We start from the raw sequence: 72,089 nt of genomic DNA, 5'->3' as shown, positions 1-72,089 counted from the left end.
GGGAGAAGCACGCAAGGAGCCGCGGAGAGCGGACCGGTAGAGGCTTCGGGACAGACTGTAGAGAAAGAAGCACGCAAGGAGCCGCGGGGAGCGGACCAACAGAGGCTTCGGCTGGGAGGATTCCCGGGGCAGGCTGTACGGAGAAGGAAAATAAAAGAAAAGGTTGTCCACTGCCAGACTTTGTTGTGTGTCCTTCCTGCCGGCCGGGAGTGACACCAACACAGGACCTTCTCTGACCCAGCCTGGAAATTCATCATTACTTTTTCCCCATTACATAGATCACAAGTGAGTCAAGAGTTCAGGAAGAGAGGAATTAGACTCATCAGTTTATAGGGAGCAGAGTCACCTTGCGTTTAAAACGTGTATGATGGAAGCTACTATTTGAGGCATATTTAGGAGACACCTACCTGAAGGATGTGGCGTCTATTCTTCAAGTCCATGGCAGGTGAAATCTTGTCTGTTTTTCTTAGTTTAAGTCTGCCAACTTGTAGCCACCTGATCCTTCTATGATTTCCAGATGGTGAATGGGAAATTATCAGTGAGTATTTACATATTAATGTTGGTTTTTAGATATGTAATTTTCCCAGGTGATTTTTATCTCCCATTAAAATAGATTCAATTACTTACTCTTTATATTTTGACTCCAGTACCTGAATCAAATTTGTTCTGAAAGATATGTTCAGAATGCAAAAAAAAAAAAAGTAGGAAATGAGCAAGCAGAGGGGCCCACCCAGGTGAGCCGCAGGCAGCCACTGTCCGGTATCCGAGCACAGATGAAATACCTGCCATTTCTCCTCAAGCAAGCTCAACCCCACTCACGAGGGTCCTTCCTCTGTGGCCTGTGGGTCAGCCCAATTGATTTTCGTATTCCTTCTGGGCACCTGCAAAGGTCTAGCTCTCTTCCTGCCACTGAGAGCTCCCTGATAGTCCGTGAGGTTAGCCTTTTTCTTCTCATTTCAAACAACTTCATACAATTATTTCTGCCTATTTCTTAAAAGTGTAATATTTCAGTACATTTTATTAATATGTGCTTGTATAGTATGTTTTAATATATGTCTTATTTTCAGTAATTTCTTCCATCTTTGATACTGTTATTATTTACTTACTAACACAAGATCTAGCTGAAAGCAGAGATTATTATGTTACCCCTTCTTCCTGAAGATTAGGGAGCAAAAATAAAATAGATGAGATTATGTGTTTTATACATTTATGTTTCTCAATAATAAGCTGTCTAAGCTTGCTTGTTTCCAAAAGTGATTTTCTTCTCCAATCCTTCCTATATTTATACCAGCTATAAGGTAACATATTTTTATCTCCTCTCAACAATTATCAGAGACTTTGTCCAGTGCTAAGCTGAAGGCTTGCCTTGGCCAGTAGAATTTGGGCTTATTCTCTGGCTAGGACAGGTAGATCCTTGATGTTTCTGTTTCCTCTGTTGGACTCTTCTCTGTACCACTGAAAAGCCCACACAAGCCCATAAGGGGATGGAAGACTTTGGAGGGAAACGCATCATGCCAAGCCCCCCCTAGAATAACCTATGTCTGTGGATTCACCAACTGACGGCTTATTCAAGAGCAAGCCCACCTGCAGTCATCCATCACGGTCTAAGTCAACAGAAGCACCCAGTCAACCCCCACAGCACATGAAAAATTGATGCTTCTGTTTGAGCGCCACTGACATGTGTACTTGCATAGCTGTATTGTGACTCTTGATAACCAATACATTATCAGAACTCACTATAAATACGAACCAGAACCTTTACTTAGTTCATGTTTACATTTGCAGCAGCTGAGAAGTTTTGGCACATGCTTCTCTGATTCCGCATGGGATTTTTCTGTCTCCAAATGCAGGCACAAGCTTCTCAGGATATGTCACCAATTGGCTTGACTTCTTTCAATCAATTAGCAATCTTTGTAACTACTGATTTGATACCAGAAGGATCCTTGTGTCTGTTAAGGAGATTGAAAAGAGATCTCACTAAATCTGTAATGAATATGCAGAAACATCTGGAAAACTGTATCTTTTTCTCTGTGTCCTAATTTGTCATTGAACATAAATAGAGTGTCTTTTGAAGAATTTAAGATCAAGTCTACTTGTTCAAGAGTGACAGGACAGAAGCCAGCAAAATGAAGACTAAGTTATTTTCCTTTATTTTCATTGTGCTTAACAGACTACTAATAAAGAATGTTCATTTTGCAATTTAATTAGTATTCATGCTAATTACTAATACCCAGCCCTTCCATTTGGTGAAGACTCTGAAATACTTTTAAAAAATCCTTCCTGAACTGTTTGAGGCAATATAAGCCTTCTTAATGAAAAAAAAAAATAATAGAATCTATTAACTATAGAAATGTTTCAAAAGTATTAATGATACACAGGTAGTAAGATTAATTTTTAGTTCTTGGCTTACAAAATTTTTTATGTGAAAGAATATGCAGAAACATCATTGATTCTTCTAAGAATAAATTTAGTAGGTGAATAAGCTCGTGGCTCAACCTGTAACTGCTGTAGATTTCTTTTTCCTTGCTATAATATCTTAGTTGAGTTGCGGTTCATTTTCACAAAGCAGGTAAAATGTCTGAATTATATATTCCCAGGTAGGATTTTAAGCTGTAAGCCAAGCTACTACAACCTTCCATTCTATTGAAACATGTTGTCAAGACAATGTGAGGAAAAGGAAAGTTATAGATTCATTTGGTTTAGGATTCTTTACAAAAATGTCATCATATCTCCTTTTCCAAGAGAAGAGAAAAGCTTTTTGTAAACAGTTGTGAAGTTATACTGTCCTTGAGAGTTACCACTTACATGAAAATAAAGGAAAAGTAAAATTTGTTTAACACCTAAATAAGGAGAGGCTTGTAAGTTTCTCACAATCACTTTGCAAACAGTGTTGCTGTGACTACTACTGCTGTTAGTACCGTGGCTATTATTATTATTATCATTATTTCCTTTTATTAGACAGCAAATTAATGTTTGAAACAAAATGTAAAGCCCTAAAACGTCAAAAATATCCTTAATTATTCAATGCAACTAAATTACATTGAACTCATTCCCCAAAGGAGATATACGATGTTCTTAAAACAGCAACTGAAGACAACGAAAAATAAAAATAAAAGAGTGAGAGAGAGTGTATCTGATACTTTCATTGCTTTGTTTATTCTCCTGATTAGTACAAGATGCAGTTTCCGTGTTGTGTCTCCTGACCTTGGGGAAGCTGGCATGGGACAGCAAAGTCTGCAAAGTGTGCACAGGAGTCGTGGAGCTGGAGCCGAGTACCATGGAGAAAGGATGCCCTAAGGCAATTGTTGGTACAAAGTCTGTTTTGAGGAGAAATTACCAGGGTTTCTGATGATGAAAGTGAATGCTAATACAAGGAAATCTAGACAGTCACTGAATCCTAAAATTAAGTCTAGAAGAGCTTCATTAGTTCTTAATAAGATGTGACGGGACTGAACATTATCCATGCACATTAATGAAGTGAAATTTGGGAGTTAAGGAAAGGCATTAAATGAGCATAAATGCTGGAAACAACTGGAAATTTTTACACTCAAAGGCTCTCCAGTAAGGAAAGTATCAGAAAGAAGGATGCTAAAATATTTGTTGTAACATAAATCAAGGTTGACAAACATGTCAACAATTTTAGAGAATAACTTTATTATGAGGATGCTGAGCAGTTCAGAAATAGTTTGAAATCCTCTTTATAGAGTTTGCTAACATATGGAAAGTTACTACCCTAGAACACAGAGTATACAAAATTTACTAAAATCAAATGTTTCTGTTGTAACTGAACAAATACATATGTACCACTATTTAAAACTGAGATTATGCATTATGGATTCTTTTGTCTATATTTTGGATTGCTTTATACATTGCATTTTATTCTGTAGTATATTTTCAGAAGGAAACACAGTATTAAAATTCAAAATGGGTCTGCATGATAATGTTTCTCCTCTTCTGCAGCATCTGTCCCCACCTTCAGAGAATAGGCACACCAGATCTTCTCCCTCCTTTCCCCTCTTCCAAAAAGGACATGGATCCATGATTCCGCCCTGCCTTGAAAGTCTTAAAGTGACCTTTACTAGCAATGTACATAATCTGGTTTCTTTTCAGCTCCCTCATACCTTGGCACTCCCCTCCCCCTCCCTCACTGCCTGCCGCCTTCCTGTTCATGTGGTTCAGCCACAAGGACCTCTCCTGGGCTCCTCACAGTGGATGCAACCCTGTGTCCAACCTTCATTTGTGCTTTTCATCTCCTTAGATGCTTTGCTCATTCTTCTTCCTAGTCTTTCAGGTCCCCCCTCAGATCCTGCCCGCTGGAGAGTTCCTGGTCAAGCTCTCTGAAAGCTCAAGGACAGGTACACTGTCTTCACGTGGCACCAGAGAAACTGCATCCTTTTGGCAACCTGAGCAGACACTAATATGCAAATGTGCAGAGGTAAGAAACAGAACAAAATACCAGAGCACTAAACAACATAAACTGCTGCCATGACTCTGAAACCACTCTGGCATCCAATCACTGTCAACGTTAGATGGTAATGTTCCCATGTTAAGCCACTGATAGAGGATTCTCCTCCTGACAGCGGGAGACCCAGTCTCCACCACAGCACCCTTCAAGACTCACCACAAAACCCAGAAATACCTCAGAACATGACTCTGAGTTAGCATAACATTGCCACTCTCCCCAGCTAAGAGGCCGAGTACAACATGCCCTGGTTATCATGGTATAAAATCCATCTGCTATGGAAGGCTTCGTCAGAACTGCTCCAACAGCCTGAGGCACCTGTCATGCACCCACACTTCATCAAAGCCTGGTGAATCCAATGAGGTGAACCCAATGATTTACTACCCAGAAGACAGTGGCCTGTCAATGAACTTCAGTGAGAATATGGCTTAAGGCAAAGATCAGTAAGTAAAACTTAGAATGTGCATCATTTAATGCTTATACTATGGCTTTGCCTCTAGAATCCCAGTGTCATAACTCAGTTTCAGTTATATATGTTGATGTCTTTGGTTTACCTTTGATGTTGATATGCTAAGTCCTAAAGGGATGAAAAAGCTGGGCATGTGGAAAATGTTAATAGGTGAATTGATTTCTATATGTAGGTAATCTCTTAAACCCACAATATTTATAAATGTCTCTTGTTGTGATTGTATTTTCATTTACCAACAGAAGGCTGAATTGCAAAGATTAAGTAACTTGACCAAAATTACACAGGTAGTTAATGGGCTAAGCAGGGGCCTAAATCTAGATTATCTGGATCTAGAACACTATCTCATCTCTTGTCAAACTCATGAAATACAAGAAAAGCACATAATTGAGCAGCTAATGAAATATTCCATAGAAATGAGTGACAAAAATATTTCCGGACATATTCATAAATAGATAAGAAAATCCAACCAATAGGTAAAGTTTTTCACCTTGCAAGAAAATTTGCCGGAATTATATCCAAATATTCAAGCATGATAGAGTTTATGAAAAACCAAGCCAGGCCAGTATTATGGGATGGAAATTACACAAAAGATCCATGGAGCAACAGAATCCTGACACAGACCAGGAATAGTGTAAGTGACGACAGGAGGGATGGAGGGGGATGTAGGCGTGCACCACCCTTGGCTCATGCTGTGTCTACAGTGTCTGATCGGTAAGCTCACTGTTCCACACGCACGGGAGTGGATTTGCCCACAGAGGTAGGTAGCTCCTCTCTAACCCACCAGTTTTTTCTACTCTAAACAAAAGTTTAGTAATAGGATGAAAACCAAGCCAAAACAATCGATTTCTCACGAAGAATCAAGAATCTTAAAATATATCCTTAAAGTACAAAATAGTATTCTTACTAATTGCTTATCATTAATGTATGTCAAAGTTACGATGGAGAACTGATAAATACATTAGAAACAAATCCAATAACAAGTCCTTGGCTTTTGATGGCCACATAGGGCAGAATTCTAAGACACCACGACTTTGATGAGTACAATAACACGAGGGGTCTGGAATCACACTGAAGTGTATTCCGGAGAATGTGGCCCACAGGTCATTTCACATATTACAAAGAGCATTCACTAGTCTGAGCCCAAACACGTGGCCAGTTTTGTGCTCCTTATCTTGTTGTGTGACCTGACACTTTCGTACATAAGTTATATCACTGACTTTATCCCACTTTTGAAAGAATCTAAGTCAAAAATACATTTGGGTTTTTTACACTAGGAAGACAGTACAGTAAATAATATTCAAAAGGTACAAAAGATATTGTGAAAGGGAAAGAAACTGCTCGAAGGGAAAGAACAACTGGCACAAGGAAAAGGACAAAAGAAAGGAGGGGAATATATATATATATATATATATATATATATATATATTTTAACTACCTCATACATATATACATTATATATGTATATATTGTATATATACATATTATATATTGTATATATATCTATATGTATATATACAAGGTAACTAAAATGATTGTACTACTCACTCTATTATTTCATTGCAAGGAACAGTTAGTGCTTATGTTTTTGATCAGTTTTTCATGCCTTTATCTGGTAATCTGAACAACTATTTTGAAAACAATGTGCGATATAATAACTATTGTTAATTCCCTATCGTATTGCTTTGAAATTCTACTTTGTTTTTATTGTTTTTTATTCTTTTCAAAATTAAAAAAGATCTACACGGGACTTCTCTCAATAGTCCAATATTTTATTGCTATTCAGTAATACCATATTTATTATATGAGAAAAATGCACATGAGAATTGTGGCATGAAATTCAAAGGATAATTCTAAAGTGGTTCTGAGTATCTGTGGAAAGTGTTTTGTAATTTTGTAATTTCAGTGTGTTATTAAGACATCTACTATCGACACCATTGCAGGAAAGAAAGGTTTACCTCTGATAAATCGTTCCATGGTTGTCCTCAGGCTTCTCTGCAAAGCAGAGTTGAAATTTTACATATTTGCTGTCACTCAGAGATTGTCGCAGTGTAAGTTCCTAAAATGCACTTTGAATTCAAGATTCCAAAAGAACAGTGAAGCCACTGTAGGTTAAGCTGTCTTTATTTAGGAGAATATGCTGAAAGCAGCAGCTGGGAAACTTGTCTGTCAGAGCTGGGGCTGGTTTCCAGGCAGCACCATGAGGAGCAGCCCGTGCTGTCACTTGAGCTGCTATCAGCATAATCCCACGTTACTGTGGAGGTCTCTGCCACTCGGAGCATAGATGCTGAATCTGAATGATAATATCATATGACTTTTGTGACAATCTAAGCTACAGATAAAAGCAACTGTAGAAAAGTGTAGTCTAAGAGCCTTACTTGTGAATAATGCTTTAGTGTTCTAAATACACACTCGCAGCCAAATAGTCATCCACTTCCTGAACAATTATCCCAATGCTGAAGGCCTTGACTAGTTGAAACTCTTTGGCAGTAGCCCTCAGGGGAGCTTACATTCATGAGGGATACAAACCTATACAAGGAATTCTGTGGTCTGCTCTGCTGCAGACTGCAGTGAGTAATGTAAAGGCTACGAGTCAGTGCATTAGGGAGGGTCCAGGGAGAAGCCCCTCAACAGAGGGCTTGATCAGGGACTCTCCTGAAGGGAGGATCTGAGTCGGAACCTGAAAATTGAGGAAGAGTGGCAAGTAAAACATTCAGGCACAGGAAAAACACAGATGAAGGCTGTGCGTAGGGTCGTACCTACTGTGAGGAGGCCGGGGAGGTCAGCGTGGCTGGAGTCAGGTGAGCAAGAAGGCAGAAGGCATGCAGTGAGGCAGGAGGAGGTGTCCAGGGAATGAAGGGGCTGCAAGGGAACCCAGTTATGTGCATTGCTAGTAGCGGTGTTAACTTTTATTCCAAAGAGAATACTGAGATGTTAAAGGATTTTAACCAGGAGAACTAGATGAAGTGATTTGAAATTTAAAAACACTACAATAGCATTGTACCTTCATGATTTTCACTCTACTCAGCATTTTAGGAGGCAACACATTAGTGTCTTCGCTCACTATGTGAGGAAACTGAGGCTCAGAGAGGGGATGGTGTTGCCTCTGAAGTAACCGTCACTGAAGGAGAAAACACGCAATTCTTCTCCTCCAGAATCCCAGTTGCCTCCTGCATGTCTGCCTTTAATGGAATTACGTGCAACAAAATCAAATTTCAAATAGAAACAGTTTCTTCAAACGTTCACATATCTAAAATTATTGCACATTATGCTAGGGTACCAAATTGAGCTGATGAAAAATGAAATCATGTTCAAAAATGTATTTAAAGATTTACTCTAGAATCAGAATAATAAAATGGGTCTGAAATACAAAGATTTAATCTGATTGACTGAAGTAAGTTACATGCAACCAGGCTAATAGGCTATATTTAAAATTCTACCTTGAATCATTTCTTTTCATTCATCCTGGAAAATATAAAATAATCCATCTGGAGTGTTCCCCACCACAGCCTGCAGCCCGATTCCCCGGGCTTACTTCCAATCTGGATCAAACATTTCTACTTTAAAGGTCACTCTAAGCTTTGTGACATTTTCTCCTCACATGACCTCCACCACACACACACACACACACACACACACACAATACTATGATGTCCACCAAAAAAAGAATAACCTCTCAATAAATATTATAATTAATGTCATTGGTCTAAATGCAACAAAACTGCCAGAATGAAAAGTCATCCAGGCCTGGTGCCACATACCTGCAATCCCAGCACTCAGAGGCAAAGACAGGACGATCACTGTGAGTTCAAGGCCAACCTGGGCTACAAAATGTGTTCAAAGCCAGTCTGAAATGCATAGTGAAAGCCTGGTTCGAAAAGCCAAACAAAACAAAACAAAACAACAACAAAAAACCCATAAAGTTAATGTTGAGACAATATTCAAAATCACTAAGCTCCCCATCAAAAAAAAAAAATGTGAGTTAATTAAGGAGATAAAAATTATCTGGCTGGTTTCCAGGCAGCACCATGAGGAGCAGCACATTAAGAACGTAATAGTGCTTAAAATTAACAATGAAATCAGTCTCTTATTTCTAGGGTTACAGAAGTCTGCATACCTTAACCATCTTTTTACTGAAAGCAATTCAATGTGTTGAGTGAAACAGAAAACTATACTTAAATATCCTACTTTGTGAATATTCAGAAGACCAAACCAAATTGAAAACATGACTTCATGGAGAAATAAACAATATAGAAGCCAATTTTGCCTTTGAAAATGTTCACTGAACTGAGTATATTTAAACACTGGGTTTGCTAGCACAGAGGTCATAGAATCAGGAGACAGCTCAGACCTGCTCAAAGATGTGACTAAAACAGAGCAGACCTTCCTTCAAGATACATAAGGTTTGAAGAGGAAAGTCTGGACCACAAGGCTGCTTTGAAAACTAGTATGGAACAGCAATGGCAGGGTGGAGAGCTGAAAATTCATGACTTAAAAAGAATAAGAAGACCCCAGTTTCCCAAGGATTATCAAAATTTGGAGATTTAGGTAAACCCTTTCTCCAAAGAGAGCATCACATCCAGTTTACAGAAAGCTCTACATAACACTTTAGGATCAAATGCATCTTTCATCAATCATCAAGTATAAAAAACAAGAGTATATAAATGTGTCCAGTGTACGCTTATTATACTAACACTGAAACCCCAACACAAAAATGAAGTATGACAAGAACACCTTCCAGTATAAAAACAGGCACAATAGGGGCTGGGGATTTAGCTCAGTGGCATAAGCACCTGGCAGTCGTGAGTTCGATCCCCGGTACCGATAAAAAGGAAAAAGACAAAAAAAAAAAAAAAAAAAAAAACAGGCACAATGCTCAAAACGATGTCATAGATAAATGACATCATCAACTATGGAGAGAATAACATAGCAGGAAAAGTTTAACAGAAAAACTGACAAATGAACCAATGAATTAATTCTATCACATGAACATACAAAAAAAGTTAAACTTCACAATCATCTCATTAAATGCAGAGCTATTGAGACAATTAGTCTAGTCATGAAGGAACTTTCCACAGAGAACCCAGGACAATGACTTCCTTAAAATGCTAATCTTACAACTACAGCTATATTTAGTGGTTGAATAATTACAAGGAATAAGTCTCACAGCCCCTTAGTATCAATTTTATTCTATCTTGTCCGAAAAATCTTGCCAGTATATTAAGATAAGAAAACCAAGGACATAAATGTTTAAAAGAATATTATAAATCATCATCATTTACATATGAAAAGTATTAGATTTAATCAGAGTGAAGCTATAATTAGGAATCAGGCATACTATCTAAATCTATACCTAAATTAAAGCTAGAGAAGTATAATAGAACTAGTTATCAATTCCAATGATTAATTTCATAAAAAAACTTTAGAATATTAAAAATTTTGTGAAGGAAATTATAAAATGTTGGTGCAACATTATTAAAGTACAAAAAATTGAAAGGAAAATTATAACCAACTAAAAGAAGAATCAGTATCATAAATATGTTGACTTCATCTGAATTTGACACATGCATTCAAAGAAATTACTTAGAAACTCCAGGTCAAATTTTTTATGACATTTAACAAATTTCAATTGCAAGACTACTATCATATTAACACATCATCTTAATCAACCACAATTGTTTCAAGATCACCATTAGAAAGAAGTCTTCTGGCATCGTACTCGAAATTTTAATGTTGACTCACTTCTCAATCCTGCTAATCTCTATATGCCTTACCTAACTGGCTTTTTTTCCATTGGACTCCTTATATTCTAATGTAGAATTGTCAGAAAAAACAGAAATTTTCAAAGCATATCTTAAATATAATTCCATTTAGATAAATTTCAATCCAAGTAAAATAGAAAAGCGTATTGCATGGTCTCATGTGTGAAAACTTATCAACAAATAAAGGTCTTAACAAGTGCCACATGCAGAAGGATACTTACTCTGAGTAAGGAGATGTGGACTCAATAAATAATGTAGAGGATTATACCAATAAGGACAAAAATAACTATTTCTATTAGTTTCAAAATGGATATTGGTATACTAGTGATACGATTCTTTACATATATTGTTTTTAAATCAAAAATAATGTCAAGTTTTAGCTTTAAATAGTTTCAATAAAATTTCAGATTAATATCTGTAAGAATTCATATGTCTTATGTAACCTAAGAAACACAGTCTTATCAGTCACTGTTAGTTTAGCCACTAACGGTTCCATTACGTAATGACCAGAACTAGAATAGTGACCCCATTCAGACCCTCCAGCTTCAAGGCTAGCGCCTAAAGGGGTTTCAGTGCTACCCATAAAATATGACACTTTGACATTTGAGAAAATAGCAGCTGCAGAATGGCCTCTCTGATCTCCAGTTTTTCTCTCCAGAATTTTCCAAACTTTCTCTGAAACAGGTCATAAGATTCTCACATAAAAGATTCCTACTCTGTACCCAGAAAGAAGAAAATATCCTTTTCTGTGCAAATGCAGGAACACAGAAAAGGACTTGATACACAGACCTTGCTCGGACCACACACCTGGATCCTACCATTAGATAACTGTATTCAGCCTTCTCTTCTACAAGACTCCTTATGTCATTTAGCAGAAAAGCATGCAGATGCCTGTGATGACTTGGGTCTTTGTTTCCTCATGAAGTCCTTCATGTCAAGCATAAATTCTATTAAATATATTCTGTGATTCTTTTCTTATTAATCCAATTCTGTTACAGACACTTTGACCATGAAGCCAGTAAGGAATAAAGAAATTTTTTCTGCCTTGCTCATTCAGAGAGAGACATAAGCTTGCATAAGTCACCATGTTTTTAAAACACACAGTAGTAAAACCATGTTAGTATTGCACTTCTTCAGACTCTTCAGGGGTTTTTCATTTAAATACACTCTACCCAAGACACTGCTAATTGTGTGTAAGCAGAAATAATCTTCTGCAATGGCCTGGCTGCTGTAAACATGCCTACATAGTTGATTTAGTTCAGTCACAAAGGGAATGAATTGACTTTCCCTCTCAACAATGACACTGTCAGCAGTGATGCTTCTATTGCCTGGAAAAAATAAATGGATCAGCAACACTGCTGCACAATGTTAAAGAAAAAAGTACCATGGTTAAATGCACAGTCTTCAAATCAGAAAGCATATTTTTTCCTAAGTGTTACCTATAAATAAATCTGATTTGAAGCTAACACTCTGGGACTAGGGATTTAGCTCAGTGGCACAAGTGCCTGCATGGCATGCACAGGGTTATGAGTTCAATCCCCAATACAAAAAAAAAAGAAAGAAAGAAAGAAAGAAAAAGAAAAGAAAGCAAGCCTCGGGGTACACAATGATAAAACTAATGCTCCAGTTCTCATTTCAAAGTTGTAGTTTCCATGTGTGTTTTTGCACACTTTGCGTGTGCTTAGGTAGCTTTCTTTCATATTCGGAAAATAGTTTTGTCTGCCCCTGGGAACTTTCCCTTTTTGTGTCACTGCTTTAGGGAGTGTGGTTTTAAACGTCAATCTCCAATCTTGCCTGACTCTCCTTGCCCCCAGCCTGCTCTCTAGCACAGACTTTCTCTCTGCAGGGAACTCAGCTCAGCACTCTGCAACAGGAAAGGAGACAAGATAGGACAAGGAAGTTTGCCCATCCTAGACACACCTGGAAACACTCAGGAAATGACAATGGACACTTCAAAGGACTCAGTCCACTGAGATAAAAGGTTGCCAGAAAGTTTTAACCACAGATAATCAATGGGATCTTCCTGTCTAATGTCCCCTGCCTTCTCTCCATCCTTATAAAAGGGACACACTTCTCTTCATTTGGGGCACAAGATCTTATCACCTCTCTGCCTGAATCCAGCACAATAAAATCCATACCATATTGCCTTTACATAAGCCTGATGGTCTCTGCTGGTTACCTGTTTCACATTAAAACATTACTTTCAGTAAATAATTTTTAGGTTCCATCTGCCAATAAAAAAGCAACCTTTAAAGGACCCTAGGATTCTCAGTGAAGCATTTTAAGCATCCTGGATTATGCTATTTATAAAGAAAGACTTGCGTCTTACAGGCCATGTAAAGAGGGAATAAGAGCTTGATTCCACCAAATTGTTCACCAAAGCAGGTTTTGTTACACTGAAGAAGCCATGACTCTCTTGGAAAAGATATTCCATTAGCAGCAGAATATGTGGAAGTCAAGTCATGCTGTCTTGCCTACTAGTTTAGGAAATTACTCAGAAAATCCACTTCCAAACCTGTAAACAGAGGATGAAAGCATCTACCTGACAAGGCTAAGTGACACATTTTAGCTTAGAGCCTTCTGAATTCAAATGACAGATGTGAAGCACGAGGTATTAATAGCCAAGACAAGTGACATAAAAACGCTGTAAGTCATTCCCTTCAGCCTGTCCAATGGTCAAGAAACAGAAAACATGATGAAAACAAAAACTGAAGTTTTAAACGTGAGTATACCAAGGAAGCTTAATGCCACAATTACAGACATATAAGTTTTACAAGGATATTTCAAAGGGTGAAAAAGTCCAAGTGACAATTTCCAGCTTGGTACCAGAAAGAGACAAGACATGTCCAGCATTATACTGAGAAAAAGAATGAAGCGGAAACCCTGGTTTATGAGGTCAAATTAGGTTTTTTTGTACAGTGTCTGCAGTTGTAACAGGCTAGGAATTCTTTCAAGTATTATTTGTTTGCAGAGAAAATAGTGATATTGTGCTAATGTAAGTTCAAAGACCCCACAATATACATTTTAAAATATGAGTAATTTACTCTGAATTTCACAGCAACAGAAATGGCCTTTTGCTTAGTCCACGTTTGTACTACGTATTGTTACCATTCCTTGTATGGAGCTGTTATGTGCATGTGACACGTATTAATTCCTGCTTTCAATCCTTTTCCATCCTCTGCCTCCTCAATCCCTCCATCTCTTGATCCCCTTCTCAATTGAAAAAGGTCCTTCTCCCTACTTCTACTATATTTTCTCTTTCTTGATAATTTAAGTTTCTCATATAAGAGAAATCATACAACAGTTAAGTTTGCTTTTCTGTTTCACTTAACATTATGGTCTAGGGTGCATCCATTTTCCTACAAGTGACTCAAGATTATCTTTCTGTATGACAGAGCAGTACTCCATAATGTGTAAAGCCCACATGTTCTTTATCCATTCATCTACTGATGAATATATAGATCACTTCCAAGGTTTAGCTGCTACGAACTTTGCTGCAATAAATATGGGTAAGCATGTGTCACTATTACATGTTGTCTTTCATTCTCCCAAAAAGATGCCTAGAAGGGGAATAGACTGGGTTGAACAGAATTTCTAGTTTTAGCTTGTTGAGAAATATCCATATTGATTTCCATAGTGGTTGTACTAGTTTATATTCCCACAAACAGTGCAGAAGTGTTCCTTTCCCTCTGAGCCTTGTTGGCATTTGTTATTATTATTATTATTATTATTATTATTATTATTATTTGATTTCTTGATGGTAGTCATTGTTTCTGGACTATGATGAAATTTCACTGTTGTTCTAGTTTGCATTTCTCTAATGACCAGTAATGCTGAGCATTTCTTCTTGTATTTATTAGAGATTTGTACTTCTTTTTCTGTTGAAAATCTATTCATTTCACTTGCCCATTTTTAAAATTCAGTGTTTTACTTGAGGGTTCTTTTTCAGTTCTTTGCATATTCTAGATGGAAGTTTGTGGTGATATCACCTTGTGGCATTAATTTGCATTTCCTGGTGGCTGTGAACATTAAAAGTATTTTTACAAGTTTGTTTGTTATGTGCAAATCCTTGAATATCTGCAGCTTTTGCTCATTTTGTTACTGGATTATTTGATTTTTTTACTTTTGAGTTTTAAGAATTATATACATACTACAGATACTAGTATTTTGTCAGCTAAAAGGTTTGAAAATAGTTTTTGAATTCATGTTCTTTTCACAAATAGAAGAATTTTAATTTTTATGAGATCCAATTTGTAAATTATTCCCCTTATACAACTTGCTTTCAATTTCAAGTCTATGAACTCTTCATCTATTTCTGTATGTCAATGATTTGGATGCTTTTGCTTATTTTATAGTATTAAGTTTTACATTTACTTTCAAAGTCTATGCTGGGTTAATCTTTATATGACATGAATTTTAGGTTGCGGTCTTTCCCTCACCCCATGGATGTTCAGTACCTGCAGCTCTATTTATTGTAAATGTTTTCCTTCTTAGAGGGACTTGTGTTAGACTTTTGTCAAAAATCAGTTGGGCATATGTCTGAGTCTGCTTGTGAATTTCTTTTCTGTTCCACTGGTCTTTATGTGTGCCTCTTGGTCAACATCATGCAGTGTTGGTTACATCAGTTATAGGAGGTCTTTCTTTCTTATGTCTTCTTTATCAAGATTATTTTAGGAGCACTGGGAAACCAAGCAAGCAGCATGCTTCCCTGGTAAGCAGTAGTGGCTCAGGCAAGCTGTAGCCACCCCAGGGGGAGAACCACTCAGCGTCTCCCAAGATCCATGCCATGTTGGAACTCAGGGCACTGGGCAACAAAGTAACCCGCTCGCCTTCCTGATAAGCAGCCATGCGCCTACTGGCGCATGGGCTGAAATCAAATATCCCATCACCCCCCACCATTAGCAAATGGGAGCCAGAGGTCTGAGCATCTCTTTGGAGGTTGGCCATATACACTGTAGAAAATAGGGGGGACTTCCTTGTACCATCTCTTTGAAGGCAAATATTATCATTGCCTTGCTTTGTTCCAATTAATTATATTGCTCTATTCAATATTCTGTTTGATGAAGTTCTATAATGTTCTGTATTTCATTTGATTTTGCTATACCTGATTGAAAGAACAACTATTCTGAAGATAATGAGATATACTATGGTACCTATTACTGATATCCCAGTAACCTGCTGTAAAGTTCTGTACCAATTTCACTGCACTGTCTCAACTGGCTTTGCTCTGTTTTGTTCTGTTGTATTTTACTACTTTCAAAATAATTTTTTAAAAATTTTAAAGATTATTTTAGCTTTTCTGTGTTAATAATCTTGTCTGTACCTGCAGAATCCTTTGCTGGAATTTTGTAATAAATTGCATTAAAATGATTGATCATTTGAAGAACAACTGACATCTTCACTATGATGATTACTTAGGAAAAAATAGACAAATTTTGTTATTTAATCCACAAATGCAATATGTCTCTGAATTTGTTTGGTGCTGCTTAATCTCTTTTATCAGGTGTCTGGAATTTTCATTATATACATTATATACATTTGTATGTTGAGAGTTTCTCTAAGGTGGTTGTCAGTAGTTGTATGCTTTTAATTTTGATTTCATATGACCATTGCTGGTATGTGGCTGAGTTTTATTTCTTGATCTTACGTTCTACAACTTTACTGCAGTTCATTAATAGTTCCAGAGATTTCCTTTTTTTATAAATTCCTTGGAATTTCTTACATAGACAATCATGGCTTACATAAAAGAGTGATTTATAATTTTCTACTAATCTCCATCCTCAATGCTTTTTAGTGCATTATTTAATTTTTCATGAGTAAGTGTACTCTTAGCAGTAGGATTTTTGTATATTTTCTTTATCAAGCTGAGATAATTCCCCTCTACTCCTAACTAACTTACAAAGTATTGAATTTTGCCAGGTCCAATTAATTAACTTTTCTGCATTAGTTGACATAATCAAATGTTTTTTTCTTTTTATTTGTTAAAGTCTTATCACAATTTGAATGTCACATCACCTAGTGCCAACATAGGTTATCTCTTTCATTGTTAACTTTTATCTTCTAGCTCAGGTAGGGTTTTGTCCACTATGATATACCCCCTTTTTATTCTGCACCTTTTATAAGGATGCTCCTATGCAAGGTCCATAGTTTAGGGAGAGGTGAGTTACTCTTCATCTCTTGAGAGATTAGTTTAAAATTTAAATTATTTCAAATCTATTACATCAAAGATTTGTTTTTCCTCATTTATTCAATCATCTATATCAGTATAGACCTATGAACATTTATTTTATGCTTTGGTTACAACTCAATGTTATTATAGTTTGTTGCTCAAACTATTGCACTCTTGAACATGGCCTGTTTGTTCATTGGAGTTCTGAGTCCCTTTGATATGTTCATATCATTGAAGTTTTTAAAATTATATTCTTATTTCTTGGCACTGTAGATGATCTAGAATCATCCATTTCTCCTAAAAGTCCTACTACTACTTTTTATTGAAGTATCATAGTTGAACCTAAAATCTGGGCACTAGATGTGCTCTGAGCCACTAGCTATCATTGCCCTTCTTACACACACACACACACACACACACGTACATGCACATATACAATATGCAAACATATATACATCCCATCTGTATCCATCTATATATATATATATTAGTATAAATATGAATTAATATTAACATTTCCAATCCAGATCATTGATACATGGCTCATTTTAGCCCACTGCTTTATGTGTAGACTCCAAAAGTGAAAACCTCAGATTCATCCACCATCATTTAAATTACTCAATTCTGGTCTATGAGCATAGTGGTATCAAAAACATTAGCATTTTATACATGTTTGTGATAGAAACACTATTAATCATTCAGTTTTGCTATAAACCTAAAACTGTTCCAAATTAAAATCTATTTTTAAAAATGCAATTGTGGAGAAATAAGTGTTTTGGGGAGAAAGGTATTATGGAATACAGTTATGCGATATACAAAGGCTTGTGAAGAAAGTTGAAGGGACTAGCAAACAAAGATCAAGCTGGGATTCCATGACCAGTGAGATATGTAGTGTATGTTAGAGACAGCCTGGTAAACTAGCTTTCCACAAAATATCAAAGTCTTGGTTATTAGTGCTTGCCAACTTCTTGGTGTAAATGTTGCTGTTTAATTTTGATCTGCAAATGTTGACACGGCATTGAAAAGAAATACATAAACTTGGATCTTAAAGTCCAATAGCAGCAGTCACCAGCAAATCACTGCCTGAGACACACAAGTCCTCTCTTTTAAATCTATGTCTCAATTCCTATTACTCATTCATGTTTTGGTTGGTGTCCTTGGAAGGCATGAGAGGAAGAGTGGACTTAACACAAAGCAGATTCAGAGCCAGAGCACAGTCTGACCAAGGTGGCGGTCCTGTGGCAGCTGTGGTAGGATGTAATACTGGAGAACTCCCATTTTGAATTAGAGTGATTACTTTTCTAAAAATCTAGGGCTGGAGATGTGTCTTACGGATAGCATGCTTGCCTAATATATATAGAACCTGAGCTGAATTCTTAGCACCAAATCAAAAACTACCCAACATTGTCATTGAACAATTTCCTTATTTTTTTTCACCCACAAAAAAAATGTTTCTTGGAAAAAGAAAAATAGACATGTATTTTATATTACATTATTTTATGGTTTCAAAAATAATGATATAAAATAATATAAAATGAATATAATATAAAATAATATAAATTATATAAAATATAAAATAATATAAAATGAAGTTATTTCTTTCATTTTAAATGCAAATTCTATTTGTCATAATCTTTGAAAAATTAGAGATAAAGCTAAATTTTTAGAAAATAATTGCTCTATATGTATATTATAAAAGCCGGTCATTAGACTGGTTAAACAATAACTCCATACCTTCCAAATTTATTGGTAATTTGGTATTTCTTCTGAGTACATTAATATAATGATGTCTATTAGTATTATTTTAAAAATAAATTATTTAACTAGTCTCTGAAAATATGAAAGAGTAAAAAATTGGTTACATAAAAACAAGTAAAATAAGAAAAAGTAGAAAATTTCTATGAAGCTAAGCAATCTCTAAAAAATGATAGAAGAAGGTGGGCAGTTCTCAGACATAGCCGGCCATCCTGTGAGGTTCCAAAATCTTCACATCTAAAAATAACTGAGAAAAACACAGACACAGGAGCCAGCGAGAAGGCAGACCAAATATTTTAAAATTTTTAAATTCTGATATCACAGTGTGTGTGAGATAAAAAAAATTTAGAATGAAGTCTAATGCTTACTGTACATATATTAGCCACACAGTACTAATAATTATAATCACTTGGACAATTTCCACTTATTTTGTACCAAATACATGCCAACACCTCATCAAAACAGTTCAGCCAGTGCTCGTGAAAGATCAGATCATGTTGGCTGTGCTCAAGCCCTCTGGTTAGCTCCTTGTGATGTTGTTTTCACTTCACCACATCCCTTGCGATAGACCTGGTGTGCATGCCCATCTTGCAGTGCCTCTTACTGTATCTGACATAGAGGCCTTTCTGACGTGTTCCTACAGTCTTGGTTTCTGGTTTCCTCCTGCCCAGTGTCTTCTCTTGTCTCCTGTGTGGGTTATAAAAATTCTTCCTTCCCAGAAGTGTTCCCAAACATTTTATCACTGACCTTCTGGGATTCTTCTGTGCACTGTGCTCTGTGGGCACCTAATTTGAGTTTTCTGATGGCCATTTATTTGCTAGAGGGGGCCTGTGATGGACCACTTCTGTTTCCTCTATTCTCTGGTAGTTTGTGCTGCAATTCTGTTTCTAATAATGTATGCTTTTCTGTATTTAAATCTGAAGCTGAGTCATTGTCACCATGAGGAGAAAGTTGGAGACACTGTGGCAATAACTTAGGATCTCAGAGATTGTTTTCCTCACCTTCAAGTTCTTGACCATGTTTTTTGCTGTACGCAGGTGGACTGACTTCTAGAAGTGTAGGATTAAATCTAAAGAAAAATGAATTCTGGAGAATCAGAAATACCTTGGATAGAAAATTGCTTTGTTTCCTAGTGTGGATGAGATAAGCTTAATGGTCTCTGAAAACACCAAATAGAGAAATAATGGCTTCATCCTCTTGAGAGTAGTGATCTCTGAAATTGGATAAAATAAAATAATCAGCTGGTCTTAACTATCACCATGAGGTTGAAAATGAGCAAATAAGTACTGACGAAGGAACTGGGCACCCACATCGCATAAATACCAATCCATTTATTTGAGACTAAATATTATTTGAACATTCAGTGATTAATATTAACATTATTGCTTTAATATTAAAATTAACTTTAGTACCACCTTGAACATATCACAGTGAATTATTGATTAAATGTAACATGACTAGAAGAAGCTAGTTATTTATCATGTTAACATGGGAGATTAGGGTGTGGCAAAGCTGACTGGGGAAGCAGGCAGAACCGTTAGTGATATGACCTGGACACACACACACAGCAGTTTCCAAAGCCCTGCATGTGGATTTCTTGTGGGAGCTCCAGCAGGTTTTCCAGTCTGAGAAGTGGGGCTCCAGGATCACCTTTCAAGACCTGTGTGGAGAAATTTTATGGATTTCCTCAAAATTTCAACAGATAAAAACGCACAGATGTCAAGAAGAGATTGCTATCGTGACTTTCTTCAGGACAGCCTGCCCTGCATCCTCCGGGGTGTCCTCTTATCTTGCTTTTGCCTTTTTTACTTGGCTCAAGCTCACCCTGCAGAGCCAGTTTCTCTCTCATTCTCGCTTTTACTTTTTCAAATAAACTTGGCCATTGCCTTTTGCTCATTTTGTTCGTTTCTTTGTCCAAGAAGAGAAGAACCTGTAATCTAACTCTGGAAGGAAAGGCAAGCAACTGAAGACCCAGGAATATTTAATTGGCGAGTCATTTTAGAAGGAGCTACTCGATAATATTTTGGCCTATCCAGGATATTCCAATAACAGTATGAGTAGATGAAATAATAAATATATAATCTTGGTAAACATCACTTTAATGGCTAATATCCAACTACATGAAGAAATTTAAATACAATGAGTTTAAGATATAGTATTTTCACTGTTCCTAATTAAATGTAGGTCTCATAGAAAGTAAATCAATGAACTCCTGATACTGACAAAGAAAAAATGCTTAATCCATGCCACTTGAAAGAATATTTTTGAAATTTTAACATCAGGTGTTTGCATATTAAGCAAATATTGAAAATAAAAATAGTAAGGAATGACAATTTTAAGAAGAAGCAAAATGTCTTCAAAATGTTACATGCTGTCAAGAAAAAGTGATCAACTTACCCTGCAAGGTTAATATTTTATTGAATAAACATACTCTTCTTCCGTTTAGTAAAGGAGTTCAAATTGCAACATGTTCATTTACTTTACTCACATTTTTCAAACAAAAAAGCACTTTTTGAGGTTGCAGTATGTCTATTTTTACTGACCGCTGATACTTACTGCAATAATATCTAGTACATGGCTTCAGCCACTGAAGAGCTTACTAGTAAAAACTGAAATTGGACTTTCACTTTGTACTTTGTGAATTTTACACCCAGCAAGACCTCCTGAGTTTAGCTCAAATAAACCCTTAAGAATTGTAATGAAACAAATTAGCTTTGCAAATGCACATACAGATTGAACATAAAATCAACTGTCTTTAGGGATATCATTACACAGACACATAATTAATTATAGCCATTGAAATACAATATAAATAATGCACATTCACATTTTTCACATTTCAAAATGAAAGTACAGACATATTTGATTCACTCTAACCTGACAACTCAGAACTGTCCACATCAAATATAGGCTTTTTTTAATTACAGAGCAATCAAGCCTCTAATTAGGGCTGGCATTTCAGCCATCATCTTCCTATCATTACCCCTGCAGCTTGTGCTTTTGACAGCCTAGGGAAAGCTGAGTGGGAAAATAACAGAATAAAAATGACTATTTTTTTAAGGGAAGAACATCCATGACACAAGTGTGTTTAAACCAAAAGATTTTCAAATTTGCATAAATTCCAAAGACAAACTTGCATAATTTACTACATTTTTTTTTTTACTATTTTGTGGTTTTCTCAAACCGAAATATAATCCTCAAAGCTAGCATTTCACTTTATTATTTTTATGGAATAATTTCTAAACCTAAGTTCTCCCTAACTAGAGACACTTTAATCTCTGCTCCCTGCTTCAAGTTATCCTGAATATTTTAATTTACATATCACTTTGGCCTTGAAGTTCAGTCTGCCAAAAAAAAAAAAAAAAAAAAATCATCCTTATCCTCCTGAATAAACTCCAGGCAACACTCTTTCAAGAAAAGTTACTGTCTCCTTCCCCTACTAGCCGTCAGATTTATGCTCCGTTAAGCATCGTACCTGGAATGTGAAAGCTTTTAACTAGTGTTGTGAGCGTCCTCCAGATAAAATGGAAGATGGAAGTACTAAACTAAGTGACATTTTCAAGCCACTACCTTGAGACAGACAATTTCATACAAGTGGTTCTGTTAGTTGGATATAAAGCCATTTTGCATTTTGCAAAATCTCCCATCAATTTTCAGTAAGACACTATCTCACCCTGAAATACGGTATTCTATTTGTTCTCCTTTATCAGGGCCATGGGCTCTTCCTTATATTATGTCCTTCTTACGTATTCTTTGGACTATTCTCTAGGTCTTTTAACTACTCAACGGGCATCCTCCAACCTAGGCTTACTGGAGACAGTTTACAAGGCTACTTATTCTCTTATGTAATACCATTGATTCTTCCAGTTTCCCAAAGAAGTACTTTCAAATCTGTCTTGTGTGTAGAAAACCAGACTAAGAGATTTTTAATCAGAAGAGAGTTAGGGAGTGGGCTCCCTGGTCTCACATTTCACACACCGTTATGACAAATGTAAGTAGTCTACTTAGAATCCTAAAGGCAAGAATGGATGCTAGATGTCTCTCCTAGGAAAAAGAAATGAAGTCCAGTGTTTGCAAAACTAATTTAACAGCAAAATTCTTCTTTGTTTTTCCAAGAGTACTTAACTAGTGTTTAAAAAAGCACCCTTGGGGATGGATCCGTTTACAAGATTTGCACTAGCTCCTTAATTTAAGAACTTTCTCTGGAGTCACACATCAGTAGAATTTGAATGCATCTAGAAGACAGAAAGGAAGAGATTTCAATCAAGTCAGGCAAAAGGGCACTGCAGGGATGAAAGAAATTTAGACGTGGAAAAGTACGTTTGTAAATGAAGTATTTTCACCAAGACTGTTAACTACTTGTGTGCCTTGCAATTTTTAGACTATAGGGTCATAGGTAGTGGAACAGAAGTTTGAAGGAAAATAAGAGGGACCTGGGTTTATTCTTTCCTCCTGAATTTTTCATTTGCCCTTTGCGGTTGTTCTCCTCTACCAGTCATGTATATTTTTTGAGATATTTCAAGTAAATATAGAATTTTAGCTTTGAAATGTCTTGGAAACCTGTTTCGCGACGTGATATAGCATCATGTTGATTCTGCTGCTTTGTTGCAGTCATTGCAGAATTATCATATCAAGATATAAAATTATTTTTATCTCAAAGCAACATGCACAGTGGGTGTTCCTGATCTTTATGCTGACTTTCACCCTAACCAGTACTGGTCCTAGTCACGGGGTTAGTATGAGAAATCAAGCATGGCGAGTATGTTTCTTGCTTAGCTTGGTACTCCCTTAAAAACTAAAACCATTTTTTAAGTCAAACTCAACATGCTTCTAAATCCAAATGACAGAGTTACATCAAAATAACCATCTCAAAATAGTGACTTCAAAGTGTCATTCTTAGTTTTTGAAATTTCTCATTTTATTTTGAGAATATCATGATATTAATTAAAATCAAAAGAGCACCACGTGGCAGGTACCGTGCTAGACTCCTTGTATATCTCTCATTAATCTCTCCCAGGAATTTATTTTTAAAATGAGGCTGAAAGAGACAATGTTCTCATAAGTTTCAGTGGTAGAGGCAAGACTGAACTAAACTGCCCAGCCCCAGCACTATTTCCCTTAACCGGATGGAGATAATATCACTTCTCTGTCTGGGCCCTGGAAAATGGATTAGTAATTCATTCTTCGTCTCTGAGGTCAAACTTCCATTAATACAATGAGGCCTATTTGGCTCCCATGAGAGGTTATTTATAAGATGATGTCAGTATATAGTGAATACTAAGCCTAGTAATGAAGGTTTAGCTGAACATGGCGTGGATCAGCATCACATCCAGCCTCACCAATGCCAGGCACACAACTAAGAGCAGAGAAAGATGTCTGCACTCTGATGCTGTCTCCTAATTCCTCTGCAATGTCCTCATAGGCAGAAACATCAAATGTCATTCTTACAGCCACTGATCAGTTCCACTTCTGGTAGAACAGAAACGTAGTCAATATTTTTCTTCTAATTAGAGAATCATTTAATGTAACTCTTCAGATGCCCTTTATCTCTCTTTTGTGTTTCTGGATGAACAGCTGTTGTATATCACAGCCTCAAACTTGTCAGCTTCAATTTAATTAGAGCAGGAGAAACACTTGAAGCAAAGAGGAATCAGCCCAGATTGCAGGAAGAAATCTCCTACAGCACAAGACACACAGATTTTGAGATATTCCAAAGGTCAAGTGTATCCTGCACAGTGAGAGGAAGTCTCTGATTTCCATGACTGAGTCTGCATCTGTTATTGGTATAACAAGCAACTTGGAGTCATCTCTTTCCTGTGTCCAACTTTGCACCACATTCCGAAGCACTTCAAAGGTTTTTCAGCTGTTTGCTTATTTGCCACCCCCCCCCCCAATGCCAGGAAAACAACACAGAGCTCTGAGAACAGCAAACCATGTGTGTGCAAATACAGAAGATTAATATCTGCCTATTGAGAATGCCCTGCGTGCGCTTAAATATTGGCCAAATTAAAAATGAGCAAACATCTGGGAAAATTCAGTAGCTTGAAGCTAAAACTTACATTTCAGCAAGGTCAATGAGTTAGTGCCTGTGTGACAAGAGCTGGTGGGTGACACTTGGCAGCCATAACAGTCTCCACTTTGTCCTTATGTGCCATGAGGGACATGCCCATTTCGGAACATCGCGCTATTTCTGTCATAGACAGCAGAATATACCATATGTCCAGAGACCTAGTCCTGTTTGCATACTGGCCAAGAGTCCTTTGTGGAGAGGAGATTGGGATAGCAAAGAGAGGACGGTAAGAGCTGCTTCACAAAGCCAGGCGAATCAAGAGAGGAAGGATTGACCTTGCAATTTTTTAACCTTGATCATCCAAATGCCCAAATTTCCGTTTGATGAGGTGGGAAGGGAGTTGCGTAGTCTCATTTAGCCGTAATGAAGGCCTTTGGCAAAGTGCTCCCTTTGAGCACACACAGCGTTTACCGGGGAAGATAGAAGTGCATTATTTCTTCACAGAGAGTTGGCGTTTCAAATTCCCCATTGCATCTATTATTCTCCATATGCCTTAATAAACCCCACTACTTTTTAGCCCCTTTTAGTATTGGCTGTAATACCAGGTTAAATCGAGTTTCTCAGGCCATATTGAATCTTAGTTTAAACACTTGGTCACTAGAAGACGTGCAGCACGCTATCCTTTACCATACGTTGGACTGTAGTCAGCTTCAGTGGTGGCTTCTGTCAGAAAAGAAAAAGGAGCATCTTTATTGTTTTTACTGGTATATGGAAACCACTCCAAAACTGGTAAGATTTAGATCTAACAACATACTTTGAGTGGATGAATATATACTATGCTGCCATAACATAGAGTGAGTGGCTTAAACAACCCCAAATTCCTCCCCATATTTATGGACACTGGAAATCTGAGGGGTTGGCTAGGTGGTGCATGCTGTGGCCTCTTGGGCTGTAGGGGCTACCGCTGTACTGTGTGATTACAAGGCCTCTTCTTTGTGCACCCTGGCTGGGAGAGTGACAGAGCCAGGCAGTGAGTCCTTATGCCTTCCCATTAGATCAGGATCCACCATCATGATCGTGTCAAATTCCAGTTATCTTCCCTAAAAATCTCACCTTAAACACTATCATAGTGAGGCTAAGCGTTCAACATATGAATTTCAAGGTATGCAACTTTTGGTTTATAGTAATAACGTAATACAATTTTCAGTGACAAAAGGCTTCCTGTAGGGTTTTTCTTAATCTGGGATGTCTGGAAACAATCACAATGAGTGTGGATATTCCTAATAGACTGACTCAAGGCTGCCGATGTGATGGTGCACTCCTGTAATCCCAGCACTCAGGAAGTTGAGGTAAGAGCATGGTTGAAAGTTCAAGACTAGCCTGGGCTACAAAGTGAGCCCAAAGCCAGCCTGAACTGCATAGCAAGACCCTGTCTCAAAAAGACTAAAATAAAATAAAATAGACCAACTCAGTTATCAGCTGATATTCAGGCAAAGGCTCTGGGTTTAAGGTGGGGGGGCAACAAATTGTGGAAGATGTAGCCAATAATTAAACCAACTATAACTTGTCTTCTTCTTCTCACCATGAGCCAACCATTCATAAGCAAAATGTACCTCCTTGAGGGACAAAAATTGTTTCTTTTTGTCTTTTTTTTTTTTTTTTTTTTTTTTTTTTTGTACCCATGATCAAACTCTCAACCTCGCGCTTGCCAGGCAGGCACTTATGCCACTGAGCAAAATCCCCAGCCGCTTTTTCTCTAAATTTTAATAGTTCATGTGTTTACTACTATTTTTTAATAACATACGTACAGCTGAAAGTGAACACATCTCAATTATTCTTCTTTAACCTTCTTCATGATCTACAGCATGAAAGCAGTTAAATGTAGGGACCTTCCAGTTAGTCATGCTGCAGCACTCTAGCAATAAGGTTAAAGTTAAATAGCTCAGAACTTAAGTGCTCGCCTTAGATTCAGTTCATGTACTTGCTTATTTTACTACACAGTGCTGTGTTTGAACAGTATGTCTGGGGAAAAAATGACACAATGATGGTTGTATGAATTCAGATGAACTCATCACGACCATTTCCAGTCATAACTACAGTGAGTGACTCTGAGTAATCCTGGTTGGATTTCCTTTTGTAGCTTCCCAGCATAGTATAAACAGACAAAAACTTTAGTCTGGGATTCCAAACTTCACGTCTTGACTCTAGTGCCAGAAATGTGCCTGATTTTTTGACATTAACTTAAGATAAATCAGGTACATTCAGGCTTAAAAGAAGTCACTTTTACTCTGACCAACATGTGTGCTGGTCCTTCTAACCCAAGTTGCAGGGACCCACTTGGTCTTGCATCTTTACTCACAGAAGTCCCACACTTCTGTGAGCAAGCCCCCTATTCCTGTGCACACCTGCATGTGTCCTGCCTTATGGTTAGTTTCACGTCACCTTTGGGCCAGTACCAGTTGCTCCGGAACTTCAATAAGATGAAAAACCTGAATTTGAATTACTTTAGTTCGATATTTCTCTGTGAACACAGGCAGCATTTTGGGTTCAAATTTTAATACTGTAACATAGACTTTGAACTGTGAGTGACAAACTTTTATTTGTTAAGTATGAGTTTCAATATAAGCATAAAGCATTTAGAAAACATATCACTGGATATGATTCAAGCATAATTCCCAAGTTAGCTGCATTAGGAGACTCACGAGAGGTGACTGAATAGTGAGAATGCTGTACTTTTCCATAGATTAGTCCACCCATTCATACCAAATGTGCTGTTGGGAGGTTGAACCCAGTGTTGGGTGAGTCCCAGGCTTTGGAGAGTGTATCTCACTGGCATTCTTCGCCTTTGCTTTTCACCATGTTCTTCTGCCATAAGGCTCCTGCCTTGGTGCCAGCTGACCATGGACTAAAACCTCGGAAACCATGAGCCAATATAAAACTCTTGACTTTTATTTTGTAGGTATTTTGTACCAGAAACAGGAAAGCTGGCCTACTCATTGGATTGACATAAAATCTCTAAAATCAAAAGTAAGTCTTCTCTTGTTGTTACTTTTTGTTTTAAAACTGAAGAGCAAATGAAGATAATAAAATGCTTCAACACTGGTAATAATATAGTAATTATCTGAATTATTATACCAAGAACAACCTGTTATAACATGGCCTGCTGTGAGCGTCAAATACACTAGAGAGGTCATTGTCTTCAGTGTTTTTCAAACTATTGAGTTTGACAAGGAAAGCCTATTTCACTGCAGGGAAGAATTTAGGCTTCATGCTAGCTAACAGTCATCAAGTTGAATTAACCTAAAGATATGGGGAGTCTTGGTGCTAATGAAATTTGTCACTAAATTTTCAAACTTGTCTCTGCTAATGACATTTTTCCACTGCAGGAAGACCTGTTAGCTATTAAGCCATGTGTGTGGTTCACTGTGGACATCTTGTCTCTTTTCTTCTATATAACATATTCTCAGAATCCAACTCATGCTAGGCTCCATTAAGCACCCTAGGAGCTCCAGTAAAAATACTGTCAATACAATGAACCTTCTAGGCAATGTGAAAACTTTAATTTTCTCAGGCATTCAGATCTTCTGCAAGATGGGAATAGTGTATTGGTCATTATCATGGTTACTGAACAGATTTCTCTGAATGACCTTGAGCCCTTAAGATTGGGCATTGGTTGCATACGTATCAAACTGAATTTTGGGGGAAAAAAGTACATTCTTAGCAAAATATGAATCTGAAATGAATACTCCTTTGTCTGCTTATCTAAATGTAATTATTGCAAACCCAAATATTGAGTTCAGTCATCCAAGTATTGTAATCTTCTTTCTAGTTTTCCTAACAATCCAAAAGTTATATTTGTAATCCCATTGAGATGTTATTGGAATCCCAGCAGGTTAATTCCAATCTACCATCACCAGTGCTATCCACAGCGAGAGTAAAGACACAAAGGCATATTTCAAGTTAAGGACAGCCAAAGGGTCCTAAATCCAATCCTTGTGAGGACATATGGACAAAGGCCTCGATCCTAGGCCTCTCCCAGCATTTATTATCTTGTGAAGAAAGGGGGTGGCTCAGGGATGGGTGATAGTCAGGATGTCGGGGATTACTGAGTAATTTGAGCTGGCTGGCCAGGTGCAAGCATGGATCTCTGTAATTTGCAGAGATATAGGTATGCAGAAGGATCAATTTACATAACTCAATTAAGGTAGCAGTGGAATTGTTTTGGGGGGCTATCACTTTGGTTTCTGATATGCAAACTCTTGTGTCCTGGGGAATCATAGCCTCTAATCTTGAGGCTCTTATCCAGTTGGCATTCCCAAAACTATTTGCTCTAACATCTCATGTGCTCAGTCCTCTATTGTGGAGAACACTATGCGAGGAAACAGGACTGTCTGATGGCTATAGACTTTGCAGCTTTTTACATATCAGTATAAGGAAATGACTCTCCAAATAATCAAAGTCACAGTAACTGTTTTGGATTCAAAGAGAGTCACTGGAGTTGTCTCCCACATATAATGTCTTTTGGTCCATCTAAAACTTCAGAAGTAAGAAAATTAAAGATAAGTGATTCTCTTGTAATGATTAAAATCTATAAAATGATGCAAGACAAGGTACAAATATCTATTACTTTCAGACTGCTAAATATTAATCATTTATATCATAACCATATCTTGGTAAATGTCAAGGTAAGATCAAAGGAGATTGGGGCTGGGGATTTAGCTCAGCGGCATAAGCACCTGCCTTGCAAGCAGGCAGTCGTGAGTTCGATCCCTGGTACCGGTAAAAATGAAAAAGACCAAAAAAAAAAAAAAAAAGATCAAAGGAGATTATAAATATACTTTTGTAGTAAATACACAAGCATTTATATAAGCACCTACATCTTATGACACATTTATGAATAAATAGGAAGGCAGGCAAATAGATACATGGATACCATGATTTTTTTATTACTCTGCCTACAAAACCCTTCCTCACATGTTTGTGAAGGATCAATTCTCTGCAAAAGATATTTTGTTGGTAAGCAACTAAAGTGTGTGTGTGTGTGTGTGTGTGTGTGTGTGTGTGTGTAAGAGTGTATGTATATGTTTGTGTGCATTATTTTAGAACACATATCAGAAACTTCTTTGAATCTGACCTTGTTGGTAATGCTTCTTCCCTGGACATATTTCTTCATTAATTAACCCTCTCTTCTGTGGCCTCCTTTTCTTCTTTCCCCTTAAGTACCACCTTTCCCCAAAGTTCCACTCCAGATTTTCTGCTCATCCCTTTGCCACCTGTTTTTCCTGGTTAAGTGCTCTGGCAATTTTAGATATAAGCTTTGTCCTGATAATTTTTGACTCACACATTAGCATCTATGTTACATACATACACATGTGTATGACGAATGCATACACATGTAAATATGCAGATAATGTAAGTATACATTTATAAAGATGTTTACATACCTTATATGTATATCCTGTGTAAACATATACAACATGAAGACATATATACATAAATATGTTCATAAACGCATAGAACATGTGTCCCCCGCCCATCTCAGGACACCTACACACAGGGGCAGGCAGAACTAGTCTGATCACCTTTCCTGTATTTATTTCTCAAGCATTTTGTTCTCTGTTTCATAGACTGACAGCCATTCTCCTCACAGGGCAGGGGAGTGCCACTGTCTGGCACTCACACAGACAGTGCTCTGTCCCTCACCTGATCAATCTCTGTCTTCCTATCGTGCCTCATTAGGAATCTGCATGCTCTTTCCTTCGTCCATGCTGTGCTGGCCTCATTCCATGTTCCATAACATCTCGTGGGGGGAATTTCCAGTCATCCTGCAGTGGATTGCCTGCTTCCTCCCTTTATGTTCCTCAAACTCAAATCAGAAGCACTCTAGAATCATCTGTCCACGCACAGATAGGATTGAGCATGCATTCTCTGAGCAATGCTTCATCCTTCCTGGTTTACAGCAGAATTTCTCAGCAGAAACCTTATCTACTCCTCATGCTTGTGGGACTTTGGGGCTGTCACAGTGATGGGGAGGCAGCAGTGAGGCCAGGGATCCCAGATGCCCTGTACCAAGTGGGAGACCACACACTCTTCCCCAAACACAGGGCACTTGTGCATTTCTTATGCATAGCAATTTTTCCAGTGGTCCCCTACTTTGCACTTTGTTTTATGCTGAAAAATAGCCAAAGTCATTTATCATTTTAGAACTCACATCCCTGCAAAGCTCACATAGTGTTGATGTCATCAATACAACACACCTCTACTGGCCTGCATTTGGAGCTATTGCATATAACATTATTCTATATCCAATTTAATTTAAGCTTCTTATTGATTTATTATATCCAATAGTGAGATTATATCCAACAATTTACAAAATGAAATAAATATTATTTTATTATAAATTAATCTTTAAAAACTTTCTTCACTTTTTAGTGAAAGCTTTACACTGTTTACATGATCTTCAAGGTCAAGACAGAAAGAGGAAGATTATTAAACATTTGTTTAAGTGGCAGGTAGTGTCAGAAATCTGCTGCACAGCAGAGTCCAGCCACACAGGAAGACACATGACCCTGTGTAACCAGCTACTTACCGATCTCTTCAGATTCACCTGCCAACAACCAGCCCATCCTCCTTGATTCATGATTACATTCTAATAGTACTGATTGCTAATAATTCTTCAACTCATTGTTATCTTTTACTATGTGCTCCCACTTCTGCCATTAGTGTTGACTGAAAGACCTCTTTCCATTACTTAATAGGCTAACTTCCACTCCAGCAAGACTCCCCTCAGCAACACAGCCCTCTCCCACCTGGTCCTGCATGTTACAACCTAAGTCCCTGGAAGAAATGCACAAAATGTCCATGATTCTACATTGCAGCACAGACAGCACAGGTCTTTCTACAATTATAAATAACCTGTGTTACAAATAGTCCATGGTAAAGCCTACAGTACATCAAAGTATATAAAAGTAACACTTCAGTCACTGCAATAGAATATATAAACAACTTAATCAACTTTTATTATCAAATTATTTATTATTAGCAAAACTGGTAGAATGTTCTGATTTTATCATGATGTATTTAAATTTGGTATATGTACAACACAATAATTGAGACCCAAAACAATAATAATACATTGCTCATTTTTAAATTTATAGAAATTGCAGAACTGGGTCAAGGGTTTAGGTCAACAGCACAAGCATGAGGTCATGAGTTCAATCCCCAGTACCTTCTCCCCCCACCCCCCAAAAAAAAGAAATTCCAAAACTTCAAGAAGGCATGAACATTACATGTATTTATTTGAATTTTATTTTATTCATGTATACTCATTTGCAGATTCTCTGCTGTCTGAATTATATACCATAATGACAAAACTGAAGTGAATCTCTGTGTAGCCAGGGATAAGCGGTAGTAAATATCTAGGGGAACCTTGGAGCCAAATCCGGAAATAAGATTGATAACCTCCCCCAGGCAACAGTCAATAAAAGACGTTTAGTGTACCCTTATCTTGTATTTATACTAGCACCCTCTTCGCAAAATAAAGTACTGGGACTAAAGTCAAACAAATTTTAAAATGATATTTCCTGGGATGTATTAGTTTAAATAAAATATATTAATAAATTTCTTTTTTAATTTTTCAATATGTCCACTGGAATATTTTAAATGGTGTATGTGTGTGTGTGTGTGTGTGTGTGTGTGTGTGTGTTGCATTTTAGCTAATACTGATCTAATGAATCCAGTTTCCTTCCAGATGGCAGGAAGTAGAGATTTAGCCAGAAAAAGGAAGAAAACCTTGAGGAAGAATACAGGTTTTCTTTGGTTCTACATGAAACACTAGCATTCAGAAGGTAAAGAAGGAAAGAAACTGTCCTGGGGAGCCTGGGCAGCAGTTCTGGGAAAGCTGCCCAAGGTGGACAGGGCCAGGTGTTCTAGAAATAAGGTGAGTGGATCTGGCTTTATTTGTGCCCCGAGGTCTGTGCAGGTGTCCATAGATCACCCATTTGCTTGATCAAAGACTTTCCTCAGCTGCCATCTAATACAACGCCATTATATTTCCCACCAGCACCTACTGGCAACTTTATTGCAGGCATCAAACATCACCAGCTCTTAGCTTCCCAGAAGAGATGCTTGCTTGCACTGTGAAACAGCAGGTTACTCATAACCCTGTGAACAGGATCATAAAGTCCTAGAGGCTCTTTTGTGGGTGGCAAAGCTCTTCACACACATGCTGATGGCAGGTGAGAACTGCAAAAATCAGCAACCCCTAATAATGAGACCTAGCTGTATATATTTAAGTACTACATCTCCTTCACACCATGAATCAGGGAGTATAATTTTCAGCTTCCCAGACATAAGGAGCTTTTCCATCTTTCTGAACAATATTCTCAAAAGCTTGCTACTGACCCTACTCTGGTGAACCACAATTGAAATGCAAAAGGGCCTAATCTCACTAAGTTGTGACTGTTTGGAATTCAAACTATTTCTTTCCCTCTAAGCATATGTCTTTCTCTTCTAAGTCATCCGGTGTCTTTCTGAAGGCAGGAACCAAAACTCATGCTTACATTCTTTATGGTACCCAGCCTGATGCCCATTGCATAAGTGATGATCCAGAAACACCTGTTAATTTCAGGTGCCAAGCACACCTGAATTTTAAAATATTGATCTTGCTCTGCAAGTTTTCAATCTTTATTTCAACAAGTGATGTCAATGTATTTTTAAAATAGCATTACTAGGGTGAGGTGTGGTGGTGTATGTCTGTAATTCTGGCTACACTGAGAGTTTTGAAGAGCAGTCTAAGTAACATAGTCAGACCTGTCAGGAGGAAAACAAGAAAGGAAGAGAGAGAGAGAGAGAGAGAGAGAGAGAGAGAGAGAGAGAGAGAAAGGGAGGGAGAGAGAGAGAGAGAGAAAGGGAGGGAGAGAGGGAGGAAGGAAGGGAGGAAGGAAGGAAGGAAGGAAGGAAGGAAGGAAGGAAGGAAGGAAGGAAGGAAGGAAGGAGGGGAGAGAGAGGGAGGGAGGGAGGAAAGAAAGAAGGAAGGGGGGATAGGAGAGGGAGGGAAGAAGAGAGGAGGGGAGGGAAGGGAAGAGAAGGGGAGGGAAAACCAAGAACAAAACCCACCAGTCTCAGTAAAGAATAATTAGTACACAAAGAACTGCACATATTTAATGTGTACAATTTGATGAAATGTGTTAAAAGGGTAGATCTTATGATGTGTTATCACCACATACATGCACAAAACACACAGGAACATTTTGAGAGGTATTAGAAACACCAATATATTAACTCAGACTAAGTATCCCAAGAAAATTCTTGGCTTTTCAGACTAAATGTGGCCAGATCTGAACTGACAGAACACTATTTTAGTCCCTGCACCTCTGTATTTTTGCACAGAAAACCACTTTCTGATGTCTACCTTAAAAAATAATTGTCAGTCTAGGCACTGACACTAACTTCGTCACTGTCAAGTTCCTCAGTTACAGGTCCGCGTACCCACTTCCCCTTGCAGGTCTAACTCTTAGCTCAGTTGTAAACTGCACAACCAGTTTCTCAGATAGAACATAACCTGAGAACCAACAGTCCCTGGTTGGGAATGCTATAGGGTGCATTTCAGGATGCTGAGCAGCATCCCTGTCTTTAGTCCACTAGCTTCCGTTAATACCCCCCACCCTTTTTAACCTTAAAACTCCCCGCAGTCACTACCAAAATACTCTGAGTAACGAAATCCCACACCCATCCCAGCCAGAAGGAAGACAAGGTAAAATAAAAAGAGGTTTTCTTATACCAGTAACTTCAAAAAAAAAAAAGGTATAAAATAGCTGAATTACAGAGTCCCTAAATGTCAAAAGAATGGTACATGATCACACAAATATTTTCTTTATATAGCAACTCTACCAAAACAAAAAGTAGAATAAATGACAGCAAGTCAACAATTGATGACTTTAATCCACTTTGGAGCTAAGGATGAAGGCAGATTTTATAACATCGCCTACTCTGAGAGGTCACATGTTTCAAGACAAAATCATGAAAGCTCATTCGCTGTGGATATGCAATTAAATTGGGGTAGAATACTTCATACAGTCATGCCTATACTCGATGACTTAAATGTAAAAGGACAAAAACTTAAAATGTACAGTCATTTATTTATAACACTTTACAGTTCAGCAACAAAACCATCACAAAGTCAGGCTCTAGTTCACGATTTTAAATGAATTCCAAATTTATAAACACTTGAACGGATTTTCACATTACCACTGCCAGTTTGCCAAACACCTTTGTGTTCTCTATGGGCAATTTTTTATAGTTCACATTATTTCCTTCACTCTTAAGGAACAATAAAGAGTAAAGTCATAGACCTCACAAATCCTGGAAACTCTGACTTTGAAATTTGCCATTGGGAAAGCCACTCCATGCCCACCATTGTATCAGGTTCTTAACAGTGTTTAGTTAAAAGATGTCATAATTTCAGAGTATAAGATCCAAAGGATATGTGCAAAATAATCAAAACTTGTGATTGGCAGCAGCTACATAATTTGTGTGACCCAGTGCAAAATGAAAATATGTGGCCTCTTATTCAATAATTATTAAAAATTTCCAAGGTGGGGAGATAAAGTTTGAGTCCAATCATGGGCCATCCTAGAGTAGAGAACCCTGCACAGCAGAAGTCTCAGGCTTGCTGTGGATTTGACTCTACCATTGCTCTTCTAAGTACCTTGAGGATGTTCCCCTCGCTCTGTATATTTCCACTTATCCAAGCAAAAACACAGAAAAGTGATACCTTCTTAATTTAAGCATCATAGGGATTAATAAAATCATTGATTTTGTTCTTCTCAGAGTTGAGATGCTCTATCCCCAAGGCTGTCCTAGAATATTTATGAACACATATTCAAATCATATCATTTGTGCCCCATTCCATTCCACCTGGCTTCCATCAATTTGCCTTCTGAATAAGGAAAGAATTAAGTGGGGTCGCTCTGCAGTATGAATGGAACACATCATAAAGTCATGAGACTGATTTTCATAGGCCACAGAGGAGAGCTCAGTCTCATTACTGTGCAGCAGTGCATAGACAGATATCATTATTTTTTTTTTGTAGCCAATATTTTCTCTGCCTGTGAGGGCTTTTCATCACAGAAAAATATAGCTGAGAGTCAGGAGGGTTCCCTGTCCCATGGTTCTTTTGTAAGCAGCCTACTTTAAAAATCTATCCCAATAGGCACTAACTAAAAAAGCACATCGTTGTATTGTCCTGTGGCATTGATAAGGACAGTGCTGAAATTTAGAGAGCACGTGTCCCGGAAAGGACAGAATCATGAGTATGAGAAGGCCACTTTGGAATTGGACATATGCTCTTTAAAGAGGACAACAAGTGGAACGGCTGTAAAGTTCTCCAAGACTGAATATTGTCTTAGTGCAGGTTGCCATAGAAAATACTGCGGTCTGGATGGTCTGAATGACTGACATTTATTTCTGAAAGTTCTGGAGGCTGTAGTCTGAGATCAGTGGGCCAGCACTGCTGAGACCTACCAAGGCTCTCTTCCTAGCTGCTGGGTCTCCAGAGTACAGAGAGCTGGTCCTGGTGTCAGTGGCTCTTCTAAGGGCAATAATCCCTGTTAAGGGGCTCTGCCTCATGACCGCCTCTAAACCTGACTACCTGCCAAAGGCTGTGCCTCTGAGTATCATCACACTGAGGTTTAGAATTTCAGCATCTTATTTTTGAAGCTATGCATTCTTTCTATAATGGAATATAACTAGAAAAACAGGCATTTTCTTATAACTCTTTTTTTTTTTTTGAGACGAGATGTCTCAGAGAAAGTTTAAGCATGGATAAAAGACATAGACACCTTACTTAAACTAATGCTGCCATTTGTAATTGAAAGTTGTTATAGTTTGTATCTGGATGTTCCCTAAGGCCCCATGCATTAAAGGTAGGACCTTGAGGAGGTGATTGTATTGTGAGAACTTACAGATGACTTGCTGTTAGGAGGCAGGGTCTGGCCAGAAGAGGTGGGTCACTTAGGGGCATGGCCTGGGCTATTTCTTCCCTGCTCCTCTCTTGATATCCTTTTCTGCTTCCTGTCCACAGTGCCTAAGCAAACCTCCTGTGTCATGTCAGAGCCCACCAACTCTAACCTGAAACATTTATAAACTCTAAGCCAAAATAAACCTTTGCTCTTTTGAGTTGTGCATGTCAAGTATTGTATCTCAGTGAATAGAAAGTAACTAAAACAGAAATCTAGATGAATAAAAGTAATACACTCAAGGAAAGAGGCTTACATACGTTCTGAACTTCCTGGGGTAGGATGGCAAGAAGTTGCTAAGACTGTCTGCTAATGCTTTAAGAGCACAATGTAGACAACATAAAAACCTTTCTTTGTGAGCCAACTTTGATACAGGAACCAGAACAATTGAGCTACTGATCTCGGTTGTCTTTTTCAGATGGTCTGAAAAATGTTATGGAGCTATCTCCAGGGGAACCTTGCTTGAAAAACCAGAACACTCAGGCAAAGCCATTGGACCACCTGTGGGTATGATAGCTAAACATTAGCCCAGGCTAACAGGTAATCGAGCTACTCTTCAGAGAGGAAAAACTCAGATCTTCTAATTCACTCTAACAAAGTCAAGATTATTGGTCTTTGCTTAGACTTCTCATATAACTATTTCCTTCAGGAAACTTTGGGAGACCTGACAATTCCTGAGGAGAACTTGGGGTGTCTGGGATGAATTAGCATTTCAGTGAGAAGGAACAAGAAGAGCACAGCAGCATTCCTTGTTCCAATCATGTAATTTTATCTTCTAACTGCTTTGGTCACAAAGAAATTGCTTCCACTTACTATCAAATGATAAAGATCATCATGATATAAAAAATGTGATTTGACCAGACTTGTATCCTAGGAACTAATCAGAATAACTATCCAGGTGCTGATTATTTCTGAACTTTGATTTCTAGGCTTCCTTGGGCTTCAGAGGCAACAAGCCAGCTGCTGCCTGAATCTGTAGGTTTGCAGTTACACGCCAGAGCGTATGTATGTGCCCAAAACTCCATTCATAAACTGCCCGCCTTCCTCCTATATTCCCCAGCTCTGTCACTGGCTCTATATTAAAACTAAAGTCAAAAATTTCTCTGGGTTCTTCCTACTCCTTCCCCAGAATTGGAAAATCATGCCCACTTACCTTTTCAGAGCTCTCTAAAAGCTTTCTTTTCTGTTTTCTGAGAAGTGCTGGTTCGCCTCATTTCGCCCCCTCAGCTCTCTGTCATCTCCTTCTGTCCTCTCCATATCAGTGCCCCCAGTGCAAGTAGTGCTATTCCTGACACAGGGCACACTTGTGACCCCTTAACATGAGCCACAGGGCCACATCTGAGCTTTTTCGGCTGCATCCAACTCCAGTAACCTGAACCACAGTGAAAACTCACAGAGCCAGGCCCAAGAGGCCCTCACCTTTGCTTATTATGCCTCTCTCTTCCCGACCTTCACCTGCTCTGCGCCTTTTCATTGCAGCGGGAAGCTCCCCATCACACAGGTGTCTCCCTAAGTGCTCCCACAGTAAACCCCTCCTGCCCCTGCCTGCGATGCCCACACTTGGGTTTCAATACTGTCTCACATTTGATACACACAGAGCCCCAGGGCTACGTCCTCCCCACGTCAGTGCTGTCCTCCCACCAGCAAAGGTGCCACCAGCTGGAAATGAGGACTTCACTTTTTTGGGGTTTCACACCACCATGTAGAATCATGCCTGAAATGATGAAGGCACTCTATAAAAAGTGTATTTAATAAACAAACATTAAAACCACATTTGCAAGCTAAATACATACATTCCTAATTTGCTATTGGAGACACTCCACCTCAGGTGTGTAACAGTACCAGATCCCACTCCTTGAATGTGAAACTGAGAAGCCCCAGGAAGCAGCATTTTTAAATAACGTTAAAGTTTCTGTCATGATAATGAGCACATACCAGGCAAGCTCAGTTTGTTTCTTGTCCATTTTTAGACAGTTACAAATATGGCTTTAAACGCTTTTAGAAACCTTAAAGATTCTGCAAAAGGAAAATTAGGGTAGAAGAGCAATTTGAAGGCATCAAAGGATTCAGCATTTTTATGAACTCTGCCCACTCTTTCCATTCAAGTGAGCAAAAGAGCTAGTTTACCAAAAGATAATTATAAAATGAATTTTCTATCATTGTCCTATACTTTACCACTTCTGATAATCACACATAAAATACCTTCTAATAGTAATAGAAGGATAAAAGTGACAAAAGGTTTCCTGCAAAGGACAATTACTCTTCTAAGCCTTTCCCACAATAAATGCGGACCTTCAATTTCAGCCATGGGCACCATTCAGGTGTTAGAATGGCAACACAGTCAATGATCAAATAACTTTTCATTACCTCTGATTCGCCTTTTATATTTCCTGTCTTTCTTCACATAATGGCTTGATACACTCTAGAGACTAAGGATGATAACAAAGGCAGAAAATTAGTCTGGAATAAAAGTAGAGTCTCCAAAGCAGTAGCACAAATGTAGATGCAATTTAGATGGCGAAATTGCTCAGAATCAAAAAGCATTATTCTGGAAATTAAAGAAACTGTAAGGATTATACACTCATAAATGTGTGTTGAATGAATTCACTTTAGAAATCCATTTCTTAAATGTTTGTAAGTTCTCCTTGCTAAACTTTAGGTGTTATAATATGGGCACAGGGCATTGAATGCATTGGGAGTCAAGTATCAAACCTTAGAAAGTAAAGAATGGTTTTAAAGAATGAATTTAAGCATTTTTAGAAGCTTCACGGCCCCATTCTTTAGCACAAAAGAAAACCAATACAATCGAGAGAAATGTTCCTCACAGAGAAGCCCACTGAAAAATGAAGCTATTGGAAGCCATGTTTTTGAATTTTCATTTTTGTGGGAGGCAAATATGCAGTTGTCCTCAGAAGTTTTGGAGCAAATTTGACCTAAAAAGACCTAAGGAGAAGCACAAAACAATTCAAGGGAAAAGAGCTAGTGACCACAGTTTTAAAGTTTAATGATGATATAAGTCATGGAAGGAGTGTATACACCAAGACAACTTTTTAGTTAAATCGCCCCTAATCCAGAAGAGGGGAGGAGACAGAAGGGTGAGAGGGGAGAGGAAAAAGGAAAGAACTTTAGTTTGGCAAGGAAGCAGGTCATGTTTTTTGTGTGACTTTATTTCTTCAAAGCTTAATAGAAGCATCACTTTATTTATTTATTTATTTATTACAAATAAAGACATTAAAGATTCTGTGCTTTGAGGTCTGTATTCTATTTTGTCACTTTCCTTGGTTAAACTTTTATGTTAATATTTGTAATTCTAGTGCTATATAAAGTAGAAATTTTTGCTTATTTGAAGTTAATCTCTTCTTACTATTAAGAGAAGGCTTCATAAGGTCTGGAACCACAATTCAAGCCACAGCAGATGGACTTCTGGTCAAATGGGCAGACAGTCAGTACCGAGTCTAAAGTATGTGTTTCAACATTTTGCTTTTGTGCGGATTCTTCATCCTACCTATAGGGTGAGTTTATATTTCCTGATTTTTTGTATTATTTATAAGCATCCCAATTTTCAAATATTTGTCAAGGATAAACAAGCCAGCATCAAGACAGACCTACTTAATAAGACTCCACATACTTATAAGCCAATGATTAAAACAATAAAGTCATATGGAAGAGAAGTGTTTGGTGAGAGTTTGAGTTAAGGGAACCAGTATATATCTGAGAGAGGACAGATCTCTTGGGGACATGTGTAGGCTCACCCTAAAAAGCCCCAGCCTTGTCCCTTAAGGCTGCAAATCTAGTTTGCAGGGATTGGCCTTTAAACTCAGCCAAAATTTAGGCCTGTAGTGATGACACTGTAAATTAAAACTCCTTCCCCAGATAATTTGGTAAATAGAAATGAATGCAAATCAATCTCTTCAAGCAACTATTAGACAGCTTCACCACCCACTCCTATGCACTGCTATTTCCGAACTCAGCCGCAGAGGGAGGTGGTTGGAGGATTACATAATGCTAATTTTATAGCTAGGCTTAGTTCCTGAAGTTTCGACCTTCTTCCTAGAGATTCATTTTGTAGTTAGTCCATGAAAAAACAATACAGTGGTCCATAAAGAATGAGATGATAAGATTACTGCTGTAGAATAAAACAAGCACAAAAGAGGCTTTTTTCTTTTTTATATTAAGCCCTGTAGTGTAAGAAATTTTGTATTAAACCTGTCAGTTGGACTGTACTTTGCCAAACTTTAAGCATCCACAACATGAAAACACCTGTATTTTTTGCCTAGTTAGTTATTACACAAGCCCTGCCCTCCACCCCATAAAAAATCTCAGAAGTTGTGCCCTTATTTATCCAGACCCAAAAGCAAGTTTTCAAGGTATCTAACCACCTGAAGATCTGTACATTTGATCCTGAGCTCCTATCAGGAAAGAGTGTGTCTTGCAGTTCTTCATGTCAACTTGAAGTAATTAGTATACCATCTTAGCAGTGAACAAATGCTACTCTGAACTAATGAAGCAACACCAAATAGGAGTAAACAGTAGCCTAGTTATTTATAAAAATTTCAAGGCTATGTTAGCACAAAAAGGTAACCAAACTTGCATGAGATAAAGTTACTTTGCTCCCTAAATTTTCAGAAGCTTAAACATCTACTCCCAAATGCCTAAAATCAGAAAATTGCAGGAACAGAGCTTTGAATTCATGCACTCATCAAATTTAGCATGAGGCAGTCCACAGTAGACAAGATCGTTTGTGTGTCATATGGTTGAAAATTGTTGTCAAGAAGAGAAATGCACAACAAAAATATGACCAAGTAGTTATGCAGTGAAATACTCTGCAGTAGTGATCTCTCTGATGAACATTTAAAGTATTATAGCAGAAAGCTGAGCCTAATGTGAAAGCAAAGATAAAAATGAAAAGAAGCCTTTCGGAGTGGGTTTCCTTCATATCAATTCTAAATAAGAATGTGAGGATCAAAAAGGATCGTTGAGTAGTCTGGGATGACCAGAGAGAAGGCCCAAGCACAGAGCAGACCTGGAAGCCAGGGCACCCAAAATACCAACTGAAGGCTCACAGGAACATGCTAAAGTGAGTCCACATAGGATTCCGCAAGCCATAGAAAATAATTTGGGTTTTTTCCCTAAGTTACAAGAAGCTGTTGGATGTTTTGGAGCAGAGGAGTGACAAGATTTGACCTATGTATGGAAAAGATCAATCCTGCTACTGTGTAGAGGCCATTAGTGACAAGAGGGAGACCAGAAAGAGCAGAACGCATGGCTGGATACACCTCACATGGAGAGATCCTTCTGCGAAGGCGACAAAATTGGAGCCCAAATGGCCCACAGAGGGCATCTTTCTCTGACTCTACAAAGGTGACTTACTAGTGACATAACTGTGCCAATTTACCAAGACCACCATAAAAAAAGGCCACAACTTGACTTAAATGACATGTTCATTTTTAAACCTAGAGGCAAGAAGTCTGAGATCAAAGTGTCAGCAGGTCTCTTTATTTGGCTGGCCCATCTTCTTCCATTTTCTTTCCATATCTTCTTCTGTGTCTGCATCTAGCCTCTTCTTATGAGGACAACAGTAATAATAAATCAGTGCCCAGTCAATCTCATTTAAGTTAGTTACTGCTTAAAGACTTTTCAAATATAACCATATTCTGCAGTACCAGATGTTAGGACCTCAACATATAGTTTTCGGGAAGGGCGTACAAGACAGACCATAAAAGGAGAATCTATAAAGTCCTAAGGAGAGGTTCTAACTATCTGAGCTAAAATTGTTGCTGTGTTAAAAAGAATTCCAACACAGAACATGTTTTGAAAATAATTCCAAGAAAATTTGCTTGACTGTGTTGTGTGAAATTAAAACTCCAATATTTGGGTTGTGAAAATGCATTAACAGTGATTCTATTTTCTGACACAGAAAACCTGAGAAGGTCCAGATTGTAGAGAAAGGAATGATGGAGTATAAATCCTAAATTCTACCCCAGGCATGTCAACTCTGAAATGCTAAGGCAGGAACCTATTGGCTGGAGGAAAAAAGAGAGTAAATGGGGCTAGATTATGCATATGAATAGATAATATCTAAAGCTATGCTACCACATGAGACTATGCAGTATTAAACACAGCTAGAAAAGTATGCAGGTATTAGCTGCCTTTGAGGAAATTGGGAAAGAAGGCAGCGCATCAAAGACAGACAGGTAAGAACTGCCAAGCGGAGATGAAGAAGGGAATGAATGTAGCTGCGGTGTCCCAGAAGTGAAGCCAAGCCAAGAGGATTCAGTAAGAATGAAGGATGGAAAACTGTGCCCACAGTACTGAAAGTCTAGAAAAATGTGGCATGTCACCATGGACACAGGAATTTTAATTATGAGTTGGAAGAAAGCTTGCGTTGTAAGAGCAACCTAAACACTTTCACACATGCATTTTAAAGCTTTCAATCCCACAGAGTCTATAAACAGAGGTAACATTTCTATGACCACGCTGCTTAAACCAACCATGAAGATCATTCAGGAAAAAATCATCCATGCAGACAGAGTTCAAGCACTACAGGCTGCGTCAGGGTCACCTCATCGGTGAGTCAACCGAATCATGCAGAGTACTAGAAACTTCTAGTGGAGCTGGTATTCCCATAGGGATGAAAGATAAAAAAAGAAAGAAAAGTTATTGTTTATTTGTGTGCTACAAAAATTGAGACCTAATGTGATGAGAATAGAGTCTGATCATTAGCCATGAACAAATATGCAAGGTAGAGCTTATATGTTGTCTGTCTATAACGTTTACTGTACAGCTTTGCTACATATCTTAGTGACCACAACCTGACAGTACAACAGCTGGTGAGAGGAAGTGCTCCATGGCACCTCACTGTGCTCATGTCCAAAGGGTTTCACCGATTTCCTGGGTCTTCTTTAGCATAAACAATGACAAAAGTTATTGTTTTGAATTTTTGTTTAGATTGTTTTATAGACTAACAGAAGACCCTACAGAAATATAAAGAGGGCTCCTCCTTATTGTCCTTTGGGATCCCACAGTGCAAATTCTTGAGTATCTGTAGTAAAAAATTAACCTAGTATTCTTGAGTATCTGTAGCAAATTCTTGAGTATCTGTAGTAAAAAATTAACCTATCAGTAGTAAGGAATTAACCTTAGCATAATCCATAGCATTTATTCAAAGTTCATCATTCAAAAGACCCTTCTCTGTGTGTGTGTCCACACATGGGACTGTGCACAGTTTATCATGGCTTGTGTAACTCTTTCACAATCAAGATCCCTTTTCTAATCTCTACAAGATGCCTTATTTTTATCCATTAATAGGCCAACCTATTCCCTTCTCCCAGTGTCCCTAACTACTAGCAACTAGTTAGTTTCTATCTCTTTCATTATCAAATCTCATGATTGCTGAGTGGATCAGTCACTTTCCAATTGCTGGGTAAAATATCAACACATACAACTTAAAAGAGGCAAAAGTTTCACAGGGTTCAACCCATGAGTGGTTAGTTGCAAGGCAGAAATAACATGGGAGAAGGGAATAGTGAAGCAAAGATACTCAACCTATGGCAGATAAGAAGCACAGAGTCAGAAGAAATAACCATGGACAAGAGTACCCCTTTCCAAGTCAGACGCCAGTGACCTCTCCTCTCCTGCACCTCCCAACACTATGTTCAGTTATGCATGCATCAGTGGATTAATTCATTGACGAGTACAGAATCCCCGTGTGCCAGTCACATTCCCAAACTCTCTCTGAATACAAGAGGCATTTGGACGATATTTTAGTTCTAAACTGTAACATTTGACTCCTGGCACCAAAAGACTCATGTCCATCTTGTCACGCAAAATGCATTTAGTTCATCTCCAAGAGTCTTAATAGTTTCAGCACTGCCAAAAAGTCCAAACCCAAAGGCTTTTCTGAGACACAAGGCAAATTCTTAGTTGTGAGATCTAATTAAATGAAAATTAAAATTAAATACATCCAACATACAATGACACAAGTTAAACATTCCCATTCCGAAAAAGGAGGAGTAGAGGAATTAAAAGGCATAATACTAAAGCAAAATCAAAACTCAGAAGGACAAAATTAAATCCTGCAGCTCCGTCCACCTGGGGCAGGTTATGGTGAGCATGTGAGACCCAAAGTGCTTCAGGTGCCCCGCCTCTGTGGCTTTGCCAGCCGTAGACCATATGGCCTCTTTCTTAGGCTGGTTCTTCTCACTGTCTGCAATTTTTCTTCCTTGGTGGACATTTCACAGTCCTGATATCTCTAACTTCCTAGGGTTTCAGCTAGACCCCCAGCTTTACTCTGACGGCTTCATCCGTGAGCCTGTCAGGAACAAAATGCCAGGCCTTCAAGCTCCTCCTCTGCAATCAGATTGAGTGAAAGCCTCTAAGAATGCACAGTTGTAACACTCTCCCTACCTGAAAAACCAGAAGCACGTGGATGAGCCCAGACTATTGGCAGCTCAAGAAACAACCAGCCTTCCTAAGATCACAGCTGCAGTGGTCTCTGAATCCCTGGATATGTGAACCTGAGGATAGTCTTCCTTATTTAACCCTGAGTGGGCAGGGCACTCTGCAGCTCTCTTTTCAAGACAAAGTCTTCCAAAAAGACTTTTATACCTTTGGGACTGTGATGAGTGAAATCCGGCCAGTTCCTGGATAAGCTCAAGGCATCTTTCCTATTGCTCCAGTATAAAGTACTGAACTGGTTTTTAACAACCCTAATATTTTGATGAATCACACTCTTCTTGGTCCTATCTTTACATGTGCTTCTTTTGTGGTTAAGCTTCAAAATTGTCACTTTTTTGACTTTTTTTTTTTTAGCCTCAATTCACATGACAAATTTTTTTTTTTTTTTTTTTGTACCTGGGATCAAACTCACAACCTTGTTCTCACTAGGCAGGCACTTATGCCACTAAGTGAAACCCCCAGCCCCCACATGTCTAAAAATAAGCAGCAATATATATGCAACAGCTTGAATACTGGATTGTCTTAAAATTTTCTCCACAAAATTAATTAGCCCACTACCTTCAATCCAGTCTCTAACAAAATCGAAGGACACAGATGAACTATAGACAAGTTCTCTGCCAGAATGTAGCATGCAGGTCTCTAATCCAGTCTCTCCTGCACTGTACTGCACAATAGAGTACTCATTCTCAGATGAAATATCATGTGTTTTACCTTTATTATCCACATTCCTATCAGCATTTTGGTCTTTTAACTTCATCCAGAATGTCCCATTGGGTGCTGCTTCTAACATTCTAACATTGTCTAGCCTATATCTCCAAACCTTTCCAAAGCTCAAAAGGATTGTTAACCACATGGTTAGATACATCAATATCAGTGAACCCAATTGTTTGATAACAATTTTCTGTACTGGACATTGCTTGTTGCTTGGACAAAGTACTTCACACCCAGAACTTAACAGGAGTGAGACGTGTTTGATAATAAACAGTTCAGTCTATATTTGACAGGCGTCAAAGCAAAAATGACATAGTGGAAGGGTATGACTGAGGAAAACTGCTGAGCCCATGTCATCCTGGAGGCAGAACGAGAGACAATGGAGGTGTCAGGGATTAGAATATACCACCCCAGATCATGTTCCAGTGATCCATCTCCAGTCAGAGCTACCTTTTAACAGTTCATTCTGATATGGACTCATTAGTCAGTTAGCCTGTTAACATGATCAAGTCACTTTCCAAAAGCCCAAACATTGAATACATGAGATGAGGCTGGGTGTTATTTTTTTTAATTTAAACTATAGAATTTTATGTCTGAAATAATGTAGCTGAGTTGTTTTGATGTTTTTTTTTCATTTAGAATACAATTTATTTGCCATTCCTGTATGTTCTTATAAGCATCAAGAATTTATCCCTGTCTTAAGGATATAGGTCAGTGATAGAGCACTTGTCTAACATTTATAAAGCCCTAGCTTCCATCCTCAGTGCTACTAAAATAAATCCATTTATTTATTTATCCTTTTTTTATACTATACATTAGTAACAGCCTATGGTATATTCATACCACTATAAATATAGCACTATTGCCAAAAGCATGTTTCAACATGATTTGAAGATTTACAATCAAAAAAGTGAATATTTCTATTATGCTGTTTTTAATGTAATTAAACATTATATACCTAATACATGACTAAAATTAATTTTACCTTTTCCTTGTAATTTTTAACATATTTCCTAAAAATTTACAGTTATAATGTAGTTCTTAGTCCAGCTTTTATTACACGTACCACATTATATTATTATCGCTTAAGAGATATAAACGTTCTTTTTCACCAGCTCTGTTCTGTACCCTGAGTGGTACAAAAATATTTAACTGAAAGAACTAAATCAAGAGACAAGAATTCTGCACTGATAAGTGTATAAGACTAAGAATGAATGAACATTTGTGAATATGCATAATGTACATGTATATTTACCTGGATATACATAAAACTGTTTCAGATGCAGAATAAAATATTCTTCCCTATTTCTTTACCTTTCTAAATGAACAAGCCACTGATTTAGTCAGAAAACTAAGGGTAGAGAGGCTGAAACTTCTATATCTCTGGGAAAACTATGGATTTCTCCCTTTTATTATAAGATTTGGTCTTACATTGGGGAGTGGAGATGAAAAAATTGACTGAGAGCTTCAGTCAGTTGGCAGATGCTTTGCACATGTGTGTCCAAGTCTCTGTTCAGAGAAGGACCCTTGCTCTTTGACCTATAGTTTCCATTCTCTGCCTGAAAAGGGTGCCAGCATATTCTGCTAACTACAGAGGTAAGTTCCTTTTCATTGCTCCCACCTCTTCTAGGTTATTTTTAAAGAAGAATGAGCCAAGATGACTCACCCACAGCTCTGCAGGAGAGGAACAAACCTACATACCATTAATGTATGGCTTGCCAAGCCAACTCTTGAGAAAATAAAAAAGCCTGCCTGCCTCTATGCCTCCTTGAAAATTCCCCACCTCCTCTTCCAAGCCTTAGGAGCTACTGCGCGTGGGACCGTCAGCAGGGAGACAGGTGGAACTCTTGCTTCAGTTTTTGTTTGATTTTCAGAAAGGCCATCAGGGATTTCCCCAGTAACTATTCTTTTTCCTTGTTTCTTAAGGGATCATCTAAGTACATCTGATTTTTATTCCTATGTCTCAGCCTACAAATATGCATCCAAGTGCTCAAGTGAACATATATTGACAATTATTTAATTCCTAGCTATCATGGTCAAGTTGTTACATGTTCTCCAAAACCTGTTTCCTTCTCACTTTGGGATGTGGCTAGATAACATTTCCAGAACTGCCTTGAAGCTAGATGTGCTAAGTGGTCTTCACAAGTCAGAAACAAGCCACTCCTGTACATGAGGCATATAAACCTCCTTGAGTCACTCTTCTTCCTCCAGTCCTCCAAGAACAGAGGATCTAGCAGAGGTCAGATGCATTTGAGATAGCAGGCCATAGGCGGAGAAGCCTCATTTGCTGAAGCAATATACAGGCACCTGCAACCACCAACACTGTGTGAGCCTGCCTCACCAAGCCTGGGAGGAAATCCCAAAAGCTTCCTAAGCTCCACTGCAGAGGGAGTGCATGACAGAGTGCTGGTCCTGTTAACGGTTCCTGTTAGCTGATAGGATCCAAGACAAACGTAAGTACTGAAGAAGGTTTGCTGGCTTCCTGGCAGAAATCAAAGGAAAGAACCATTGTTTAAAAGTCACCGTGGTTGAAAACCCTGCTAAGGAAAAGGGATAGTTGTACACTAGACTTGAACTTCAAAGCCTCAGTAAAGCATTTCAAGCAAACAAAGCATCTCAGCTTTGTAACAGGGGTCAGAATCGGAGTGTCACTAAAGGTTATTATACCAAATAAACTCCAGCTTCTAGTACACTAAAAGTCACAGGGTTAAGGAAGCAGAACACATATCAAGCACAACCGCAAAATATAGTTACCAAACCATGTGGACCTAACTACAAACCAATGCTTGAGAAACATGCTGAATTTTAAGAAAATGTTTTTCACAAAGGAAGGTAAATCTAGTTTTTATTTTTTTTATTGTTAAGTTTATTTTAATTGTATATTTGATAATAAAAATTGTACATATTTGTGGCATACCATGTGTTGCCTCAATTCCTATGTATAATGTGTAATGTTTAAATGTATAACTATATACACACATTATTAAACTGATTTGTTTTTTTTTTTGTTGTTTTTTTTTTTTGTTTGTTTTTTGGTACCAGGAGTCCAACTCAATCTTGCACTTGCCAAACAGATTCTTAAGCCACTGAGCTAAATCCATGCTAATTCTTAAATGTTTTTATGGTGAATGCATTCAAAATCTTTCCTTCTAGTTTTCTGATCCTTAAAACAAGTTTTAGGCTCCCAGACTTGCCTGAGAAGGAAGCCGGCACCAAAATCTGTAGACCCAGGAAGCATGTATTCCCTACTCTGCTTTCTGTGAGTCATGAGAGACAGCAGGCATGACACAAAGAGAGAAGGTGCCTCTCCCGTCTGCAGCAGAATCAAAGCTGTGTGGAAGAGACAGAGCAGTGTCCACTCTGAGGACCTCAGAGTGATTCTAGATCAAAGTCTGTACTGTGTTCTCCATTTTCCTTTTTCTGAGTGAGAATTTTCTCATAACTATACCGTCCCAGGATGCACTGCTATACAGTAGTATGGGCCACATGTTATCGGGGTAATCTGGCTTTGGTGAGTCTGGTTTTAACCCTGTGTCTCTGTAACTATTTGGAATGTTGGCAAGTAACAGTGTGCTGTAAGGCCATCAGAAGACTGAAATACGTGTTCACAAAACCATTTTCCTGTGTCACCTGCTCCCATCTCTGTTACAGAAAACTATAGTCGTGTGCCAGTTCTGCTCAATAGGAAAATGTAACAGTTCTTATTTCCAGGATTGACATACAAAATTCTTCCACAATGGTGGTCCACTGTTTTCTAACAGATGCAGAAAAGTGCCCTAGGGCTTGAGGAGCCACAAGATAAAAGTTTCCTGAGTTCCCGCTCATCACGGGGAATGATGGTATACATTCACACTGTCTTGTTATCTATTACATGAAGGAGAAATAAAATCCCATTTTGTTAATCCAACATGCTCTTTTGTAACAGTTGGACCATCCTACTAAATGAAGAATTCTTTATCAAATTTAAAAGATAGTAGAAAAAAGATTTGTGCAGTCAAATTGTGTTCTTTTTTTCTTTTTTTTTTTTTTTCAGGGGGGTTTGTTTTGAGACAGGGTCTTGTTGTATAGTTCAGCCTTGAACTCATGGTGATCCTCTTGCCTTAGCCTCCTGAATATGGACATTACAGGTATGTATCACCTCATCCTTAAATATCTTAAAATTCTTATAACTGTGCAACACATAGGTGTTCTTAGGAAACCAGTTAATCAAAGAACTATAATTTATTCCCCTGGAACTCTTATAAAAGTTTGAGAGATTGCCTAGGAATCCATTCCATAGGAGAAATTTTCAAGTAGTCTAAAAATACAAGAGTGAGAGATGGTCCCTGTCCTCAAGGAATTCAGCCTCTCAAAATAGAGACAACACTCTAAGTGTCATCTTACATCTACTTATAGAACTAAATTTATTATCCATGCATTTTCATTTTCATTTCCAAAATCCCAATCATAGCAATATACAAGGATACAAGGTAAAGCAAATTGCATGCTACAAAGGTAAGTAAAAAGCAAACTAAAATTGTTTAAATTTCAAGTTATTTGACTTATTCTCAGTACGATCTTACATGTGGAGAATAAACAGCCAAAGAGCAAATACTGGGAAGAAAGGAGGGAATATCTACATAAGAAAAAAACTAGACTTAGTAAATAGTTTTAATTTTTCTTTCTTTCTAATTCATCTCAGGATATTAATAAATCACACACTGTATGGTCATAAAACTCTAGAACTGGATAGAATTTTAGTTTTAACAATAGTACAAAGGGGTTAAATGTTTAGACCAAGAATGCTCAGCTACAAAATGATAGAAAAAACATTAAAGCTAAGCTAATTTCAAAGTTTGTACTTCCACTCTAATGGTTGTGATATTATCATCTCTTTGTGCTGGTAAATTGCTATTAGCAATTTCCATAACACTTTGAGCAATTATCATCAAAGGAATCTATTGTTGTTTGCTGCCCTTCCTTAGGCAAATCATAGGCCCAACCCTTTCATGCATGCAGAAGAGCTCCATCTTCTCATTACAGTGCCTCCTGTTAGAGGAAATGAATCACAAGTCAGCTGGTGGGGCCGCCCTTAGTGAACCCAAAGATTTTCTCAAGTCTTGATTGCAAACAGCATACTTCAGATCACTACACATTTGAAATCCTATTCTGTTTTATGTCTACCAGAGATTTTATTCTACAACTTTAAAATCCTTTCCCAAGAATCATCAAATGGCACATAGCAAGGAAATTTTTTAGCCAGCAACATTAATCTGTGACCATTATTAACTCTTAGCAAAATGTCTAAAATCAGAGAGGATATAGGACTATTAAAGTCCTGCCCCAAGAATGAAACAATTAAATTCAAAGAAAGAGGATGCATAGTAGGCATTGGGTGGGAGGGAGGGGTTCCATATAGTTTTTTCACTCGGTGAAATTTTTCATCAAAAAAATAAACAATAAAGAATTGTTTTATTTTGAGAAAAATCTGCAACAGAAGCAAGGAAACTGCTGCCCATTTAAAGGCGGGGCTATTTTAGACCTGGCTATTTAGATTTTAGAGTATAAATGCACAGAGAAGCAGATGCTAGCTCCTTTGACTAAGCTGAAAATTAACATTATAAATGACATTCCATGGCCTGTTCAAACTTCTCCTGAACCTAACCCACAGACACCTGCAGGACCTCGGAGTAGGAGCAGGCTGCAAGCACGCCCGTCTCTGGCGAGTACCCCTGCCTCGGCTCCCCTGCGTTTTATCTTCTTGATTGTGAACTGAGACCTGGAAAGGATATTTGTGGCCAGGGTTCACTTCATCTCTAATAGGCCATGAGTCATCATCAATTCATTCTTCCAAATGTAGTGAGATTCTCAAAGCCACTCAAGACTCTCATATTTCAGTTATTTCCTTTGGATTCTGTGGAGTGCAATGTCTAAACTGTTTTACTTTCCTCTGTTTTATCAGACTATCTCTTTGCCCTATAATCTAAAATTATCTTGTTTAATAACCGATTTGGCTTCTGGCTAGTTATAGGTAAGAAGCAGTTTTTGTTTAGTCTTGGAATTTAGAGTCCAGTTAGATCTGCAGAGTAAGCTTTGCTGACCTCTCCCAGTATTCCACTCTGCCTCTTCACTCACAGATGTTTTCTCTCTGCCTGGGTCCTTCATCCCTATTTGGGACAAGTCTCATTCTGGGATCAAACTCTCCAGCCTCCACCCACCTGCCCCCTCCAACTCTGTGGGTTTCTTTAGTCAGCACCCTGCACGCTCACCACTCCATCCAGCCACCTCTAGTCTATTGCAAACATAAAAATACAAACTAAATGGAAAATCTTTCCTTTCCAAATCTTCTCCAGCCTCTCCTCCTGTCCCTGCCCTGTCCTTGAACTGAATTAATACAGCTTTTCCTTGGCAGCTCCACCTTCTCTGCCTCAACTTTGATGTGCTTTTTCTTGGTGTCCCGAAGTCCTCAGAGGGACCCAAAGCTCTCCTTATTCTCACTGTTGTTTCCACCTCGTGGCTGCAGCACCATCCTCCAAGAAGCCCAGGGGACAATCCCACCTTCTGGTTATGTGTGGGCAGCCATCCCATCACTCATAATCTGTCTAGTGCATTTCCCTGCTCTCATTCTCTCTTAAGTGTCAGGAGACACTTGCCAAAAATACTAAGAAAGCTTTCCCGGGAAAAGAACAAGTAATCAGTCTTTTTAACTGATCCTGAAAGGATTCTTATGGAATAAAAATTCCGTTATTAACTTTGTTAATGGTCTTAAGAACATGTGAGTTACCTGTCACATTGTTAGTTATTCAACCTAGAGGAAATTCCGCTGTAACATTCCATATTTAAAGCAGGGATAATAGGCATGCTTTTCTCGACACTGTAATATGAGAAGTAATTATAAAAATTGTCTTTCACAGAGTTTAGTGTTGAATCATGACTGGCATGCTCTTCCTTCAATTTCTAGTTATTATTATCCACTGACGAAATTTCTAGCAAAGACCTAACAATCCATAATGATAGCTCACACCACACTCAAATGCCATAGTTTTGAACACTTATAGAATCTAAAGACTTCTAGCTCAGTTTTCAAAGGCATGTGAACACTCTGATCTTTGAGAGACAAATTTTGATGACTCAAGGATGAGAATTTCTAAGAGACAGGACAGTACTGTGTGGTTGGAAGGACAATGCTTATGAGCAACAAAAAGATTGGAATAATGGATTTGCAAATTAAAGCTAAATAGCTTTAGACAAACTACCACCACTTTTATATCTCAGATCTCTTAACTGTATAATAGTGGTTTTTAAAACATTTTTTTAGCTGGGGATTTAGCTCAGCAGCATAAGCAGCTGCCTGGCAAGTGCAAGGTTGTGAGTTCGATTCCTGATACCAAAAAAAATTTTTTTTTTCTTCAATGAGTTGTAAGAATTAAAACAGGTGCACAAAAATGGTACTTAGCAAGCTGTAAGAAGAGGCCAGCTAAGACACTGCGAGTGAGCTTGGGGACATACATGGATAGTGTTGAAGAAAAATAAACAAAAATAAAATTTTTCTCAATCCCAGCAAACCTCTGGGATTGAGCTAGAGAGGAAGTAAACAATTTTATCATTAAACAACAGTAAATCACGGCTACATTATAGGCAATCTTCTAGAAGATTCAAAAAGCAGAAAGAAATAATTCCATTCTTTTATGGAGCCAGGCAGGTACATCCTTTGGATACACGTTCTCAGGATAAGTATTTGTTCTCAAGGTGGAGAACCTGAGAGCTCCATGTGTCACAAATAATTTGTTCTAGATTCGTAAGGTGTAGTGACCAAGTGTGTTAGTGGTTTTATTCAAAGGTAAAACAAATCCCTGATATGTTTATGAGATGCCCACTGAAGCTACATCCCTACTTTCCGTGCACAGTGGAAGATAGATGTGCTGTCTCCTCTAATGATTACATTTCAAAGGATGGTTCTCAGTCCCTTGGGGAAAACATACTCTGAGCCCTACACCTAAGAACTCATTGAGCTTTTAAAGACTTACATACATTTGAAAGAGACAGAGGAAGACATTCTAATTTCAAGTTACCTAAACTAAATGCCTAAGAAAAAGATGGGGACGTAATTCCTTATTTTCAACAGGGTGAATCAGTGTAAAAATTGTATTTGTCCTTACAAAGAATTTGGCTATAAAAAGCAGCAAGGACTTCTAAAGGGAAGAGGAGAGAGAGCTAGAAATTATAGAAGATATGTTGATATATCACTAACTTGACTACCTGAAACATACCAGTGATGTAATACGTGGTAAGACTATGGGCAGGAAATTAAGAGAAAGGGAATTAATAAAAATGCAAATTGCTTGGAAAAACACTAAAGAAAAAGTGCCAAGCAATAGGATTCATAATCACTGCTGCATACTCGCCTGTGCCAAGCACTGGACTCAGCAACTGCCAAGAGTGAGACCAAGCAGGGCCTTCGGTCACTCGGCTCAGAGCCTCTGTGGGAAGACATCACAGTGGAACAGGACCAATATGTGTGCGGAGGGACCACTTGGCCACATTGCCTCAGCTGCTTTGAACAATTGCAGACATCAGTAGCAGATTGTGCAAAAGGCCAAGATTCGATTACTCTGAAAGTTCATAGGAAAATGGAGAAACAACTAAGGTTTCTGCATTTTTTGAAGTTTCTTTTTTCCACTATCAAATCTGATGCCACATAGAAAACAAAGAAAGTCAAAAACCCCTCTGATTGGAGACTGAACTTGCTTCATTTTCTTGCTATAAGCCAAAATGTACTTTTTTTGTCCAACCAAGAATGATTTAGTAATAGAATCGTGATGCAGCAGATACAGATGGAATCTTCAATGAGCATGTCTACAAAAAAGTTTTAGCTTCGAATCTTAATTTCTGTCTGTGTCTTCATTTCTTCCTTTTCTATTATTAATATGAATCTGTTAGTTATGGGTACCTCTCAGGTTCCCATTACCGTGAGAAATACTAGAAATCATTAACTTACAGGGAGGAAAGGGTTATTGTGACTCACAGCTCAGGAGGTTGCAGTGGGTGATAGATGAGCCTCAGTGCCCTTGGGCCTGTGGCAAAGCAGCACATTGTAGCAGAAAGCGTTTAATATAGCAAACTACTCATCCCTGGGCATCTGGGAATAAAAAGAGAGGAAAGGACCAGATCTCACATTGCCTGGATGGCTGAAATCACCCCAGGAGGCTCCGTTTCCAGCACCTACCAAGAATTCCAAGCTGGAACCCAGGCTTTCAGACAAGAGTCTTTGGGGGACATACCAGATCCATTCATTGCACCACGCTGATTGCAAGTTCAGAGAACATCCTTGACTTACTGGATCTACCTTTGTTCCCATAATCAGTTGTTCTTAAGAGTTTTCAGAACGCTCCTAAGTTCTAGATTCTTCGTTGTACTGTCAATCATGACAACGTTGAGTCATTAACTTGTTTTGCTTTCTATTCCTTTTACTCATCTGGTAAAGATGCCAAAAAGAGTGAAGAAAATAAGCTTCAAGCATTTAAGAAACCTCTAAGATACCAGTTCAGAGGTAACCCCAGCACTCAAATCCAGAACCTAAGTTCCAGTAACTACACCTCAGGCACGGTGTGTGGACAGGCACCACAGCCCTGAACCACACATCTATATCCTGGTTAAATTCGCAGTCTTTTATCTCTCCTGAAGTTCCCCAGCATCAACTCAGCTTCCTTCTTTTTCACAGGAGGTACAGGGAGCTCTTCACCCAGTCATCATTGCTTTTGCCTTTGGTTCTTAAATGTCCTTTAACAAACATGTTGCAATTTTTAAAATTTTTCTCAAAGTAAGTGATATTAAAACATTCTTATTTTCTCTTTATACATTTACCCAAAATATACACGTTAATACATGCACCTTGTATTAAGAAGGTACCAGTGTTTTCAGTACACATTATTTACATTCCTTGTGAGGAGTTAGTACATTTATGTAACACACTTTAATTCCTTTACTCATCTCTTTCTCCTCCCCTCCCTTCCCCTTCTGTCTTGATCTCCTTCACATTTAAGAAAGATCTATCCCCTACTTCCTACTGCCTTTTATTTTGCTCTTCATCTATATTTTGAATTTCTCATATAACAGAAACCATGTGACATGAGCTTGAATATCTGATTTATTTCATTTAACACTGTGGTTTCAAGGTGCATCCATTTTCCTCCAGATAACTCATTTATCCTTCTTCTGGTATTAATGAGAACACTGCATCAGAATTCAGTGTCTTATCCAACTTATGACATTATACTCCTTACTGGAGCTTAAAAGACTTTATTTAGTTTCTCTGTCACACTTTTCTATAATTCCTGTCAATTAGGTTGTAGACTTTGACTATGACACTGAAAGTTCTGCAAAGGGGTATGTCTTTTTTGCATTTCTGTCATCTGTCTATCAAATACCTTATCTTTCTCATAGAAAATGCACTCTGTTTGTTGAATGAATTTTAAGTAAGGAAGGTCAGCTGAAAAGATTAGCTGAGGGAATGGACTTGAGATCACTTTGAACATAATAATTCTGTTTATATGTACTCCATAGTATTTTGCAAGTCATTGTTTTGATACTTCAGATGAGAATATTCCCTTCAAACAAACTCATAGGTTGTAAAATCAAATCAGAAAAACATCATTAAAAGGAGAATCACTTGTTCATATTAACAAATTTGTTACATATGTGTTTACAATTAAAAAGGAAGACATATACTATGACTTTCTCTGCTTCAAAATCATTCCCACTTTCTATTCTCAGAGGCCAAGTGGATCAAGCTACTGTGCCAGCTCACGCTCATCATTAGCCTGCACTCCAAATCTAGGACTGTTAGTGACGTTTGAGACCCAAATGCTCACTGATAACTCTGCCAACTAGCCGTCCGTTAGGGATGCGAGCAGTGCTGCCTGCTTCCATTCCCTTGCACCGCTGGGGCAGGTGTATTTCCTCCAGTGTCTTGGGAATAAACCACTAATACACCTGCTATTGAAATAGGCTCCTAAATCTAATTCCATCTTGTATATCACGTTGCTATTTACTGATCTAGATTAAAAATTCACATAAGCAAAGTAATTTTCAGAAAAAAACACAAATGTCTAATAATTAAAAACCTGAAATAGAATTACAAGCTGGCAATAAAACAGGATACTGATTTTATTTGAATTTGTTCATTGCACTGTGCATTTCAGAGAAATTTTGAGTGGCACTTCACTTTGTAGTCTAATACATAAATATGTTAAGATTTTTCGTCAATGTATCCACCCCCAAAAGTATGAAGAGTGCCTTTTCCTTGGTTCATCTTTGGTATAATTCTATGCATATAGTCCATCCAAGAAATATGCAGATATATTTAGAATGTTCCCAGCCCTGATATATGTGCTAGGACATACCACAAAATCATCATGTACCTTTTGCCAGATTTATAGTTTAGATGCATTCTCACAGAATATAAGATTCATAGTGATCACTAAATAGAAAAAGAGAATGTGATTTAAAATATATAAGTATAAAACCATTTCTATCTTTTTAAAATTAGCTCCTATCCTCATATCCTTATGGGAGTGGAAACAAAATAAACTGAGAAGGTTTACGTGCCATAGTTTATATCTAGATGTCCCCCAAAAGCCTCATGCCCTCACAGGTGGGGATTTGGGAAGGTTACTAGACATGAAGGCTTGACATTTATCCGTGGATTGGTCCACTGCTGAGTTTACAGTTAAATGTGGTGGTGGGAGGTCAGAGGAGGTGGGTCACTGGAGCATGGGCTGGCAGGATGTACCTCTATTTCACCTCTTTTGATCATTCTCAACTTTCTTACTCTATGCCACAAAGTCAGCCAAACTTTCCTCTGCCATTTCACCCTGTCTTAGAGTTCTATGAACTGAAACCTCTATAAACTGCAAGCTACCAGAAACTTTTCCTTTTTTAACTTACAAGTGTCGGGTATTTTGTCTCAGCGACAAGAAAGCAAGTAAGATAGTTCTTAATAATCTGAATATTATCTTGATGTTCAGTATTATCTTTGTTTTCAGGTGGAGCCAACTGAATGTTTTATTCATATGATATAACAAATTGAAAGGCAGTGTAATGCCGTGTTTATTACCGTACAGAAGGACATATTAAAAATACAAAGATTATCACATATGAAAGAGAAATAAAACCATTTTTAAAAGTGTAGATACACAGACCCAGAGAGGCCTCACAGATAGTACAGGAATAAAAATCTAATCTTGTTTTAAGCATAAAGGCTTTTTAAATGTTGTTATTTTTTCTTATCCATAAGCCCAGGCTTAAAAATATCACAGAAATTTCAATATTCAAATTCTCTTGCTGTCTCCAGCAAGTGTATTGATAGAAGGTAAAAGTAGTTATGCCTTTGGTCATCTATTTCCTTTGACATGTAGCTTTGAGCAAGGGTTTTTCTAGGGTCAACAAAAATGGCTACTTTTAAATGAGTTCAGAAAAGTCTTCCCATCAGCAGTTTTGTATGATTTAGTAGACTTTCAGTAAGACAAATTTCAAAGCTTATTGACTTATAATTCCTTTGAAGGCATTTCTACCCTAAACATTTCTTTGTGTTTAACATCATAAAGGTATCTGAGATATGTTCATATTTTCTGCAATAACAGATCCCAAATATCAGTGGTTTACAGCAACACACACACACTTATTTCTCATTCGTGGCATTGCTGTTTGTCTGGAAGCCATGAGCCACATCCAGGCATGCTGCACACTCATCTCATCCTGAGCCCTAGAGGTACGGAGGAATGGGGACCAGGCAGGGTCTTCTCATGCAGGGTGGGGACACAGAAGACAAACCTAACCACAGAAGCACATTCAGTACTCCTGCCACTGTGTCCCTCATCATGTTCCCCATCGACAGTCACATTTCAGAGCAAGTTGCATGACCAGGCCATCACCACCAGGACAAGAAAGAATCTTCTTCCCACATATTATTTTATGAAAAGTAATATAATCATGGATCTATGGTTCTACAAGATTGCTATGACTTGAATGTGGTCTGGATATCCAAAGGATCCACTATGTTTAAAGATTTGGTGTTCAGGAAGGTGCCGCTGGGAGGTGGTGGGGCCTTTGGGGAGTGGAGCTAGCCAGAAGGTCCTTAAGTCACCGCAGACATGAGACAGTTCTTAAGGGAGCCTTTGGTACTTTTTTTGTTACCCTCGGAGTTCTTGGAAAAGATTGTTATAAAGGAACCAAGCCCAGCTCCTTCTCTGCTATTTGCTAGATAAAGGCATGATTGCTTCCTGAGAAATGTGCTTCTGCTATTGTCAACTGCTGCCTACGGTCTGCTTAAGGCCCTCGTCAGAACTAAGCCTGTGCTAGTACCATGCCCTCGAATCTGCAAAACTGTGAGATAAGTAAGCCTCTTTTCTCCCTAATTAGACTTTCTCAGGCATATTGCAACAGCAATGAACAGCTAACACACAAAGGTGTATTGAATAATTCTTTTTGCCATCTTTCTTGTTATTCACTCAGAAATGTCTTCTATTTCTTTTTCTACTGCCCTCTCTTCTGGGCCAATGTGACCACTGATAAGGATTTGCAATAAACCAAGGTGGAGAATATAGCTTAGTTTTTCTGGCAGCTCACTTAATGCTTGGGGAATTCCAATGAGGCAAGCATTCTACCCTGTGTAGCATGGTGATTTCTGACATGTACACCTGTTAGACTGTGTTACATGATCACATGACAGTCACCTCTGCAGCCAGTTCTGACTCCAACACTTTTACTGTTTAAGTCTCTCACTCTGCCAAATGACCACATCCTACTGTATCTGCACTATCCAAGACAGTGAAAGCACTGCTTTAAATATTCAGTGATCATTAGGGCACACAAACCGGTATGAACTTCCAGAAAATGAATCCCCAATCAACAAAAATCTAACATACTTGTTATTTCTCTCTTTACTGCCTACACCTAAGCTTTGCTGTCTGAAATGTAAGACTACCAAAGAGTATCAGAACAAAATTTGGAGGAATGGCCCTTTCTGAGATTGTGACAGTCACTGAGAAGTAAAGCTGCAACTCCAAACCCTTGTTACAGAGCTTTTCCTTCATGGATCAAAATAGATTTGTACTCAGTTTATCCTTTCCCCTCTTATTTATTTGGAAAAAAATGATAACCAGATCACAATCTTCTGCATTAATTTTTTTTATCCAAGCCTAGAAAGTACCGTTTTCCTAAAACAGTGTCTCTACTACCAGTAGAAACTTTTCTTCAACTTGTAACCTACCCTGTAAAATGGCACTTTAATTTTTTTTCTTCTAGAGATAAGCAACTTCACACTTCCTCCTACTGAATGCATAACCAACACTTTATCCTTTCCTCAGACCAGAAATGACAAAATATGCAGATGCTAGTCCTAAGAGGCTAGGAACCTGGTTTCCCTCCCACAAGAAAGATAATGATGAGGTGAAGACAGCTGGAAGTAAAAAGTCTGGAGATCTGTATTACATTTCTGTGCTTCTAACCTCAGTTTCGTACTATAAAAGACCCTTGTTACCTGTACCTGGTGGGATGGTGGTTTCAAACAAATGGACTTCTCCATCTTCTTGGAGCTAGTTTTGAATAAATCCTCTCTTCTCTTTTTTACAAAAATGTATGGCCTTTTGATTTGGTCAGTAGAGAGCAAACAAACTGAACCTAAATGGCCAGTAATGACATTTTATACTCTAAACTTTTTCCACAATCTTGAAATGTGTAATGGAAAACCTTTGGATGGAGGTTTCCCTGATTGATGAGAACAGTACCCTCTTCCTAGCTCTGCCCATCCATTACTTTCTCTATAGGATTCCAGCATTCTTGAAGCAGCTGGAAACCAGAGGTCTAGATAAGAACAGCTAGAGATTCTTAGTTTGATTGGATTGCAAATGCCACATTAAATATATGTCACTCTTTCAGTGAGCCACTAAGTTCTACATGTGTATCTGAGTATCACATTAATGTGCAGACAATTTTCTTTGCCTAAAATGATTTTCAAGGCCTGCCAAGTTTCTACTCCACATTGGAAGTGTCAGCAGGCTGGGTCTGAAGATCCTGAGGCTGAAATAAGAGACTTAATCCGATGTTTTTGCGTAGGTTTGCTGAATCCTATCTAGAAAAAAAACATTTTCAGGATATGTCAATACAAAATGAGAGAACAGTTAATTAGAGATTTTAGGACAGAGTCCATTTCCTTTCTTCTCATGAACCAGAACACTAACTAGAAACTCGAGGGATAAGATTACAGACTGCAGGGGTGCATAGTGAATAGAACAGCACCTGCTCCATGACCAGTAGCCAGAGGGATAGGGGCTTATACAGTCTTGCACAGAAGGACAGAGCAGTCCTGGGCTATCCCTACAGCAAGATCAGGAATAGAAAGCCAGCCCACCCTGCCTCACCCTGCAACAAGCAGCAGTGCCAGAAGCAGTGCATTATCAAGATTACCAAGCATGGCATAGAAGATAGTGGTTACAGCAGAGGTACCAGTGAAAGCATGGAGTGGAACAGCATGACCCCACCTGCCCTGCTACCAGTATCTGAGAGGCACAGGGCTTAAGCAGCACTGCACAGCATGTGAGAAGTTAGCACGCCCTCTCAATAGAGGAATAAGAATTAGGACTGAGCAACCTTGAAAGGCACCTGCAGGAGCAGAGGGTCAGCCTACAGCTCCCCACCACACCCTTCCCTGAAGCAAGTGACCTGAGAGGACAGACACATGCAGTGGAAGAGGAACACAGAAGGACCAAGAGGAGCCAACTATGTATGGGACTGGGATCAGCCCCTAGTCTCTGTCTGAGGTCAGCACAAAAATTGGGAGAAAGACAAGGAGAAAAACAAGATAAGCATTGGGTGGGCCACCAGGAGACTTACAGAAAGTATTGGCTGAAGACGGGCCAAACACCTCCCATCTGGAGGTCTGTATCAGCCCCACATCCAACACTAATTCTACTGCAGACTTGGCAGAGTTACCCAGAATTTTTGGGTACACACTGGATATCATAGAAATTTTAATTTTAATTATTATTTTTCTTTTGTTGTTGTTGTTACCGTTAATTTGTTTCATTTTCCTTTTTAAAAAAAGTCAACCATATTTTTGTTCTAATCTATTCGTCTTCTTTCTCCCTTTGCTCAATTATCTCTCTTGATTTAATTATATTTGTATGTGAGTGAATATTCTTTCTAGGTTTTCTGTTTAGCTTGATAATTCTTGGTTTATTCCTTCATTCTTTTTCTTCGGTTATCTCTAATTTTCCCAATTAGCAATAATTACACCTCAGATAAACTTTTCTTCTCTAGTTTTCCAAAGCTTGAGTGATCATTCTTTGTTCTCTAACATTACTTCTGTTATATTCCTCTTCAATTTTCTCTGCTGTATCCATTATCCCTCTTACATTGTCCACTACAGGGTAAAACCACTCTACCAGGGGAGAAAACTTTGCATTCAAGCCTCCAATTTTATGCTGGGTTCTGTTACATAACCATAGATCTTGCTCCTAATGTTAAAGATACTGTCTTAGTTACTTTTTTGTTGTTGTGGTTGATGAGACAAAATATGCAACACCCAGACTTAAAATAAAAAATATTTATTTAGCTCACAGTTTGTAGAAGTTTCAATCCATGACCTGCTGGCTCAAAGTAGGGTGGCACATGGCAAAGAGGCAACAGTTTGTGGTGGTGAAAGACAGAAAGAGCAACTAGACAGAGAGGAGTAAGCCTGTTTATCCCTTATATTGTATTCAGGCTACCCATCTTGGACAGGTGTAACACTCACATTTCCAGTCCCAGCACTAGACAACGAACCAATCACAAGGTCTAGATTCATTCACCTCCCACCCCTCCCCCATGACTGCATGAGGCTTTAGGGGGACCTAAATAAATCAATACACAAACCATAACAGGAATCAAATTAATATTTAATACAGCTTGTCAATCTCTAAGCTGTGCTTGAAGCCATTATACTACTTTAACTAGGATGTCATACTTGTTGTAAGGTCTGGAAAGGTCTGGAGTAATAATCATCACCAAAATCCAGTATCAAACAACTGGGGATGGAACCAAATAGATATCAACATCTTACACTTAATAAATTGGGAATACAGGATCTTGGGACAGACATAAAAGCCAAAACAAGTCCTACACTTAGAAGATAGGCCTGATGAACACATAATTCCTACAGAGGCCTTGATTCTAGTGATTAAGTTATCTATGATAAAACTTAAAAGAACCAACACAGAAAACATAATAAAACTTAAAAAATAGAAAATGACAGCACACAGAAACAAAATGCAATTCTAGATCACCAGTTCACACAGAGCAAGTTCAGAGAACAAAGATATAGAGGAAAATGGAAGCCACAGACCTAAAATTTCCTAAATGATCCCAATAGAAATAAACATTCCATGAGGCTATAGAAGAAATCAGATCCTAAATAGTTTCTCAGTTTAAAAAAAAGAGATGAAGGACTTGTTGATGAAGTACTTCCTACTGAAAAACTTGATCCCCAAATCTAGAGTAGACATAAATTTTTAAAAAATCAAAGGAACATAGACAAATGATGAAAACCATGAATGCCCAACATAGCAAAGAAATGGAATCCATAAAACAGATTCAAACAGATATCCAGGAAACTAAAAATTCCATTAAAAGCATGCAGAACTGTACAAAAGAAAGTGAAGAAAGAATATTAGACCTGAAAGACAGGATCATGACTAGAGATTGTTAAAGAAGAGATCTTTTAAAATTAATAAGAAACCAGGGAAAAACAATTCAAGAGGTGCAAGATGGTTCAAAGAAGGACAAAATAAGATTGTCTGCAGTCAATGAAAAAGCAATGGTCTGCACAACAGACATTAAAAAAAAAAACTGTTTACAGAGGTAATGGCAGAAAACTAGCCAAACATGGATGATGAATTTGATGTAAAGAAAAGAGAGGCGTTTAGAACTCTAGCCATGATCACATTAGATCATGATCCCTGCAGCTCAGCACAAGAACAGAATACTAAAAGCTGTTAGAGAAAAGAAATGAATCACCTATAAAGGTAAACCTATAAAGGAAAACAAGATCCCAGCAACTCAGCACAAGAACAGAATACTAAAAGCTGTTAGAGAAAAGAAACGAATCATCTATAAAGGAAAACCCATCAGAACCACAGCAGACTTCTAGAGAGAAACCCCTCAGGTCAAGAAGAGTTTGGAATAAAGTATTTCTAGTCTGAAAGAAAACAACGTCCATACCAGACTGATGTAACCTGCAAAACTATCTTTCAAAATTAATGGAGAAATAAGATACTTCCATAGCAAAGAACAACTGAAAACTTCATGACCACTGAAACAACTCTACAAAGTACACAGAAAGATATTCTAGAAAGAGATAAAAATGATCACCATTTCAAGAACACCAATAGAAAGAAACCATCAGCCCATAATTAAACAAAGGGGAAAGACAGAGAATCAAAAGCAGGAAAATAATATGGCAAAGACAAGCCAATATATAATAGCTATAATTATCAATGTAAGTTGTCTCAAATCACCAATCAAAATAAACAGACCAGCAGAATGAATCAAGAAACAAGATCCAATAATAAGCTGTACATAAGAAACACATTTAGCTCAAAAAGTAACTCATAGGTTGAAAGTCAAAGGTTGGAAAACTATATTCTATTTGACAAGAACTTAGAAAAAGCCAAGATAGTAATTCTATCTGTTGATAATGTGAACATCAAGTCAAGACTGTTCAAAAGTCAGAGAGAAGGTCACTCATTAGTTGTTAAGGGTAAGCTTTAAGAAGAGATAACAACCATAAATATGCATTTACAAAATACAGGAACACCAAACTACATAAAGCAAATATTAATTGACATAAAATCAAATAAGCACTAACACAATTGTAATGGGGAACCTTAATATATCCCTGCCACAGTAGATAGATCACCCAGACAAAAAAATCAACAATGAAATACCAGGCCTGAACCAAATCTGTGAAGCAATAGACTTAGCAGATGTTTACAAGGTGTTCCACTCCACAGCATTCTTCTCAGCTTCACATGAGACATTCTCTAAAATAGACCACATCCCAGCCCATAAAGCATGCTTAAATAAATTCAAAGTAATTTATATTATCCCATGCATATTATCTGATCGCAGTGCAATGAAATTGGAACTCAATAGCAAAAAAAAAACCCCACAAAAACTCCATAAACACATGGAAATTAAATAACACCCTCCTGAACAACCAATGGGTTACAAATGAAATTAATTAAGACATGAAACAATAGCTACAGTTAATTGCTAATGTCAATACAATGTACTGGAACGTATGGAAACTTGATAAAATCGGTCCTAAGAGGAAAATTTATAGCAGTGAATTCTCATACCAGGAAAACAGAATGAGCTGAAACAAAAAACATAGTGTTGTACCTTACGTTTCTAGAAAAGAATGAGCCAAGCCAAAAACCATTATTGAGGGAGGAACTTATAAAGAATAGAACAGAAATTAATTCAATTGAGACTAAGAAAACAATACAATCAATGAATCAAAGAGTTGACCCCTTGAAATATTAAACAAAATTGATAAATCTTTAGTCAACTTTAAAAAAAAAGAAAAGAAAAGATTCAAATTCATGCAATTAGCAATAAACATGTAAAATCACTATGAGACCTGTGGAAATTGAAATCATCAATAACTATTTCAAGAACTTTTAATAATATTGAAAACACAGAAGAAATTAACAGATATCTAGTTACATATGATTTACCATACTTGAATGAAGATGAGGCAAAAATACTAAGTAATCAAATATCGTCAATGAAATTGAAAATGCAATTAAAATTCTACCAAAGAAAAGCCTAGATTTGGATGGATTCACTGCTGAACTCTACAAGAAATTTAGGGAAAAATCGAATGTCATTAATTACTCCTAAAATTCTTTAATGAAACTGAAAGGGAAGCAATATTCACTGTCTCATTCCTGGAAGCAAGGACTTCCCTAAAACTAAAACAATAGAAAGACCCAACAAATAAAGAGAATTGCAGGTCACCCTCCCCGAGGAACAAAATTGTTAATAACATAAGCAATCCGAATGCAGCAAATCATCAAGAAAATTATACAACATGACAAAGTGGGATTCATCCCAGGAATGCAGGGCTGGTTCAACATATACGAATCAATCAATATAATACACTATATCAATAGAGCCAAAAACAAAAATCACATAATCATCTCACTAGATGCCAAAAAAGCTTTTGATAAAATGCAATTCATGATGCAATCCATTTATGATTTTTAAAAAACTACATAAGATTGGAATAGATGGTGTTTATCTCAGTCTCTGACAAATCACCAGTAAATATCCTGCTAAGAGGTCAAAAAGAGGAAGTTTTCAGTATAAAATCAGGAACAAGACAAATGTCCCCTATCACCACTCCTATATGATATAGCTCTGGAAACATTATCCAGAGCAATTAGACAAGAAAGAGAAATAAAAGGAATAAGGATAGGAAAGAAAGAAGATAAAATATCAACATTTGCAGGTAACATGATCCTCTTTAGAAGACCCCAAAAACTCAACCAAAAGACTTACAGATTTAATAAGCAAATTCAGACATGTAGCTGTATACAAGGTACACACTCAAAAATCAATGGCATTCCTGTGTACAAACAACAGATGCACTGAGAGAGAAATTAGGGGAACCATACTCTTCACAATAACGTCAAGAAATGAAATATTTAGGGATCAGTCTAACAAAGGAAAAAACCTCTACACTGAAACACTGAAGACCTCTACACTGAAGACCTCTACTCTGAAAAAGGAGATTGAAGAGGATATCAGCAAATAGAAAGATATCCTTTGCTAATGAATAAGATCAAATGGCCATACTTCTAAAATTTATAATGCAGACTTATCAAACAATAATCCTAATCAAAATAATACTAACATACCCCACAGAATTAGAGAAAACAATGCTGAAATTAATTTTGAACCAGAAGAGACCAAGAAGAAAAACAATTCTGAACAACAAACGCAAGCAAGGGCATCACAGTCTCTGACTTGAGGTTATAATACACAGCTATTGTGATAAAAATATTATCTTACTAGAAAAAAAAACACACCTGAGGATCAGTGCAACAGATTAGAGGATGTAGAAAGAACTCCAAACACACTCAGCCACCTTACCTTTCATAAAGTTACAAAATATATTCACTGGAAGAAAGATAGCCTCTATAATAAATGGTGCTGGAAAAACTGGCTTTTCACACGCCAAAGACTAAAACAAGACCCATGCCTATCACCATGCACTAAATTAACATCAAAATGAGTCAGATACTTAAATATTAAAACAGATACACTAAATCTGCTGGAAGAGAAAATAGGTAGAGCTCTTGGAGACACAGGTGTAGGTGAACACTCCATGAACAAAACCAGATTACACAGGAAATACTATAAAGAATCAACAACTAGAATCTCATCCTATTAAAAACTTTTGCACAGCAAAAGAAACCACCAACAGAGTGAAAAAAAACGACCCACAGAGTCCAAAATAGTTTAGCTAGCTACTTCTCAGACAAGGACTAATATCTAGAACATATAAAGAACTGGGGGGAAAAAGACTCAATTCAAAGACTCAATCTAAACGTGGGCATCTGAGAGGAATACACACTTCTCAGATGAAGAAGTACAAATAGCAAAAAAGGCATATGAAAAAATGTTCAACATCACTGGCCATTTGAGAGTTGCAAAATAAAACAACACTGAGATTCCATTTCACTCTGGAAAAGATGGCTTTTGTCAAAAAAAAATCAACCAATAACAAATAGCAGCAGGACTGTGGAAAAGGGAACATTCCTCCACTTGGTGGGAGTGCTGACTGGTACAACCACTGTGGAAATCTGTGTTGGGATTCCTCAAAAGATTACGACCAGGGGTTCCAGTTGACACAGCTATTACCCTTCTTGGTATCTTCCCAAAGGGATTAAAAGCATCCACCACAGTGATAAATGAGCACCCAGATCTATAGTAGCACTGTTTGTAATAGCTAAATCTTGGAAACAACCAAATGCTCATCAACTAACAAATCAATAAAAAGATGTAGTTTTTTTATATATATACTGGTGTACTGCTCTTCCATAAACTTGAGACATCTGTTATTAAATAGATGGACCTTGAGACCACAGTCTTTAGTGAAACAAATCAAACACACATGTAAGTTCCACACTGTCTCACTGATATGAAACACTGAAAGTATAAATAAGAACTAAATTGTACAAGAGATTTGGTAAAATGGGAAATAATTGTTCACAAGGAGAGAGGAGCTAGGGAGGAGAAAAAAGGAACAGACAAGGATAAAATGGAAACAAAGTTTCATAGATGAGAAGAGGGCTGAAGGGAGGGAAGGAAAACAGGAGCAGAAAAAATACAGATAAGGTAGATCACGCATAGTCACAAATTCCGTATGAGGAGAGGGATCATCGTGTACACCTAAACTATAACATAAACTTAACTAATGTTTAAATACCCAGTGCAAACACTTGCAGAATGAGGTACTTTACAGTTGGGATCTAGGAACATTTGTACCTCTCTTGAAGAGGTGGAAAAGTTTGGGGAAATGTACCCTCTCACCATGGTGTATCAGGCCATTCTACAGGTGCTGGTATTTTCTTTTAAACAGGGACCTTGAACATTCTTTGGCTTTGTGCAGGCCACAGATTTATCTTGGGTCCAGACTCCTATTATTTACTTTTCCAATTAAGTCAATTTATGGACGTTTAGTGTTGCTGAGAAATTTTGGGTGGGATGAGTCTGGTAGGGAAGGAGTATAATCTTAACCCAGATACATGGATATGTATCACCTTGGGTAACTTCATCTCGTTCCTGAAAGCCACAGTCTTCTTAAAAGTACCAGATTTCAGGTCTGATTTCCTTGTCTTTTTATCTATCTTTATGTTCTCTACCTTTCTCTGAATTTCAGGCCAAAGATTTTTACTTCAGAAACAGAAAACAAGCCCTTCTTTGCCTTGGTGCACTAATTTCAGGACATTTTATAATATGTTATGGTTAATTCCATCTTATTTATTCCTTCTGTTGAACTTTGGATTTCTTTAAGGTAAAGACAGTTTCTCATTCAGCAACATGTCCTCACTGATTTTTATACTGTCTGGTACAGAATAGGCTAAATTTGAACAAGTTTATTCAAGTAGAATGTTTCCTAAAATCAAGCACGTATACTGAAAGGCAAGGCTTACCTTTGGAGTTGGCCCATGTCCCCTTCAATTTATTATGAGAAAACAAGTGACCCATTTTCCACCAAGAAAATACCAATTAGCGCTCTGTTGATCTTTGATTTACTAGTAATAGTGACTAGAAGTCTGCTAATATTAAGGATTGCACAAACATTAGAAAAATGACTGCAGCTTTTGGAGCCATTTGGTGTTCCAATACATCCTGGTCTACTCAGCATTTAATTAGTCATTCTGTTTGTCCTGATGTAAAAATAGAATACACATTTGCTTAACTAACCAGACTTACAGGGACTTGTTTTAAATGTGTCTCTGCCATTACATGATTCAGCATAATTTTCAAGGCAGGCTCCCTTTAATCAACAGACTGTGCAAAACATCACAGGGGAAACAGAATCGTGAAGGGAAAGAGGTTCTCTCAGTTTCCTTATAAATGAGTGGGAAAAGGCCTCAATTCATAGTGACAAATACATATGTACTACAGAAAACACCTTGCTCCTTTCTTATGGAGGTGGCAGGTCAGCCAGACTTCATGGTAGGTGACGACCATGCACAGCGAATGGGTGAGCTAGAGAAGAAAACTCTGCAGGCTCCCAGGCTGCTTTGATACCACACATTTCATATGCTACAAATAGCATCTGCAACTTTGAGACTGAACCATTCAGTACTGATTCAAATGCTGGAACATTATTCAACAAAGACAATTATAAAGTAGGTATGATCATTCGCTCTTATAATCCTGGGCTTCTAAAAGGCTGAGGCAGGAGGCTGCAGGTTTAAGCTCTGTCTGGACAACTGAAAGGCTTAGCAAGACCCTGCTTCTAAAAAGATAAATAAATAATAAATAAGGCCAAGGTTGGAGTTCAGTGTGAAGGCTCTGGGTTCACCATTCAATATTAAAAAGGGAAAATTAAATAAATAAAAATTCAAAAAAAAGAAATACAGTCAGTAGAATTATGCTCTCTCTGATAAACTCTGATATAAGTTTCCAAAACAAAGAATCTCTCTTCAGTAACACATAGAATTCAATTCCACAGAAGACTGGCTCCCGCAGACACATTTATTACAACCAAGAATTGCAGAAGTGCTTATACCTGACTTGCAAGAGGAAGTTAGTGTAAGTATACAGTCAAGGAATTCTGTCAGGAAGCCTGGAGAAAGAGCCCGGGGATGTCTTCTCAGACCTCCACAGCCCTCATCCTCAGACCCACAGCCTGAACCCATGAGAAATGCTGCAAAAGCCCAGAGACAGGAGCTAACCCAGAGGCAGGAGCTAGCCGAGCCAATACAAAACTGAGTCTTCAAGAAAAATCTAAAGTAATCTCCTTTGGTATGAGAATTAATCTGATGGATGGGAGCAGGACAATGCATACAGTCTCTCTGGTCTCCCCACTTGGATAATGCACTTTCGTCCCATTTGATTGATTATCATGTCACTTCTATGCCTTAAACCATCAACAATCTGTAAGAAAAATCAAAAACCCTGCCAGTAGTCCTGGATGATGCTGAAGCAGGAGGGTGGCAAGTTTGAGCCAGCCTGGGCAATTTAATGACTTAGTAACCACCTAGTACAAAATAAGTAATAATAAAAAAAGCCTGGGGATGCAATGCAGTGTGAAGACCCAGCACCAGGAAAAAAGAGAAACATCTAAAACCCTGGCTGCAACCCTGGCTTCTTCCTGTGCCTTCAGCGTGTCTGCCCTTCCTTCTCATGCTGTCTCTGCGTCCTTCACTCCGAGCCTCTGTCCTTCCCGGTACCTTTGCTCTTCTCATGGCTTCTCCTGCTTTCCCTGCTGGTTTCCTGCTCATCTTCAGCTCCCAGTAGAAGGACACGTTTCTTCTCTGCAGCCCGGCTGTCAGGATGCCGCTCTGTCCTCCCACGTACTCAGCTTTTCACCTGTCACCTTTCATGCTTGGGACTCTTTCTTTAATGTCTGTCCCCACTAGTACTGTGAGCTTCCTGAGAAAAAGAGCCATGTCTGCGTGTATTGCTACAGCATTTCCCTGTCTGGCGCTGCACCTAAAAATTCATAGGAACTCGGTCACATTTTTTTTAATCTTCAGTGAGTCAATGAATGAGCAATAAAAGGAAAAGAAAAAGAAATGTAACATAGTCTAAAACACTGATGACGTGTTGAATATGGTGTAGTCTGCACTACAGTGAAGTCTCTTTAAAAGTATGAGTTACTTGTAACTTAAAAATTGACCTGAAGAGTCACACCAATGTTATTATCTCAGTCTGGAGATTTAGCTCAGTGGCATAAGCACCTGTCTGGCAGGCACAAGGTTGTGAGTTGGATCCCCAGTACCAAAAATAAATGAATAAATAAGTTAGTGTCTCAGTTTGGACAATACAACTCCATTGCTCATGTGTCACAGGCCCCAAAAACAGCATAAAAGAACTTTTAAAAGTATAGCACAGGGTCAGAGCCCTTGGCTAGCATGCACAAAGGCCTGTATTGAGTTTTCCGCAATACGCATGCACACATGCATGTGCGCACACACCCACACACACACTCACATATCATAGTTTTTAGTGATAAGGCTTCCATGTATAGAGCAATCAATGTTTTACAAGTGAGAATATATACTTCCATTTTATAGATTAAAAACAAATATGTCTGATGTGGTGGTGGTGAATGCCTATAATCTTAGTAGTCTTTTAAGCTGGTATAGGAAGGCCCTTAGCAATCTTGTAAACTGATACAGGAAGATGGGCTGGATTCGAGCTCAACCTGGACAATTTAGCCACTTAGTGAGGTCCTGTCTCAAAATACAAAATTTAAAAAAATAAAGGAATCTAGATGAGGCTCAGTGTGAAGGTTCTTGTTTCCACTTTCAATATGCAAGAAGAAAGAGAAAAAGAAGGAAAAGGAGAGGTCTGAAGCTCAAGATGTCAAAGAGCTTCCAAAGACTACGATACTATCACAGGTAAAGCCAGAGATCTATGATTCCATGTCCATAATGTCTCTTTCATTCTTTTCGCATTTACTGATTCAAAGAATATTTGTGAATTGCTAGTTACACACACACACACACACACACA

At 38.0% G+C, this 72,089-nt stretch overlaps 1 long non-coding RNA gene across 1 annotated transcript; it reads right to left on the bottom strand.

Annotated features, from left to right (window-relative positions):
- Positions 1-19,930: 19,930 nt before the first annotated feature.
- Positions 19,931-38,071, bottom strand: LOC134471762 (uncharacterized). Its single transcript, XR_010041365.1, has 2 exons — positions 37,795-38,071; positions 19,931-25,347 (listed from the first exon to the last, which is right to left on the bottom strand). It is a non-coding gene; the product is annotated as an uncharacterized LOC134471762 (long non-coding RNA).
- Between the last annotated feature and the right edge of the window lie 34,018 nt (positions 38,072-72,089).

This window comes from Cavia porcellus, unplaced genomic scaffold, assembly GCF_034190915.1.
Source record: "Cavia porcellus strain 051 isolate PalLab524CR breed Dunkin Hartley unplaced genomic scaffold, mCavPor4.1 scaffold_20, whole genome shotgun sequence".
Classification (NCBI taxonomy): domain Eukaryota; kingdom Metazoa; phylum Chordata; class Mammalia; order Rodentia; family Caviidae; genus Cavia; species Cavia porcellus.
This window is presented reverse-complemented; position numbering and strand designations above follow the sequence as displayed.